This window comes from Pan paniscus, chromosome 1, assembly GCF_029289425.2.
Source record: "Pan paniscus chromosome 1, NHGRI_mPanPan1-v2.0_pri, whole genome shotgun sequence".
In the NCBI taxonomy this organism is placed as follows: Eukaryota; Metazoa; Chordata; class Mammalia; order Primates; family Hominidae; genus Pan; species Pan paniscus.
In genome coordinates, this window is record NC_073249.2 from 158,459,816 (window position 1) to 158,531,904 (window position 72,089).

General features: G+C 40.0%; 1 long non-coding RNA gene and 1 pseudogene across 1 annotated transcript; both read left to right on the forward strand.

The window, feature by feature from the left end:
* The first annotated feature begins 27,100 nt into the window (after window positions 1–27,100).
* On the forward strand, window positions 27,101–45,410 carry LOC117981662 (uncharacterized). Its single transcript, XR_008626619.2, has 3 exons — window positions 27,101–27,166; window positions 43,647–43,739; window positions 43,983–45,410. It is a non-coding gene; the product is annotated as an uncharacterized LOC117981662 (long non-coding RNA).
* LOC100993520 (elongin-C-like) lies at window positions 35,710–36,050 on the forward strand (annotated as a pseudogene).
* Window positions 45,411–72,089: the final 26,679 nt, after the last annotated feature.

The following is a 72,089-nucleotide window of genomic DNA, read 5'->3' on the forward strand; positions in this document are numbered from 1 at the left end:
TTAGTAGGATGACTATGGTTAAAAATATTGTAATATGTATTTCAAAATAACTAGAAAAAAAGAATTTTGCCAGTTTTCCTGCAATTCAGGGGACAATTTACACGAAGAATAACCCTGTATTCTTCAAGGCTTCAAATATCCTGCCAGATACAGGTAGATGAAAAAATCTGTTCACAATTTTTAAAGCCTAGAGTATAACTCAATTTTATAAAATAAAAAAAGTATTTTAAGACTATACTTTATTGGTTTGAAATTTTGGTTTATTACCATTTCATATGATCGTGTTACTGATGGCAAAACAACTGAGCTGCCAATACAGCAGAACTAGATTAATCTATATTTTCAGCTGTTAACAGTCACGGTGATTTCCCATGAAGGTGCAGGTATCTGAGTATTCATTCTGTATTCTGTTTTTGATTTTTTTATTATTATTTTTATTTTTTGAGATGAAGTTTCACTCTTGTTGCCCAGGCTGGAGTGCAATGGCATAATCTCAGCTAACTGCAACCTCTGCCTCCCGGGTTCAAGCAATTCTCCTTCCTCTGCCTCCCAAGTAGCTGAGATTATAGGCACCTGCCACCACACCCAGCTAATTTTTGTATGTTTAGTAGACACAGGGTTTCACCATGTTGATCAGGCTGGTCGCCAACTCCTGATCTCAGGTGATCCACCCTCCTCAGCCTCCCAAAGTGCTGGGATTACAGGCATGAGCCACTGTGCCTGGCCTTCATTCTGTATTCTAATGAAGTTGTGCCCCTGTATTTACTATTAAAATTCATATTATTTCAGTAAAATTTGGTTTTCATTTTTTTCTCCCTCACACTGTAATAGAATATTATCTTGTCTTTTAAAATTATATGCACAGTTAGATTATATCATCTACATACTTTACTTCATGTTAAAAAGGCGAAGCCATTGTCCATGTTATAAAAAGCAAGCTTTGAGACTGCTAAGGTAAGAAATTGTTCTCTAAGGCACAACTCTCCTATAGAACGTCTTGCAATGATGTAAGTGTTCTATATTTGCACTGTCCTATATGATACACACCAGCCAGTGTAGCTACTGATCACTTGAAATGTGGCTAGTGTAACTGAGGAACTGAATATTTATTTTAATTTTTAACTTATAGAAATTTAAATTACTATGCACCTATGGCTAGTGACTTCCATATGGATCACATAGCTTTAGAATCTCTGCACACATCTATCTGGTCCTATGGTTGAAACAGGTAATTTGAACTAACGCTAGATTCAGAGCCATTCAGATGTTAACTGAGCAGACACAGTCCATGTCATAATGTCATACACTCCACAAACAAGTCTGCAAAATACTACCTTCATTTTAAAACCAATTCACCATAACATTAGCACTTTACATTGCATTTAACGATATTTTCTTATTTAAGCCTTGATAAACACCAAAGATCAGTGGGATCATTCCCATTTTGCAGACAAATATGTCTGCAAATATGTCTGCTAGTAAGTAGCAGAATGGGGATTCAAACCCATGTCTATCTAGTGCCAAAATAATTGTACTTGAATGTAAATGGCACGGTTGTCCAGAGAAAGGAGAAGTCAGTAGGGTCTGAAGCTCTTGGACAAGGCATTATAGAGTAGCATCATTTTGAACAGCTTTTGAAGAACAGGGAATACAGAGTTTTTGAGGAATAAGGACAAGCACACCAAACAAAGGAATACAGATAAATTCAACTTGGGCATGGTATGAGCCTCTTAATACTGAGAAGGATAAATGGGGTTCGTGACAGAGAAAAGTATGGCTATGTTTGGACCAATTCAGAGACGCCTGGGTGAGGGTTTTCGGTTTGGTCTGCTAGGATATGAGAAACCATTGTTGATCTTTAAACACATGAGTCAAATTATTTGTATAGTATCTGGCCAAGTTCAGCCTATTCTGTCTTTCATTATGGTTGGAATGATTACCAAATAGTTTATTTTTAACAGAAAAAAATGCAGATAACATTTCTTAGTAGAATCTGTCCTATGCTATAAATCATTGAAAATTCTCATTTCTATAAATAAAGAACATATATACATAATTGAAGCATGGTTTGGAAATAAACATTGCTTCATTTGCTGGTGATATGGATTTTTATCATGTATAAAGATACTGGCTTTGTTTTGTATGCTTTGATCAGCTGTATCATTTAAATCTCCTGGGTAGTTGCTACAAATAGCTTTTATTGGTTATCTAAAGTAATAAGACTCAAATGTAAATGAGAAAAGTCATTATTCACACAAAGTCTTAGTGAACTAGAATGTGAGGGAGCTGTTTTTCCACATACAGACAGTGGTGGGAAGACCAGGGCAGTTTTTCTGCCTGCAAGTGGTAGACAGCATTTGGAGATGGACTTGAGTTTGAATCCTGGCTCTTCCATTCCTGAGCTAATTCTAGTGCCCCACTGGAAGAAAGGGATCGATGAGAGTACCTACTTCTCAACGTTACTGTGAGGATGAAAGGAAAGAGAGCTCATAAAATGTTAAGCACAGTATCTGGCACTAAGTGAATCTGAATAAAGTGTTGATTGTGGTGATGGCATTTCATGGTGGTGGTAGTTGTTTCGGGATCACATCAAATTTTCTCTCAAGCAGGAGGAAGGACTTTAGAGTCAAATGGGGACCTGGATGAGAATCCACGTTCCTCCACTTACTATTTTTGTGAACTTTAGGATAGTTCATTTAATATGGTAATAGCATTTTATAAAATGGGAATAATAATGGCAAATACCTTATTTCCTTCTCTAGAAAAAACTTATCTTTCTTTATATAATTCTTGACAACTTATCCTTCTTTATATAATTCTTGACATGCTGCCAGATTCTTGGGTTCTCAATAAGGTGTATTTTATCACTAATTGATAGACTGTACTCAAAACATCGAAGAACAGGAGTACAGGGGCTGTGTTCGAAGGAGCCTTGCATAACCATTTTCAGGCACATGGTAGATGTTTAATAAATACTTAGTAATTTTAGTGGAATTTTACTCACTCTAAATGTTCACTCTGTAAGATCTTTCCAGAGCATGTGATTGCCTAAATACTCCCTGAAATATGTCATTCACTGTTTAGCCCTAAGAGGGTAAAACAATTACTGTTTTATAGTTAGCTAGATTTCAAAATATAATTGATTGTCACAATATACATTGGTAAGGTAGGTAGTATTCCTGATTTGCTTATTTGCTTTTTAGCTCTTTTTTTTAAAGAGTAAACTAAAGTTCAGAAAATGTAAGTAACTTGCTCAAATATCCTCATGTTGTCAGTAGTGGACAAGAGACCAAACCCTATGTAAATTCAAATTCCATCCTTTTTTTTTTTTTTTTTTTTTTTTTTTTTTTGAGACTGAGTTTCACTCTTGTTGCCCAGGCTAGAGTGCAATGGCGCGATCTTGGCTCACTGCAACCTCCGCCTCCCGGTTTCAAGCTATTCTCCTGTCTCAGCCTTCCTGAGTAGCTGGGATTACAGGCATGTGCCACCATGCCCGACTAATTTTGTATTTTTAGTAGAGACAGGGTTTCCCCATGTTGCTCAGGCTAGTCTCAAACTCCCGACCTCAAATGATCTGCCCGCCTCGGCCTCCCAAAGTGCTGGGATTACAGGCGTGAGACACTGCGTCCGGCCTATCCTTTTTTACCGTTGCTCACTGCCTCTAAATCAAGCAAAAATTTTAAAAGGCAAAACCACAGCCCAGTTGGAGGTGTAGAAAAAGCTGAAGAAGGCTCATATTAATGTCTATATCTGTTACTACCTATCAATGATTGCGTCCCCCTTCAAAGTAAATTTGATAGATCTCAGCAGAGTGAAAAAGAATAACACAAATCCTGGGTTCTAGCCCCGTTTTGCACTTCACAAGCTATGCAGTCTGATGTGAGCCACCTACACAAATGCTCTGATTGGAAGCTTGTCCACATAGTTGGGATAATTATCTCTGCCCTATCAGCCTTCCAAGATTGTTGTAAAAGATGTAAGATGACATATATAAACATCTTTGGTAAATTGAGAGGAAGGATTCAAATGCAAATAATGTAACTGTTAGTTATGACGATAATAAATGAACCAATTATCAGTAATGTTTAAAAATCAAAAACTAAAGAAACAAATTAGAGGCAGATGCCAAAGAAAAGGTAAGGTCACTTTCACTTCTATTATTGAAAGCAGCGTTTTGTCATCTACACAGGTTGCTCGGGAAACCATTGCCAGTGGATTACAAATCCCTTGACTACCAGCTCTGCTCTCCAACACACACACACACACACACAAACACACACACACACACACACACACTTCACATTGTTCTCTTAATACAGACTCACTTCACAAAATGCCTTAGGAGGAGTCCCAGTGGGGTTTGGGAATGGAGAATCAAAAAATCAGAGCGGGCTTCTTGGGAAAAGGAGGAGAAACAAACGGGGTCATAAGTTATGTTAAGTTCCCTGTTTCCTGCAATCAAAAGGGAAGGTCTGTGTATCTGCAAGAACAGAAGCCATGAGGAAACACCATCTTCAGCATATGACCAGCATTAAAAATTTACTGTGCATCCATAGAACACAAGGTCCCCCATGTAACTATTTGGAAGCCATAAGGGAAATAAAAGCTCTTCAACATGTTCAGGCCATTCACCATTTGAAAAGAGCTTTTGATTCTCAAAAAAAATACTATGAAGTATGCAAGGCAAGTATTCTTTGTTCTTTCAAGTATTTCACTCAGCTAGTATTTATTGAACAACCACTGTGTACCAAGTACTGTCTAGACCAGTGGAACTTTCTGTGATGATGGAAACGTTCTATTTTGTGCTGTCTAGTGCCATAAATGAGAGCCACATGGCTACTGTGCACTTCAAATGTGGCTAGTGTGACTGAGGAACTGAAGTTTTTTGTTTGATTGATTGTTTGTTTGTTTGTTTGAAACAAAATCTTGCCCCTGTCACTCAGGCTGGAGTGCAGTGGTGCAATCATAGCTCACTGCAGTCTCAACTCCTGGCTGAAGCAATCTTCCTGCCTCAGCCTCCTGAGGAGCTGGTACCACAGATGAGTGCTAACATGTCCGACTAATTTGTTTTTTCAATTTTTTGTAGAGACGGGGTCTCCCTATGTTACCCAGGCTGGTCTCAAACTCCTGGGCTCAAGTGATCCTCCCACTCAGCCTCCCACAGTGCTGGGATTATAAGCATGAGCCCCTGAGCCCAGCTAGAAGTTTTAATTTGTATTTTCATAAACAAGGAAAGCCAGTCTCAACAAGCATATTACTGCTGTCACCAAGATGTTCCTTCCCCACCCACACTCTTCCTTCTCAAGGATAAAGGCCCAGCGCTAAAGCTGCTCTCTTTGCTTGGGCCTTGCCCCTGACTCTCGTAAGTGCCCATGTGGATAGCCAGCCTGCTCTATCTGAGAAGACACCCCCCACAGACCTCCAGGATGGGCTTGGCCACAGCCCCAGGTGCATGCCTTAGTTTCCTTATTCTGGTCACCTGGATTGTCTCATCACCTAATGAGCTCAATATTTCTAAGGTGTTGCTGCGTCTGCTCTGCAGAAGTTTATAATATATCTAAACAGGTAAGATATATCTCCAGGAGCCAGCAAAAAAGATTTTCCTGAAAAATGCATCCTAGGATGCAGAGAAAAAGAAAGACACTAAGCTAAGCAAGGATCATGTGATGGGGATGTTAAAGATGAGTGAAGTAAAAAGAAAAGGATTTCTCATTCATGTCTTTGCTATTCATTTTAAGGGTACAGAACAGATAGCAATAATATCAATATTGACAGCTAACATATATTGAACACTTACTATCTGCCAGGGTTCAGTTTAAGTATTCACATGTGTTATAGCATTTCATCCTTCCCAATCCCTATTTTACTGATAAGAAAGCTGAGGTACAAAGAGGTTATGTGACTTGCCCAAAATCTCACTTCTTATTAGGATTATAGTTAGGATTTGGACCAAGGCTATCTGGTTCCAGAGTTTCCACTGTTCACCACCAGCTCTGCTGCTCCTCAGTATTAAGCTGCTGCTATCACTCTACTACTAATCCTACTTCTAATCTCTTCCGAATTATTCTCCTTCTCTTCCTGCTTCTCCTTTCCTCTCCTCTTCCTCTCTCCTTCCTCTTACTCATTCCCGTATTGCTGCTGCTGCTGCTGCTGCCGCTGCTACTACTACTACTATCACTACTACTATTACTAGTACATCATACTGGTTAAGAGCACAGTTTCTGAAACCAGATTGTTGAGGTTTAAAATTTAGCTTCACCATTCAGTTAATGACTTGGCAAGTTTCTTAACTATTCTGTGACTTAGTCTCACCCATAAAACAAGGGTGATTACAGTACCTATTTCATAGAATTATTCTGATGATCAAATAAAGTAATATATGTCAAGCAATTAGAATAGGTCCTGGCACATAGTGAAAGCTCAAAATAGGGTATTTTATTACCATTTCAGCTTAGTTGGAACAATTCACATAGTTACTGGAAGGTTTGTTTGTAGTTTACTATAATTACATCTGTTTAAATTATTTCCTAGAACACCTGGTCAAGGAACACCATTCATTCTTGGTCCAACAGGCTTTTGGTGTCATTCTAAAATAATGAAAATAATGAAACATATAGACAATAATACTGAATTTATTAAGCCAGTTGTTCTCACATCTCTCCAGAAATTAAAAATTCATGACTGTGCCCAGCACATTTAAACACAACCAGTGGATATTCATTATCTGTGATGATGATACATGATACAGGATAATTTGCCTCTTAATTATCTTGAAAGATTTTAACTCAAGCACTAAAAGATGAGCTTTCCCTGGAGAAAATGAATTTGCCTGACATAAGCAAAGTGAAAGTATGTTAAAACAACTGGAATAGCATTCATTTTTACTTTGAGCTGTTGAAGGTTTCAGTGCTGAAACAAGTTTCCCAATGCAGAACCCTCTCTGTCCCTGGGAATGGAACAAATACTCACATCATATCATTCTCTCTGATGGAATTTAACTTGAAGTTTTACTTCACCCATAAAGGTGCTTAGTTCTCTCATGTTATTGTCAGAAGTGAAGGCTAGAGAGCAGATCTAAGTTATAAGTGAAAAGATTCGCCTTGGTAGGGAGGCTCTTGTAGCTTAGCTTTACAAGAAAGATGTGTTCATGCAAAATAAACCCCTCCAGATGAGCCAAACCCTTTACAAGCATTGTTTCACATTCTGCTTTGAACTCTTGGACTCAACTTCCCATCTGTCAACTGGCTCAAAATCTACAAAAGGCATGCGACATATGCATGCCGACTCAACTGATTAAAATGTCCTCATGATGCACTTTGCAGAAACTTATCAGTTAGAGTTTTAAATTTGCATTTGAGTTTATTTAATTAATATCTGTCTCTTCCACTTCCATGTAAGTTCATCTGGCACATAGGAGGTACTCAATGATTATTTGCTGAATAAATGAGTGACCGAATGAACAAACGGTTTAAAAACTGATTATATCCAGACATTAATTTATTTGTTTACTCAACAAATATGTATGTGTCAGTCATTCCAAGGAATACAAATCCTGGTAAAGCATTAAAATAATGGCCAGACCCTTTTCTTTTTTGTGTTGTCAAATAATAGCAATTTCTGCTACAAGTTTTGGCACCTGCGTAACAGCCGATAATAATAGCTATCATTTTTTTAACATGAGCCAGACAATTTACATGAATATCTGGTTAAATTTGTATAATAATATTACGAAAAAAGATGTTATGAATGTACTCATTTTAGATAAAGAAACCGAGACATACAGAGTAAATAACTTACTCAAAATCACATTTTTAGAAGTGATCAAAAGGGAACTCAAAATCAGGATCATCAAATTCCAAAGGCTATTTTGTGACTACCACTGTTACTCTGTTTTATAAGAGCTCACTCTTGACACTTTTTTGAAAACTTCCTTCATTGAAATATACTTTTCCTAATTCCATAGGATCCTGGGATTGGGCACTCACACATTCTCAGACATTTCTAGCATTTTCCTTTGCTCGGGTATTTAAAACATACTAACAGAGTTTGAAGGGAAAAAAATCAGATTTCAACAGGAGTCATCAAGCCCCATTAAATTGGCTTCAGCCTGAAAAAGCATCACACTTAGAATATAACTCATTAGTCTCTAGTTGATCAATCATGTTTAAAATTTATTTATATCACATCTTTATAAAAGAGATAAGTATTCTTTATCACTAAGCTTTAACTTTTGTTGTCACATTTTATAATTTAGGTAAATATTTTGCATAAGTGTACCAAAATTTTTAGTAGGAATGATTAGTTACTTGTCCAGGCAATCCATTTAGAAGCAAATGGATTTTTTTTGTTTACCGCTTTAACATCTAGAAGAGACTCAAATCCTTGAGGGGCCAGTTCATTTAGCTCTTCTAGGCTGTATAAAGGGTCATCATATTTCACAGGCTCTTCAGGTAGAAATCTATAATTTATTATGAGAAAAATATTTCTAACCTGGTTGTAAGCTTTTTTTCCAGAATATGCAAGATAGTCAACACCACCACTGACTCTAAATGGAAACAAATTAGGGTATAAACATGAAAATTTTCCATTCAAAATATAAAATTATAGATAAAAATTTAAGCCCAGATGATAGAAAATAATTATGTTCTCACAAGCCCAGTGCACATTTTGTCTATATTTTCTATCAAGAAATAATCTTACCTGACCTTGGCATTAGAAAGGGTTATATTTCTCTTAGGCAACTGGAACATTTTAATCTCATATGATTTGTAAAATTGATTGGAATTCATTTTGCTGATAGCTATTAGAAAGGTTAGAATCAGATTTGTGTCCCACTGATTGGACACCTGTAAGATGTTGTGGTACCTATCTTTTACAGTCTCATCCCTGATTCTATTTTATGTCTCTACTGTAACTCTGCTATCTTGTTTTTTTATGTACATTTAATTTTAATTACTTTTTTGTAGTTCAGGTAACTTAATAAACTGCTTTGAAATCCTTAAAATAGTAACTTATTTCTTCATTTTCCATTCCTATTTTTTATAACATTATTACACTGGCTTGGACCACCAGTATAAGGCTGAAGTGATGACAGTGAGCATACTTGATTTGTTCATAACCTCAGATGAATGGCTTTCAGCAGGTTTTGTTTGCTTGTTTTTTCTCTTCGTTAATACTTTTTACTGAACTAGGGATGTTCTTTTCTATTTCAGATTTTCTAACAGTTTTTATTATGAATGGATATTGATTGTTATCAAATGATTTTTGTGTCTAAGGAGATATGAGTTTTCTAGAGTCTGTTGATGTGATGAATTCCATTAATTTTCCACTGAAAGACCAAATTTGCATTACTAGAAATAAACCAGGTTGATTTTGTTTTATTATTCTTTTTAGAAAATTCCTGGATTTGGTGTGCCAATATTTTATATAAGATTTGTTATCTAGGTATGTGAAAAAAAGATTGACCTGAGATTTCCCCCCCTTTTTTTTTTAAGCTCATGTCAGATTTCATTATCAAGGTTATGTAGATCTCACAAAAAAGTTAGGAAGCACTCTCTATTTTTCTATTTTCTAGAAAAGCTCATGTAAGATGCATTACTTTTTCCTTTATATATAGTCATGTGCTGCATAACAACGTTTCAGCCAGCATACACGATGGTGGCCTCATAAGATTATATCGTATTTTACTGTCCCTTTTCTATGTATATATATGTTTACATACACAAATACTTGCCATTGTGTGACAATCGCCTACAGTAGGTCACTACAGAAACTTGCTATACAGGTTTGTAGACTACAGCCTACATGTATAGTAGGCTATACCATCCAGGTTTGTGTAAGTACACTCTATGACATTCACACCATGATAAAATCACCCAATACATTTCTCAGAATCTATCCTCAATATTAAGTGATGCATGACTGTATTTTAAAAAACTCATTGGTAATGCTGGCTGCACTTAAAGTTTTCTATATGGAAAATGCTTAATTATACATTAAGTTTCTTTAGAAGTTATAACATTTCTCTGATTTTGTATTTTCTGTCACTTTTGGCAAGATTTTATTTTCCTAGAAATTTGTCTATTATATTTAAATTTTTAAATTTGTTGACAAAAATTTGTTCACAATATATTTTTATGGTCTTTTTAATGTCTCCATTTTCATTCCTTCTCACTTTTTGTAACTTCTCACTTTTTGTCTTATTAATTTTCACCTGAGAGTTATCAATTTTATTAATCTTTTCAAAGAGACAATTTTTGATTCTGTTGTTTTTTATTGAATACTTGTTTTCATTTCAATATTTTCTGCTTTTATTTTTTTTCCTTGTGAGCATTTTTGCACATGTCTTTTGGTGGCAGAGATGTTCATTGCTCTTGGGATGGCTAAGTCATGGAGCTGGAATATCTTTATCTTCAATAATTACTTACAATTTGCCAAAGTGTTTTATCAATTTACATTTTCACAAGCAATGTATGAGAGTTCCAGTTGCTCTACATCCTATATCCTTCTCAATATTTAGTTTTGCCAGTCTTTTTAATGTTAGCCATTCTGGGTACTATCTCCTTGTGACTTTTATTTGCATTTTCCAAATGAGTAACGATATCAAGTACTTTTTCATATGTTTATTGCCATTTGAATATCTCTTTTTGTGAACTGTTTCTAATAAAACTTGAAATACACATATACCTTAACCCAACACTTCCACTTCTGGGAATCTATTCCACAAAAATATTCACCCTATTTATGCAAGAAATATGTATATCGAAGCATTGCTTATAAAACCAAAACACTGGAAAGAACCCACATGTTTTGTTTAGGGAAACATTATGAGAAACTAGGTAGTTATCTTTAATGATGCAAATTCATGAAAACGGTTCGAACACTATTTTTGCCCTTAGGGATATACAGTGCAGATCCAGAGAGGAAATGTCCTACCAGATAGAAGACTTTTTATACCTTTTTAGAGAGCTGCCACTTTCTGCATATACGACAGTCTCCAAAATAGATAATAGTATCTTTCCTATCAATAGCACTGATTTTTAAACAGAATAAAATGAGATGAACTATGTGAATATATTTTTAGAATGATATGAATGGTGTACTATACGAATGTTTTTCTTAATTCTCCAAATATTCAATAAATCTGTGAAAATTTTAACTGTTAAGAATTTAGGGGGCCGGGTATGGTGGCTCATGCCTGTAATCGCAGCACTTTGGGAGGCCAAGGCGGGCGGATCACAGGGTCAGGAGTTTGAGACCATCCTCCTTAACATGGTGAAACCCCGTCTCTACTAAAAATACAAAAAAATTAGCCAGGCATGCTGGCAGGCGCCTGTGGTCCCAGCTACTTGGGAGGCTGAGGCAGGAGAATGGCGTGAACCTGGGAGGCAGAGCTTGCAGTGAGCAGAGATTGCACCACTGCATTCCAGCCTGGGCGACAGAGCGAGACTCCATATCAAAAAAAAAAAAAAAAAAAAGAATTTAGTAGAAAATTTAAAGATGTAATAATAACTTCTCATAATTGCACAGTGCTTTCTGATTTAGGTTATATATTAACATATTTTCTATTGTAATAACTGTTAAGTAGAAAAAAGACAGATGCCATTGTTTTTGTTACTAGCGGTGGTGGTGGTAATATTACTGTCACCACTACCATGACTAGTAACAACTAGTAGGACTAGCAGTGGTAGAAGTAATAGTGGTAGTAGTTCTATTTATGTTTATTTATTATAATCATCCTTAATATAGGAAGACAGGTTTAAAAAGTTTCCCAGGGCCAAATAGTTACTCAAAGGTAGATCCAGGATTAAAATCCAGACCTAGTAACTCAAAATAGGAAAAAATCCTGTCTGAGGGAGTAAAGTGCCTCATTCACACAGCTGATATAAAAAAGGAGCTAAAACTCAAATCAAGGCAATCTGCCTTCAAAGTCCATGCACTGAAATCCTGACTTTTTTTTTTACACAAACCTTGTATCAAAGTTTGGTACCCTTGTTTTCCACCGTCTACATACTAAAAGGAAATAAATTAGAAAAGACACAGGGCAGATAGTCTCTGCTGCAATAAACTTGTAAAACAAAACAACAGAATTAGGAAAGCACAACTGTAAGAGATATTTAAAGTTTGGGTAAAAAGTGTTATTTAAATAGCTACCAAACTTGTATCTGCCTTATTACCCTTCATGTCCTTTGGTTAAGCATTGAAAAACCTGATTATCAAAGTAAGCATGTATACAACTAATTTTAAGTGTGATTTTTTTGGGGAAAATATTAAATTACCAATATTAGTGTAATAAAGGGACTAGCCTTTGAAATAGGAAAACTGTGAAACAGTCTTCATTCTTCCTTGATGACAGATAAAGGAAAAGCTCCCATATTGTGGGACTAGGTTTGTCCCAAATTCCTGCAGATGTAATTGGTTGTCATAATAACAAACCTTTAAAGATTTGTTAATATTTTACGAAAATATTTCTAAAGTACACTAAATGTCTTCTTAAGTAGCTAATACTGACCAGTCGGCTTTCTCTTTATGCTTTGCCTTTTCTATGATCTTTCAAGGTTCAGTTAAAATACATTCATTTGTTAAGTATATTTATCTTTTACCACCGACAAAATAAAAACAAAAAATAAACAAAAACAAAAAAAGTGAAAGTGAAATGACAGCCCCCCAAAAAAACTATGTAAAGGAGATAACAAAGCTTTTGAAAGTGCGTAAATAAAATGTAAACTAAATTACACACATGGGAATTCTTTTATGAGTAAAATAAATGCATAAATTTGGGGATGTGGCTTTATCATAGATATAATAAATTTAGACTGCTTAGAAGCATTTGCTATTTATTGCTGGTTTTTAATTATTGAGTTTCTAAAGAGATGATTATAGAATAATATTTCACAAAAGAAATCTGATTGTCATCTTTCCGCTTAAAACTCTCTAGTTATTTCTATCCATCCACAGGATAATGTCTCAAATTCATTGCATGGTTCACAATCTTGCCACTTTTTGGCCTTCCAGTCTTATTGTCCCACATTTCCCCTTGCACCCTCTGATCGAGTTACATTGAACTACTCTCAGTTTGTCAAACATATGTTCACTTTTGTGCCTACAGGCCTGTCCAGCTCTATTTCCATCTACCTGGAAAGCTCATCCCCACTCCTACACCTTGCCCTCAACCTAGCTAATTCCTATTCAAACTTCAAGTTATAGCTGAAGTATCACCTCTCCAGCTAGAATATCCCTGACTCCTAGACCAATGTAAACACCCTAGTACATGCTCCCATGGCTGTTTTAGCTGAACCACTTGGCATATTTACAATTAGTTATTTAATATATGTCTTCCCTGCCAGAATATAAATTCCATCGGGGTCCTAAATATGACTACTTTATCCACCATTATATCCAGGCTCCAGCACAATGCCTATCACAAATCATGTACTCAGAAAACATTTGTTGAGCTGAAATAACCTGATTGCAGAATTACGAGTAGGTAAAATATTACTGCGTTATTATTAGTTACCACATATGAGCTTAGTGACATCCTTATAGAAAAAAAAAAGAAAGACATCAATTGGTGTCATAGCTAGGAATCAGCACAGCTGACAGAGAATATCATTAGTGTTTCAGAGACCAAAGATTGGGAACTCCTGCCAGGAGTAAAGATTATCAAAGATGCTCTTAAGAAGTTTATATTCTGGTAGAGAAATCAACAACAAACAAGAAAATTAAAAATTGCTTTTCGGCCGGGCGCAGCGGATCACACCTGTAATTCCAGCACTTTGGGAGGCCGAGGCTGGTGGATTACAAGGTCAAGAGATCGAGACCATCCTGGCCAACATGGTGAAACCCTGTCTCTACTAAAAATACAAAAATTAGCTGGGTGTGGTCGTGTGCCTGTAGTCCCAGCTACTCGGGAGGCTGAGGCAGGAGAATTGCTTGAACCCCAGAGGCAGAGGTTGCAGTGAGCCGAGATCATGCCACTGCACTTTAGTCTGGTGACAGAGTGAGACTCTGTCTCAAAAAAAAAAAAAAATTGCTTTTCTTTTCTCCGTGAAATAAGAATTGGGGTAAGGGATAGCCCCATATCACATCAGGAAAGACACCTGCAATCTGGACAGTGCTAGAGAAACTCATGGCCTGTAAGGGCTACAGCTTCAGAAAGTCCTCATCATCCGGAAGTAACCTGAGTCACTTATGCAGTGATATGGTTTGGCTCTGTGTCGCCATCCAAATCTCATCTTATATTGTACTCTCATAACTCCTACGTGTTGTGGGAGGGACCTGGTGGGAGATAATTTGAATCATGGGGGCAGTTTCCCCCATACTGTTCTCATGGTAGTGAATAAGTCTCATGAGTTCTGATAGTTTTATTGGAGGTTTCCGCTTTTGTATCCTTCTCATTTTCTTTTGCTACCACCATGTAAGAAGTGTGTTTCTCCTCCCACCATGATTCTGAGGCCTCCCCAGCCATGTGGAACTGTAAGTCCAATTAAACCTCTTTTTCTTCCCAGTCTCGGGCATGTCTTTATCAGCAGCATGAAAATGGATTAATACAGTAAATTAGTACCAGTAGAGTGGGGCGCTGCTGAAAAATATCCAAAAATGTGGAAGTGACTTTGGAACTGGGTAACAGGCAGATGTTAGAACAGTTTGGAGAGTTCAGAAGAAGACAGGAAAATGTGGGAAAGTTTGGAATTTCCTAGAGACTTGTTGAATGGCTTTGCCCAAAATGCTGATAGCAATAAGAACAGTAAATTCCAGGCTGAGGTGGTCTCAGATGAGATGAGGAACTTGTTGGGAACCGGAGCAAAGATGACTCACGTTACGTTTTAGCAAAGAGACTGGTGGCATTTTGTCCCTGCCCTAGAGATTTGTGGTACTTTGAATTTGAGAGACATGATTTAGGGTATCTGGTGGAAGAAATTTCTAAGCAGCAAAGCAATAAAAAGGTAACTTGGGTGCTATTAAAGGCATTCAGTTTTATAAGGGAAGCAGAGCATAAAAGATCAGAAAATTCGCAGCCTGGCTATGCAATAGAAAAGAAAAACCCATTTTCGGTGGGGAAATTCAAGCCAGCTGCAGAAGTTTGCATAAGTAACAAGGAGCTGAATGTTACTCCACAGGAAAATGTGGAAAATGTCTCCACGGCATGTCAGAGATCTTCATGGCAGCCCCTTCCATCACAGGCCTGGAAGCCTAGGAGAAAATAGTTTCATGGGCCAGACCTTGTGTGCCGATGCTGTGTGCAGTCCAGGGACTTGGTGTTCTGCCTCCCAGCCACTCTAGCCATGACTTAAAGGGACCAAGGTACAGCTTGGGCTGTTGCTTCAGAGGGTGGAAGCCCCAAGCCTTGGTGGCTTCCATGTAATGTTGAGCCTGCATGTGCACAGAAGTGAAGAATTGAGGTTTGGGAACCTCTGCCTAGATTTCAGAAGATGTATGGAAACACCTGGATGCCCAGGCAGAAATTTGCTGCAGGGGCGGGGCCCTCATGGAGAACCTTTGCTAAGGCAGTGCGGAAGGGAACTGTGGGTCAGAGCCCCCACACAGAGTCTCTACTGAGGTACCACTTAATGGAGCTGTGAGAAGAGGGCCACTATCCTCCAGACCCCAGAATGGTAGATCCACCAACAGCTTGCACCATGCATCTGGAAAAGCCACAGACACTCAATGCCAGCTCATGGAAACAGCCAGGTGGGGGGCTGTACCCTACAAAGTCACAGGAGTGGAGCTGCCCAAGACCATGGGAACCCACTTCTTGCATCAGCGTAACCTGGATGTGAGACCTGGAGTCAAAGGAGATCATTTTGGAGATTTAAAATTTGACTGCCCCACTGGATTTCGGACTTGCATGGGCCCTGTAACCCCTATGTTTTGGCCAATTTCTCCCCTTTGGAATGGCTGTATTTACTCAATACCTGTACCCCCATTGTATCTAGGAAGTAACTAGCTCATAGGCGGAAGGGACTTGCCTTGTCTCAGATGAGACTTTGGACTGTGGAAATGAGTTAAGACTTTGGGGGAATGTCGGGTAGGCATGATTAGTTTTGAAACGGGAAGACATGAGATTTGGAGGGGCCAGGGGCGGGATGATATGATTTGGCTCTGTGTCTCCAGCCAAGTCTTATCTTGAATTGTAGCTCCCATAATTCCCATGTGTTGTGGGAGGGACCCAGTGGGAGATAATTTGAATTATGGGGGTGGTTTCCCCCATACTGTTGTAGTGGTAGTGAATAAGTCTCACGAGATCTGATGGTTTTATCAGGGGTTTCCGCTTTTGCAACCATCTCATTTTCTCTTGCTCCTGCCCTGTAAGAAGTGCCTTTCAGCTCCCATCATGATTCTGAGGCCTCCCCAGCCAGGTGGAACTGTAAGTCCAATTAAACCTCTTTTTCTTCCCAGTCTCAAGTATGTCTTTAGCAGCAGCATGATAACAGACTAATACATGCACTAACAACTTGTGATTGTTGTCCTTGTGTCTAAAGATGTCCTTTACCTTTCTTTATCTGGATGCTAGCAATCACTCTTAATATCTGGGTTAAAAAAAAGATGAATAAGAACAAATGATAATTTTTAAATTGATAGATTCCATTAACTTATAAGTGCAAGATAATTGTGTTTGATAAGAGCTTTTTAATATTTTCATTTCATTGCTCATGAGAGATGAAGTATCCTCTGTCTATATTCCAGGATCATTTTCTGTCTCTTTATACCTTGTACTTTAGGGCTACAGAATACCCCCAACTCATTGTAATTCACCATGCATAATATTTGTTTCACACCTCTGAGTCCTGTCTTGTTTCTTTTAATTAGAAGGCCCTTTTCACCCACTTTTAGCCTCAGTAGCTCCTCTTTTGTCAAAACCGAGCTCAGAGTCATTCTCTCCAGAAACTCTAAGAACCCCTCTTCTACACACCCATACACTTTTTCACATTGTATTAAAATTATCTCTGTTTCATCTTCAAGACAAAAGGCATTGACTTATTCGTTCAAAAAAATGTATATCTGTTATTAGATAGGCATTCATTTATAAATTCATTAATTGAACAAATATTTGTTGAGTGCCTACTATGAGCCAGCTGCTTGTTCTCTAGACATAACAGTGACAAAGGCAATAAATTGCCTACCATCATGAAGGTGACATTTAGTGTAATTTCAGATAGCAATAAGTGCTATGAAGTGGGGAATGGGCAATTCAGGGACTGGAAATGAGTAGGGCATAATAGAAAAGGTGATTTTAAAAGGCTCTTTTTAGAAGATGATATTGGAGAAGATTCAGCAATGAAGCAAAGGGAATACCAGAAGAGGAATCTCGCTGGCAGAGAGAACAGTAATTTTCCTACTCTTGGAGCAGGAAGGAGTTGTTGTGTACTAGGGGCATCAGGAAGAATAATGGCGCTGGAAGGGAGTGGGCAAGGCAGGAAACGATAAAGATGAGGTTGCTGCATAGGCAGTGGCCAGTTTATGCTGTGCTTCACAGGAGTCCGGATTTTATTCTAAGTGAGATTGGCAGTTACTGGGGGTTTTGACAAGGATAGTAACTTGGTATAATGGTTTTAAAACATTACTTTGGTAGCTGCATCAAGAATAGACCACATTGGGGCAAACCAGAAAGCCGAGTGGCCAGACATGATACCCAGTACTAGGGATGTGGTGATGGGCAAGAAAGAGACTTACAGAGAGCTCACAGGAGGATGACAAAGAACATGAACTCTTGAGCTGGTCTACCTGGGTCTGAACTCTGGCTCCCCCAACTTTATTGGGTTACCTTGTGCCATTCACTTAAATTCTCTTTGCTTCAATGCATGTTTATAGAAGCACAATTCACAATTGCAAAGATATGGAACCAACCTAAGTGCTCATCAACCAAAGAGCAGATAAAGAAAATGTGGTATATATGCATTATGAAATACTACTCAGCCATAAAAAGAAATGAAACATGGCCGAGCGTGGTGGCTCACGCCTGTAATCCCAGCACTTTGAGAGGCCGAGGTGGGCATATCAGAAAGTCAGGAGTTCAAGACCAGCCTGGCCAATATAGTGAAACCCTGTCTCTACTAAAAATACCAAAATTAGCTGGGCATTGTGGTGTGTGCCTGTTGTCCCAGCTACTCGGGAGGCTGAGGCAGAAGAATCATTTGAACCCAGGAGGCGGAGGTTGCAGTGAGCTGAGATCATGCCACTGCACTCCAGCCTGGGTGACAGAGCAAGACTCCAACTCAAAAAAAAAAAAAAAAAGATAAAAAGAAATGAAATAATGTCTTTTACAGCAACTTGAATGGAGCTGGAGACCATTATTCTAAGCGAAGTGACTCAGGAATGGAAAACCAAATATCATATGTTCTCACTTGTAAGTGGGAACTAAGCTATGAGGATGCAAAGGTGTAAGAATGATATAACAGACTTTGAGGATTTGGTGGGGGAAGGTTGGGAGGGGAGTGAGGGATAAAAGACTACACATTGGGTGGAGTGTACATAGCTCAGGTGATGGGTGCACTAAAATCTCAGAAATCACCACTAAAGAACTTATCCATGTAATCAAAAACCACCTGTACCCAAAAAACTATTGAAATAAAAATAAAATTTAAAAAAATAAAGAAGTACATATCACAACATTGTATGTACCTCATGATTATGGAAATAAGTTAATTTCATTTTTATGTACTAGAAAAAAGTCTCTATGTGAGAGACAGGACTAGCTGGATTTCCTAGGCCGACTAACAATTCCTAAGCCTAGCTATGGAAGGTGACCACACCCACCTTTAAATGGGGCTTGTAACTCAGCTCACACCCAACCAATCAGGTAGTAAAGAGGGCTCACTAAAATACAAGTTAGGCTAAAGCAGGAGGTAAAGAAATAGTGAAATCATATATCGCCTGAGAGCACAGGGGGAGGGACAATGATCGGGATATAAACACTGGCATTGGAGCAGGGAGCGGCAACCCCCTTTGGGTCCCCTCCCACTTTATGGGAGCTCTGTTTTTCACTCTATTAAATCTTGCAACTGCATTCTTCTGGTCCATATTTATTACTGCTCGAGCTGAGCTTTTGCTCGCTGTCCACCACTGCTGTTTGCCGCTGTCGCAGACCCGCGGCTGACTTCACCCCTCTAGATCCGGCAGGGTGTCTGCTGCACTTCTGACCCAGTGAGGCAGCGCCCACTGCCGCTCCCAATCGGGCTAGAGGCTCGCCATTGTTCCTGCGAGGGCTAAGTGCCCCGAGTTCGTCCTAATCGAGCTGAATAGAGGTATAACACTCACCGCATGGTCCAAGATTCCATTCCTTGAAATCCGTGAGGCCAAGAACCCCAGGTCAGAGAACAAGAGGCTTGCCGCCATCTTGGAAGCTCTAAGAACAAGGATTCCCAGGTAACATATGCTTCAGTTTCCTTCTATATAAAAACAGGAATAAGGATAGTAACTGTTTACTTCCTAGGGTTGTCGTAAAGATAAAATGAATTAATTCATGTTTAGTACTTTTCGTGCGCGTCCGTGTGAAGAGACCACCAAACAGGCTTTGTGTGAGCAATAAAGCTGTTTATTTCACCTGGGTGCAGGCAGGCTGAGTCCAAAAAGAGAGTCAGCAAAGGGAGATAAGGGTGGGGCCGTCTTATAGGATTTGGGAAGGTAATGGAAAATTACAGTCAAAGGGGGTTGTTCTCTGGTGGGCAGGGGCGGGGGTCACAAGGTGCTCAGTGGGGGAGCTTCTGAGCCAGGAGAAGGAAATTCACAGGGTTAATCCCTCAGTTAAGGTGGGGCAGGAACAAATCACAATGGTGGAATGTCATCAGTTAAGGCGGGGCAGGGCCTTTTCACTTCTTTTGTGATTCTTCAGTTACTTCAGGCCATCTGAGCGTATACATGCAAGTCACAGGGGATGCGATGGCTTGGCTTGGGCTCAGAGGCCTGACATTCCTGCCTTCTTATATTAATAAGAAAAATAAAACAAAATAGTGTTGAAGTGTTGGGGCGGCGAAAATTTTGGGGGGGGTGGTATGGAGAGAGAATGGGTGATGTTTCTCAGGGCTGCTTCAAGCGGGATTAGGGACGGCGTGGGAACCTAGGGTGGGAGAGATTAAGCTGAAGGGAGGTCTTGTGGTAAGGGGTGATATTGTGGGGTTGTTAGAAGAAACATTTGTCATATAGAATGATTGGTGATGGCCTGGATATGGTTTTGTATGAATTGAGAAACTAAATGGAATAACAGAAGGAGAAAAACAGGTATAAAAGGTCTAAGAATTGGAAGGACCTAGGACATCTGATTAGAGAGTGCCTAAGGAGATTCAGCATAGTCCTGCCAGCAAAGATTATTTATTTACTTTAAGAGTTTAGAGTGGCAGTTTGGGGATAGCACCAAGAGACATCAGCTGTGATGGCTTGGAGAAACAGTGTAAACCGGCAGTGTAAACAAGAGCAGGGTGTGTATGAGTAGTGGAGAATGGTGAATAGGAGTATGACTAGACAAAAGATAGTAGGGATGACAAGATTTTGGGGGCACAGTCTAAGTTGGTCTGGTGTCGAATGAGACTGGGGCCTAATAAAAAGGAGCGTCTATACAGGAGCTCAAATGGGCTGTACCTTGTGTAACATTCTGAGGACAGGCCTGAATTCTGAGAAGCAAAAGTGGTGAAAGTATTGTCCAGTCCTTTTTAAGTTGGTGGTTGAGCTTGTTGAGGTGTGTTTTTAAAAGACCTTTAGTCCGTTCTACTTTTCTTGAAGACGGAGGACTGTAAGGGATATAAAGGTTTCACTGAATACTAAGAGCCTGAAAAACTGCTTGGCTGATTTGACTAATAAAGGCTGGTCTGTTATCAGACTGTATAGAGGTGGGAAGGCTAAACTGAGGAATTATGTCTGACAGATGGGAAGAAATGACTGCGGTGGCCTTCTCAGACCCTGTAGGAAAGGTCTTTACTTATTCAGTGAAAGTGTCTATTTAGACTAAGAGGTAATTTAGTTTCCTGACTCGGGCATGTTGAGTAAAGCTAATTTGCCAGTCCTGGGTGGGGGCAAATCCTCGAGCTTGATGTGTAGGGAAGGGAGGGGGCCTGAATAATCCCTGAAGAGTAGTAGAATAGCAGATGGAACACTGAGAAGTTATTTCCTTGAGGATAGATTTCCAGGATGGAAAGGAAATGAGAGGTTCTGAGAGGCGGGCTAGTGGCTTGTACTATAGCATAGCCTGACTTTGCTGGTGTGTGGCGATTAGGCCTGGTGGAACTGCCATCAATAAATCAAGCGTGATCAGGGTGAGGAACAGGAAAGAAGGAAATATGGGGAAATGGGGTGAATATCAGGTGGATCAGAGAGATACAGTCATGGGGGTCAGGTGTGGTATCAGGAATAATGTGAGAGGCCAGATTGAAGTCCGGGCCAGGAACAATGGTAATCGTGGGACTTAAAGAGTGAGTACAGCTGAAGGAACCGGGGAGCAGAAAGTATATGCATCAGGTATGAGGAAGAAAATAGATTTTGGAAGTTATGAGAAATGTAGAAAGTGAGTTGAGCATAGTTTGTGATTTTTAGGGCCTCTAACAGTATTAAAGCAGTGGCAGCCGCTGCATGCAGACATGAGGGCTAGGCTAAAACGGTAAGGTCAAGTTGTTTGGACAGAAAGCCTACAGGGTGCAGTCCTGGCTCTTGTGTAAGAATTCTGACCGCACTAACCATGCCTAGGAAGGAAAGGAGTTGTTGTTTTGTAGAAGGTTCTGGGGTTTGAGAGATCAGTCGGTCACGATTGGCAGGGAGAGCACGTGTGTTTTTATGAGAATTATGCTGAGATAGGTAACAGATGAGGAAGAAATTTGGGCTTGATTGAAGTAATGGGGGCTGTCTGTGAAGCTTTGCGGCAATACAGCCTAGGTAATTTGCTGAGCTTGATGGGTGTCAGGGTCAGTCCAAGTGAAAGCAAAGAGTGGCTGGGATTAAGGGTGCAAAGGAATAGTAAAGAAAGCATGTTTGAGATCTAGAACAGAATAATGGGTTGTAGAGGCAGGTATTGAGGATAGGAGAGTATATGGGTTTGGCACCATGGGGTGGATAGGCAAAACAATTTGGTTGATAAGGTGAAGATCCTGAACTAACTTGTAAGGCTTGTCTGGTTTTAGGACAGGTAAAATGGGGGAATTGTAAGGAGAGTTTATAGGCTTTAAAAGGCCATGCTGTAGCAGGCGAGTGATAACAGGCTTTAATCTTTTTAAAGCATGCTGCGGGATGGGATATTGGCGTTGAGTGGGGTAAGGGTGATTAGGTTTTAATGAGATGGTAAGGGGTGCATGATCGGTCGCCAAGGAGGGAGTAGAGGTATCTTATACTTGTGGGTTAAGGTGGGGGGATACAAGAGGAGGACGCAAAGGAGGCTTTGGATTGGGAAGAAGGGCAGCAATGAGATACAGCTGTAGTCCAGGAATAGTCAGGGAAGCAGATAATTTAGTTAAAGTGTCTCAGCCTAATAAGGGAACTGGGCAGGTGGGGATAACTAAAAAGGAGTGCTTAAAAGAGTATTATCTAAGTTGGCACCAGAGTTGGGGAGTTTTAAGAGGTTTAGAAGCCTGGCCGTCAATACCCACAACAGTTATGGAGGCAAGGGGAAACAGGCCCTTGAAAAGAAGGTAATGTGGAGTGGGTAGCCTCCATATTGATTAAGAAGGGGACGGGCTTACCTTCCACTCTGAGAGTTACCTGAAGCTCGGCGTCGGTGATGGTCTGGGGGCTTCCGAGGCGATTGGGCAGTGTCAGTCTTCAGCCGCTAAGCCAAGAAGATCTGGGAAGGAGTCAGTCAGAGAGCCTTGGGCCAGAGTTCCAGGGGCACTGGGAGTGGCTGCCAGGTGAGTTGAACAGTCCGATTTTCAGTGGGGTCCCACACAGATGGGACGCGGCTTAGGAGGAATCCCGGGCTGCGGGCATTCCTTGGCCCAGTGGCCAGATTTCCGGCATGTGTAGCAAGCTCCTGGGGGAGGAGGTTCTGGAGGAAGGCCTGGCTGCTGTGGTTCAGGCGTTTGGAAGTTCTTGTGTGCTGGAGATGTGGTAGGGGTTTGTCTTACAGTGGAGGCAAGGAATTGCAACTTTTTTCTGTTATTGTACACCTTGAAGATGAGGTTAATTAAGTCCTGTTGTGGGGTTTGAGGGCCAGATTCCAATTTTTGGAGTTTTATTTAATGTCGGGAGCAGATTGGGTAATAAAATGTATATTGAGAATAAGACGGCCTTTTGACCTTTTAGGGTCTAGGGCTGTAAAGTGTCTCAGGGTTGCTGCCAAACGAGCCATGAACTGGGCTGGATTTTTATATTTGATGAAAAAGAGCCTAAATGCTTCTGATTTGGGATAAAGAAAAAGGAGCATTAACCTTGACTATGCCTTTGGCTCCAGCCACCTTTTTAAGAGTAAGTTGCTGGGCAGGTCGAGGAGGGCTAGTCACGGAACGAAACTGTAAGCCGGACCAGGTGTGAGGAGGGGAGGTGATAAAAAGATTATAGGGTGGAGGAGCAGAGGCTGAGGAAGAATTGGGACCTAGCTCGGCCTGGAGAGGAGCAGCCTTGGGAGGAAGGGAGAGGTCAGATGGGTCTGTAGAAAAGGAAGAGTAGAAAGACTAAGCGACGCTTGGGGTTGGTACTGAGGGGACAGGTGGGAGGGAAAGAAGGAAGATTTGGGACGAGTTGCACTGGGCACAGAGACTAGGAAGGGACTGATGTGTAAAAGAATGCCTGGACGTCAGGCACCTCAGACCGTTTGCCTATTTTACGACAAGAATTATTTAGATCTTGCAGGATGGAAAAATTCAAAGTGCCATTTTCTGGCTATTTGGAACTACTGTCAAGTTTGTATTGGGGTCAAGCAGCGTTGCAGAAGAAAATAAGCATTTAGGTTTTAGGTCAGGTGTGAGTTGAAGAGGTTTTAAGTTTTTGAGAACACAGGCTAAGGGAGAAGAAGGAGAAATGGAGGGTGGAAGGTTGCCCATAGTGAAGGAGGCAAACCCAGACAAAAGAGAGTGTAGAGACACGGAGGGAAGGGGTTCAGGGGTTCTTACCCTCCCGAAAAGCGGGAAGGGGGGTCGGGGCACGGAAATAAGGGATTGGGGCACAGAGATAAGAGGTTGGGGTGCAGAAATAAGGGATTGGGGCACAGAGATAAGAGGTTGGGGTACGGAAATAAGGGATTGGGGCACAGAGATAAGAGGTTGGGGTGTGGAAATAAGGGATTGGGGGTTCTCGCCCCCTAGAAAAGCGGGACTTGCCGCTAAGGGTGAAGGAGAAGGGGTTGAGGGGTACTTGCCCCTCCCCCAGAAAAGCAGAGAAGGGGTAGAGACAAGGAGAAAAGGGGTTGGGGTACTTGCCCCTTCCCCAGAAAAGCAGAGAAGGGGTAGAGACAAGGAGAGAAGGGGTTGGGGTACTTGCCCCTTCCCCAGAAAAGCAGAGAAGGGGTAGAGACAAGGAGAGAAGGGGTTGGGGTACTTGCCCCTTCCCCAGAAAAGCGGGACTTGCCTCTAAGGGTGAAGGACCAAGGCAGGCGTCCCTGCGTGGTCTGATACCTTTGAAACATGGGTGAATAATCAGAGAGATGTCCCTGCAATGATTAAACACCAAAGGAAGGCTGCTTTCCCAGTCCGTGATCGGCGCCGGAGTTTTGGGTCCACGGATAAAACATGTCTCCTTTGTCTCTACCGGAAAATGAAAGGAATTGAAATTAAGAGAAGGGAGAGATTGAAGTGTGGTGCCAAGATTGAAAGGAGAAAGAGGTTGAGGGATAGTGAGGGAGGTTGGAGAAGAGAGTAAAAGGAGGCCGCTTACCGGATTTGAAATTGGTGAGATGTTTCTTGGGCTGGTCGGTCTGAGGACCTGAGGTCGTAGGTGGATCTTTCTCACGGAGCAAAGAGCAGGAGGATGGGGGATTGATCTCCCAAGGGAGGTCCCCTGATCCAAGTCACGGCACCAAATTTCATGCGCCTCTGTGTGAAGAGACCACCGAACAGGCTTTGTGTGAGCAATAAAGCTGTTTATTTCACCTGGGTGCAGGTGGGCTGAGTCCGAAAAGAGAGTCTGCAAAGGGAGATAAGGGTGGGGCCGTTTTATAGGATTTGGGAAGGTAATGGAAAATTACAGTCAAAGGGGGTTGTTCTCTGGTGGGCAGGGGCGGGGGTCACAAGGTGCTCACTGGGGGAGCTTCTGAGCCAGGAGAAGGAAATTCACAGGGTTAATCACTCAGTTAAGGTGGGGCAGGAACAAATCACAATGGTGGAATGTCATCAGTTAAGGCGGGGCAGGGCCTTTTCACTTCTTTTGTGATTCTTCAGTTACTTCAGGCCATCTGGGCGTATACATGCAAGTCACAGGGGATGCGATGGCTTGGCTTGGGCTCAGAGGCCTGACAGTACTTAGATCAGTTCCTATCACAAAACGGGTTCACTGTAAATGTTAGCTAGAAGCATTACAAACTGAGGACAGGGTCACAACTATATCAGATGGGATTGTAATTGATTGTTTACCAGGTCTATAGTGAATGTTTTTTAAACAAATACTAGGAAAATTCATAGCAATAGTGCCTACCTAGTTCTGGATGCTCAGCATAGTAGATGCAAAAATACTTAATCTGGTTAAATTATATGATCTTACTTTGTCAGGTAGATTGTTTGGGTATGGATTTGTAATTCCACACAGTGCTATTACCAGTATACAAGAATCTTTGGTTTATTTTAGTGTAAGTTATCTTAACTTTAAACTAGTTTTTTAATTAGTATTCCCTCTTAGTATTGTTACCAGAAAGGGGTCCTGATCCAGACCCCAAGACAGGGTTCTTGGATCTTGCACAAGAAAGAATTTGGGGTGAGCTCATAGAGGAAAGTGAAAGCAAGTTTTAAGAAAGTAAAGCAATAAAGAATGGCTACCCTATAGGCAGAGCAGCAGCTTGGGCTGCTGGACTAAGGAGATACTTATAGTTATTTCTTGATTATATGCTAAACAAGTGGTTGATTATTCATGAGTTTTCCAGGAAAGGGGTGGGCCATTCCCAGAACTGAGGGATTCTCCCATTTTGAAGCCATACAGGGTAACTTCTTGACATTGTCATGGCATTTGTAAACTGCTGTCACTGCACTGGTGGGAGTAACTGTTAGCATGCTAATGCATTATAATTGGCATATAATGAGCAGTGAGGAGAGCAGAGGTCACTTTCATCACCATCTTGGTTTTGGTGGGTTTTGGCAGGCTTCTTGACCACATAATGTTTTATCAGCAAGGTCTTTGTGTCCTATATCTTGTGCCAACCTCCTATCTCATCCTGTGACTAAGAGTGCCTTAACTTCCTGGGAATGCAGCCCAGTAGGTCTCAGTCTTATTTTACCCAGCCCCTATGCAAGATGGAGTTGCTCTGGTTTAAACGCCTCTGACAGTATCATATAAAATACATTCAAACCCTGTTACTGTGGTAAGAAAAAAGTTACTCCTTGATAACAAGTAGATACTAAGAAAAATACAGTTATCCCTACATATTAGATAATTGTGAATCTGCACCAATGGTTTACTAAATGTACACCCACCTTTGACCTAAAAGTATCATTGACTTTTCATTTATCGGCAGTGAATCATTACAGCACAAGAGCATCTTGTGGACTGTAGATGGGAATAAAATGAACTAAAGGAAATGACCTTGTAAAAAAATGTAGTGAATGCCTCTGTGTAATTGCTAAAATACCACCACAGGAGGGCCCAGTGTCTTTCCTTGAGTGCAGTGTGTTTCTGGAAGACCTTTAAGCCTGGAGACTCCCAAGGACAAGCACATAAAGGAGATGAATCACTTTCCAGTTCTCATCAGTGAATCATGGTTGAGATCACCACTACTTAATTTGAGCTTTTCAAACATATGAGTCACCACACAAGTTCCTGCATTCTAAATTAGAATGAGAACAGATTTCGTGATGTTGGATCAAGTAGCTCTTAAGGGCAGTTTGCCTGGGCTGGAAGAATGGGTACATTAGATGTATTCCAAACAGCCAGCTTGGGCGTGAATACACTGCCCCATCAGCTTTCTGGGAACTGGCACAATAAAATCACTTCCTGAAGTTAGAAGGTAGAGAGAACTCCAACAAGGGTATAAATAGTGCACAGAGTAGTTCTGCTAAAACGACAGGATCCAGAGACACTCTCAGTCTTGGAAATCCTACCAACAAGGATTCAGGTACTTCCTTCTTTTATTAAAGACATTAGTGTTTTCCATTGCCTCCTGTAGTCTAAGTTGTGCTGTCATCCTGAGAGTGTTCCAAAGCCACACGGATACCCTACCTGATTCTCCAGACTCCTTTGGCTTCCTTAGTGCTAATGACCTTCTTCTCCTATCTCCCATTTCACATCACACATACTCCACGTCCATCCCAGTTTGCTATACTTCTATCATTACTTGGAATTATTCTATCTCCTAAATATTAAATTCAAACACTCCATTCACTAACTGCAACCTTTCTTCCAACATTCTCATTCAGTTACTCCCAGTCTATTATTTCTTTAGCCTCTTCAGGACTTCCAGATCCTCTCTTCTTTCTCCCAATATCAGCTCTTCTTTTCTGTAATTCTTTTGCAATAATAGTTGTTACCATAAGGGCACTAACAAGTAAGTCATAGCAATTAACAACAATAGCAACTAACATTTATTGAGTTGTTCGTTTATGCCAGGCATTGAATTAAGCACTTATATCATTTAATTAATGCCTTACATCATTTAATTCCCAGGACTACTCTATGAACTAGGTTTTGAGGTCCTTAGCCAAGCCTTCATGTTAAGCTTTGCTACATCTTGAACAATTTTACACTCCTCATCATTCTAATATAACTACTCATATGAAATGCTTAGTCATTATTCTAAAACCGAGACCAATGTGGTAAGGGTGGCACCACTGGCATAGTAAGAAATTGTACCTGAAATCTACACTAGTTAGACCAAGGAAATGGAGCTTAACTAAAGGCAGTTTTTGCAGCCTTATAAAGTAATTATACGAGAGGTTGGGAGTGACATAATTTGAGGTATTAAGAGACTTGGTAAGCTCCTGCTTATGGCCTCCTGCAACCTGCAACCTGAAAGGACCTCAACCTGGACAGGCAAAATGCCATCTCCACCAGCTGGGGCAGTGTTCTGTAAAGAACAGGAGAAAGTCAAGAAGCCACACTCACCTCATCTCCCTTGGATGAGGTATATGAGCATCCAATGCTAAGAATGTATCCTTTGCTCTTATAATATCCTTTGCTCTTATAAGCTTATACCAACTCATAAACAACATAAATTTATTTCTCATAGTCCTGAATTACAAAAAAAATCACCCAACCCCCAGTGCTAACCTTAGTGTCCAGTGGCACTTATAAGGTGCTAAATGATTACTTGTTGAACTGATTGTTTTATTGAGATTTCAACCCTTTGACAGTATATACTAATGAGGTATCCTTCTCACAGATTCTCCCAGAAGGATAAAGCAATAAGAAGCTTGAATCTAGAGCTATCCCTCTTTATTAAGGGCTTTTTAAAAATTGGAATTCTATCTGTACTATAAATTTCATTTTATTACTGACTCACAAGATTGTTCTATAAACCTCTGGCTAGACCGATTTTATATGGTTTTGTAAAAATGTCATCTCTTTTATTTAAAGAATATAAATGCATAGACTTATACACATAGTGTTACGTAGACACACACACTAGTTTTCTATTGTTGCATAACAAATTACCCCAAACTTACAACAGTAAATAATACAGATTATTATCTATAGTTTCCATGGGTCAGGTATCCAGCATATTGTAGCTGGGCCCTCTGTTCAGGATCTCAAAGGTTGAATAAAATCAAGATGTCAGCTGAGCTATGTTCTCATCAGGAGACTCTGGGGAGGAATATTCTCCTGAGCTCATTCAGGTTGTTGGCAGAATTCAGTTCTTGTGGTTGTAGGACTAAAGTCTCCATTCTCTGCTAGCAACTGTTGCCCAGGAATCAATCTCAGCTCCTAGAGGTCACTCAAATTCATCAGTTTGTAGGTTCCTCCTTCTTCAAGCCATCAGTGACACATTGAATTTCTCTCAGGCTTTGAATCTCTGACTTTTGCTTCCCCAGTAAGCCAGAGAAAACTCTCTTGTTTTAAGGGCTCTATGTAATTAGGATAGGCCCACGTGGTTGACATCTTATTTTAAGGTCAACTGATTAGTCACCTTAATAGCATCTGTAAAATCACTTTTTCATGTAACATAACATAATAAGGGGGTGACAATAGAGGGCAGAGATTAAGGGGCTATTTAGAATACTGTCTTCCCCAAATTCCCATTAGAGTACCAACTCAAAATCAAAAATTCTCATCTAAATCTCAATAGCTCATATGCCCCCAATCCCATCACGTAAATCATGTAGAAATCAGGAGAGGATGGGGCTCTAGGGTAACCCATAATAACAGTCCCCAGGCACAGTTCCTCTCTATCTGTGGACCTGTAAAACTAAAGAGACATGTTATGATCTTCCAATACTCCGAACATACAATAGTGGGGCAAACATAGGATAATAGTTATACACATTGCAATTCGAAAAAGGCATAATATTTATATTTCACTGATGTCATGGCACTTTTAGGAAGAAATTGGTATTCCGCTGGGCACTGATACTGAAGATGTTTTCTGGGTCACCCCTACCTATTTCCTACCCACTCACCACTTCTCCCCGCATGCCTGCCTTTTCCTTCTTTTCTCTGGCAGGATGAGGCGGGCAGGTCTGGGTGTAGGAGTACCCAGGAGTTCCCAACTATGGGAACTATGGCTATGCTAACAGTGAGTATAGTGTCTGTGAGGAAGAAAATGAGACTCACTGAAAGTCTGAGAAGCAAAGTCACTGCTACAAAATCTCTTTCCATTGAAGTGGACCATGAAGCTAAAAATCAAAATAAATTATTAGCTGAAATGGACTCATGATTTGATTCTAAAGTGAGGTGATGCAAGTAACTGTGAGTTTGGAATTTGTTCCAATTAATGGCTTGAAGTACCATTTTGATAAAAATCAGCATCAAAACATTCTTAATTTTCAAATACTATGACCTTTTCCATTGAAGATTGCTGAACTTTGCTTATTTTATAAATTGCATTAGATAATACAGTGCTTGTTGTTTTAGTTTTATTTTACTTGTTTATTTTTGAGACAGGGTGTCACTCTGTCACCCCAGCTGGAGTGCAGTGGTGCTATCATGGCTCACTGCAGCCTTGACCTCCTGGACTTAGGTTATCCTCCCACCTCAGCTCTCTAAGTAGCTGAGACTACAGGTGCGTGCACGCCACCAAGCCCAGTAATTCTTTTTTTTTTTTTTTGAGATGGAGTTTTGCTCTTTTGCCCAGGCTGGAGTGCAGTGGCACGATCTTGGCTCACTGCAACCTCTGCCTTCCAGTTTCAAGTGATTCTTCTGCCTCAGCCTCCCAAGTAGCTGAGATTACAGGCATGCACCACCACACCCAGCTAATTTTTTTTGTATTTTTAGTAGAGACAATGTTTCACCATGTTGGCCAGGCTGGTCACGAACTCCTGACATCAAGTGATCCGCCTGCCTCGGCCTCCCAAAGTACTGGGATTACAGGGGTAAGCCACTGTACTCAGCCCAAGCCCAGTAATTCTTTATATTTTTTGTAGAGACAGGGTGATGTGGTTAGGCTTTGTGTCCCCACTCAAATCTCATCTTGAATTGTAATCCCCAGGTGTTGAGGGAGAGGCCTGGTGGGAGGTGAGTGGATCATGGGAGCGGATTCCCCCATGCTGTTCTCGTGATACTGAGTTCTCACAAGATATGATGGTTTTATAAGGGGCTCTTCCCCCTTTACACACACTTCTGTCTCCTGCTACCTTGTGAAGAAGGTGCCTCTTTCCCCTTCTGCTTTGATTGTAAGTTTCCTGAGGCCTCTCCAGCCATGCAGAACTGTGAGTCAATTAAACCTCCTTTGTTTATAAATTACCCAGTCTCAGGTAGTGTCTTTATAGAAGTGTGAGAACAGACCAATACACAGGGTTTTACCATGTTGCCCAACCTGGTCTTGAACTCCTGCACTCAAGCAATCCACCCAGCTTGGCCTGCCAAAGTGCTGGGATTACAGGTGTGAGCCACTGTGCCCAGCTTGCAGTGATCTTTGAATACTGTTTCTTAATTATTCATTTTAGTTCCTGTTTTCAAGGGTGTTGAGAAGGTGTGGTGCCACCAATTTTTCTTCTATTATTTGCTGTCAGATTAAGTAGCATTATAATATTCTGTTGTTTTCATAAATGCCTGAAGAGCCTGATTCTAAGCTCTTGAGATAGTGAGCCAGTTTGTGATAGAATGGCAACTGACTTTTCTTCAACTGTCATAAACTGTGATTATGTACTCCCCTTTCCTCTTTTATTTAGTTAAAATTGTAGGCTGATTTCTTATCTAAATCTTCCTAATAATTTTTTATGATGAAGACCCTTTTCCGTCTTTGCCTGAAGACCTCATTCTTTAAAGCTTGTTATTTTTGACATATTTCGAATAGGCCCCAATGCACATGTGTGTCAGTATAGTTGTTTCATATAAACATTATAAATTCCATTGACATGGCTTATAATAGTTTTATGATTTTGGCTAGTTAGGTAGACCATTTGATTATCATTGGTGACAGAGAAATGTGAAGTTAAGTAATTACTAAACTCCGAATGGAAATAAAGTGGTCAAGAAACTCAGGCATTGAACTTAGAGGTAAGATTACTGTTGCTTTAATCCAATGCATTTGTTGATGGAAAGCAAAACATAAAGGTGACTGTTGAGTAAAAAGAAATATTAAAATATTGTTAAATAGTCTGCATTGATACTATTTTGAAATTTACCCATTTATAAGCTCTAGAAATAATTTTTTTAATAAAATATATTAATCAATAAAAAAGGGAGAGAGATGGAAGGCAAAAAGGAGACACAAATCCAAAGCAACTTTGAAATACACCCACAGAAACTCCAGCTGGGGTTCTTTAATTAGGTTTATTATTCCAGGCCTTGGAATAACCTGCTATGGTTTTCAAATCTGCACCCTGGGTTCTCGGTTCAGCCTTCTGGGTTCTTGATTCTGCCCTCTGAGTCATCCTTCCATTATCAAGAAAGGAACATGTTTTCAGCTAAGTGGTTTTATTAGCTTGCTTCCTGACAATAAAATTGGCATATGGGAGAGCCCCAGTAGTTTTCTTTCATTTTGTACTTCCTCAGTTCTTTCAGTCCACTCTAGTAGCATTTCTGTTGATGTAATGTTCTCAAAAACATTATAATCCTTACTAGTTTCCTAGGGCTCCTGTAACAAGTTACACAAACTAGATGGCCTGTGACAAGTAAAATTTATTCTCTCATAGTTTTGGAAGCTACAAAACTTAAATCAAGGTATCAGCAGAGCCATGCTCTCTCTGAGGGCTCTAGAGGAGAGTCCTTCCTTGTCTCTTCTAGCTTTTAGTAACTGCAAACAATTCTTGACTTGTAGGTGCATCACTCTAATCTCTGCCTGTCTTCACATGTTGTTTTCCTCTCTGCATGCTGCATGTATGCGTCCAAATTTCCCTCTTCTTATAAGGACACCACTAATTAGATTAAGGCCCACTCTAATCCAGTATGATCTCACCTTAACATGATTACATGTGCAAAGACCCTATTTTTAAACAAGGTCACATTCATAGGTCCAAGGAAGATATGAATTACAGGAAGAAACTATTCAACTCACTGAATGGTCCTTGCCTAAATTTTTCAGAGTTTCACTCCATTAGACAAAAGCCATGAGCACAAACATTTTTGAGATGATCCCTGCTCTGTCTTTGGTTTCTGCTGAGATGACTGAGGGACAATACTCCTAAGCTTCTGAGAGGCCCTCTAGTTTCACTGATGGGATCGGTGAGTCACAACCTTAATATCTTAGAAGAGCCTTTTCTATGACTGAACACTTTAACCTTTTAGTCTTCCTGAGGCTTCAGTGAAAGCTGGACAGTTGCACAGTCTTTCTTTTCTCTATGCCATACTTTTGGAAGCCATTTCTGACTCTTAGCATTTCTTGCCACCTGGAAAGGTTGAGCAGTCTCAAAATTCTCCAGTCCTAATCCCTTTATGTTTACCAGTTTTTCCCTCCAGTTATTTTTTTTCCTCACATTTTAGTATAAGTAGTAAGACAGAAATAAGCCAGCACCTTTAACACTTTGCTTGCAAATCTCCTCAGCTATATATCTAAGTTTGTCATTTACAAATTCTGCTTTCCATATAACTGCAGGACACAATTTTTCTAAGCTTTCTATCACCACATAGCAAGGATTCTCCTTCCTCCAGTTCCAATAACATGAATCTCACTTCGTTCTGAGTCTTCCCCAACAGTATTCTAAAAGCCCAGATTTCTAATTAAAGTCTGTTCATGATGATTTAGGCTTTCTCCAAGGAAATTTAGGTTTGCTCTATAATGCTCTTCACCTCCTTCTAAGCTCTCACCAGTTGTATCTTTAATATCCATATTTCTACTAACAGTCTGTTGGAGACAATTTAGCCTTTCTCTATCATGTTCCTCAAAATTCTTCTAGCCTCCAGCTACTGCCTAATCCCAAAACCATTTCCACCTTTTAGGTATTAATTACAGCAGTATCAACTTTCAGTATCAAAATCTGCATTAGTCTCTATTGCTGTGTAACTGTCATAAGCTTAGCAGCTGTAAACAATACATATTTATTATCTTACATTTTTCATGGGTCAGGAGTTTCGCACATGTTAACTGGGTCCTCTGCTTAGGGTCACAAAGGCTGAAATCCAGATGTTGGCCAAGCTAGAGGTACTGTATAGGATTTGCTTCCAAGTTCAGTCAGGCTGTTGGGCAGAATACAGTTCTTTTTGTTTGTAGGACTGAGATTTCCATTTGCTTGCTGACTATTGGCTAGGGGTCACTCTCCTCTCCTAGAGGTCACTCACATTTCTTAACTTACGGCTCCTCCCATCTTCCAGCAAGCAACGGCATTTTGAGTGCTTCTCATGATTTGAATCTCTGACTTCTTCTGCTTCTCCAACTAGCCAAAGAAACCTCTCTGCTTTTAAAGAATTCATGTGATTAGATTAGGCTTACCCAGATAATCTCCTTATCTTAGGGTCAACTGATCAGTAACTTGATTACCTCTGTAAAATTCTTTTTGCCAAGTAACAACATAATCACAGGAATAACTAGAGGGTAGAGATCATGGAGGGCTAGCTTAGAATTATGATTATCACACATTCTTACACCAAAAATACCCTAGGAATATACTAATAGTGGCAACTATGCGTTTTCATTTCTTTCTGCATTTTTATGTTGTATAATTTTTTAAATCATATAACTGCAATGAGGAAAAGTGCAGAACTATATTATTATGAGTATAGTTCAAATCATAGTGGCTTTACAGAATCTTGGAGCTATCTGCTTGCCCATTTGCAGTGACTACAACTGCATGAAGTACTGATTACAAAAGATAGAATCATTCATTTTTAGAAAGCTAGTTTTGTTACACTGCAAGCTTTTTCTACAAGCACACACGTTTCTAATAAAATAAATTTATTGTTAATGATGAGGTTTGAAAATAGGTGATATAAAGGTATGCCTAGCTTCTTACTCTATCTGCTTCTACAGCAAAAGAAGTCAAAATGCTGAGGGCCCATGAGCTGTATAACTAACTAGCTGCCTCCAGCTGAAACAGCAGATCAGGATTGTATAATGCTATTGAATTTCAGCTTTTTCACTCAGGCACCAAATGTTTACTGAGCTCCCACTATACACAGAGCACTTGGGTACAGAGATACAGATGGCACCACCCTGAACCCAAGTGAAGAGCTCAAAATTTCTCATTTTGCCCAGCAGACAAGTTTCTTATTTCATTTAAGTGAGTCAAAATTATACTTTAAATATTAACTGTCAGATTTCAGAGGGCATTTCAGATATCCTAAAAATATTTTGATAATTAAACAAGAAGAAAACCTGTATTCCAAACAATGTTTATTCCCTGCGTCTTAAAAAAACCTATGTTTAAAAAAAAAGAATGAGGCAAATTGAAATTTTCCTTTCAACATGACCCTTGATCAGACATTCTTTTGGCTATTTTGACAAAAAAGAATCAGTCAAAGCCTGGTCACATTCCTTTAAGGTCACAGCTCTTTGTCATCATCATCTCTTCTTTTGGCAATGTACAGTAGTTACTTCCAAATGCCAATTACTTTGAAAAGATCTTGGCTTAACCTTAGTCTAACCCAGCCAACCCTCCAAGTCAGCCCAGCAGCAATGCTGGCAGACCTTGGAAAAATGGAACACTGGGCTGTTCATGGGCTGTTTCCATGGAGAACATCACATTTCATAGGGGAAATACGAGTAGTCACTTGGAAGGCCCACCTCTTCAAGAGTGAAACATTATACCACAGCCTGGTATTTCAACCTATCTTCAAACTTCTTGGCTTAGTGAATTCCTAAACTTTATATTCAGTTGCTGTTTTCCACCTGCTTACAATTCTTGATCCTGCACAGCAACTCTTCTGATCAGAATTGGAGCAAGTGGAGAAGAACTACAAAAGGGACCCAAAGAGGGGCAATGGCCCTGGAACAGGGGCTATGGTGGTACGTGGGGACCAGGCTGCAGTGGCTGCCGGGCTGATGAGTGAGACTCTGACTGAGGCAGAAGCAGAGCTCCAGGAAACTACTAAAGTTCCAGGGGAAGCAAAGTAGCATTTTATAAGAACAAAATGAATGGAGAGGAGAAAACCTATGGTGGCCGTGAAGGCCCTGAGATGCCATGTATGTCAAATTGATACCATCTAATGGCCATGAATTTATTGTAAAAAGAGAACATGCATTAATATCAGGCATGAGAAAAGCCATGTTGAACAGCCCTGGTCAATTTGCTGAGAATGAAACCAATGAGGTCAATTTTAGAGAGATACCTTCGTATGTGCTATCAAAAGTATGCATGTATTTTACTTACAAGGTTCGCTACACTAACAGCTCCACTGAGATTCCCGAATTCCCAATCACACCTGAAATTGCACTAGAACTGCTGGTGGCTGTGAACTTCCTAGATTGTTAAATAAAATAAATTACATTTTGAAAAAAAGGGGCCCGAAGGAAGTCTGTGGGAGCTGAGGAGAGGGAAAGGAAAAGAGCCCAGTCTGACAGATGGTGTTTCTTTTTGCACTCACCCTTTCTATTCCCCTTCTCCTTTAACCTCTTTCCCCGTTTAACCATCTTTCACTATCTTCCTTCCCTTCCAAGAGATCTTCCCTATGTAGCACCACCAGTTCCCAAAGGCTGCCCAATTATCTCCAGCTTTTTATCCTCTACCTCCACTAGCCCTACAGATAGTAAACACAGTCATGCTGAGCCTCCGTGGGCATCCCTTGGTTAAAAGCTTTCCATTAATTTACTGATCACTATTCATTCATTTATTCAAAAGATATTTACCAAGTGCCTCCTAGGTGTCAGGCCCAGGGCTAGCTGCTGAGGATAAGGAGGGGAACTAGACCAGGTCTCTACCCTCAAGAGATGGAGGAAGCACTCATACACACAAGGGTCTATAATAGTATTGCATTACATTTTTATGCAATAAAATGGAGGAAGAGTGGATTCATCTTGATGGTACTAAGGGAGGCCAATTTTTAACTCTGTCCCCTTAAAAAAAATTTGATATGCTAAAACAAATAAACTATCAAACACTAACCTGTTCAATCCAATCAGGTATAAGACAGCAAGAATTCCACAAAGATATCCAAGAGATAGGTTGAATTTAAGGCAGGACTGTTTGTCAGGGAAGAATCACAAGTGGAACAAGTATGCTTCGAGAAAAAAGTCTGTGTGCCAGGAGAAATGGGAGCCAAGGTTGTGAAAGAGGTGCACTGCAGGAAGACTCGCGACATACTGGTTATCTTGGTAAATTCTTTGTTCAAAGAGAAGGCAGTATGAAATGAATTTAAGTTCAAAAATATGGAAGGCAAGGTATGCACCAATGCATTTTTTCATTGCTTATCTTGACTAAAAATAACACAGTGTGCTCTCTTTGCAAGTCAATACATAGAACATGGAGACAGAGTTGGAGAGACCATCTGCTTCCCCAACATCCTTGTAAAACATTTGAAAAAACTTGATATTCCCCTGCATTGTTAGGCTGCTCTTTGTAACGGAGTTATAAAAACCCTTTCCATGGAAAGATCTCCCATTCAAACATTTTTTACTGCTAGCAAGCAGAGACACATACTGCCCTACCAACCTAATTCCAAGCTTGAAGGCCATGAGCTTGAGAGACCATTTTTAAAGTTGCATGTTAGAACCTGTAATAGAAATGATAAAAAGAGGGGGAAGCTAGAAATAGCACAGATGCCATAAATGTATAGAAATGTATTCTAATCAAGTCTTCTTAACCCCTGGTGAGGTAGACTCTACAATTGGCAAAGTCTCGTGGGCCCTTCCAATATGCCAATCACAGACCTGTAGGTGTAACCTTCCATATTCCCTGAATTCCAGGGGTCTCCTTTCCCAGAAAGAGAAATTTAAACTCAGGCACAAAAGAGAGGTTGGATAAATCTTTGTTGAATAAGTGACAATTTAAATTTTTATTAGAATAGTAATACAGTAGTAATATCGAGAATGATGTGCCAGGTGTTTATTCAATACCAATTCTTCCTTATCTACATTTTATAAATGAAGGGATTTAGGTCATATTATAGCAAAGCTTGGATTAATTTAAGCCAAGTTGGCCCAATTCCCCCCACAATATTGAGTCACCTGATGTTTGTAGTCTAGTGTCAGAGGCCAATGAGGAATTTTATTCGGGAATTTTGTTCGGTGCTTCTGCTGTTAAATAAGTGAAAACTAAGGGCGTGAGGTTGAAGCTGGCGGCGCTGCTGGAGCAGGCCAGGGATGTCCAGGAGAAACCGGCAGGGAGGAGGGACAGGGAATGGTGGGTGGGAGGAGTAGTGGTTGGGGGTAAGCCTGGCGGGTGGCACGGAGCCAAAGTCAGGAGAAGGCTGGAGACCGAGGCTCCAAGACCCCCAGCTTCCCGCAGGCGGTGCGGGCGGGGGTTGCGCTGCAAGGATGCTAGCAGTAGGGGCGAGCGTGTGGCTGCTGCTGGTGCCATCGCTCCCCTCTGCGCAGGGCCTTGGGCTGGGGCGGCAGCAAGGTAAGATGAGGATTGAATGAATCATATAAAAATGCAGGGGTTTTGGAGAGTAAAAAGTCAAATATCCCACAATTTCTTTTTTTTTTTTTTTCTTGAGACGGAGTCTCACTCTGTCGCCCAGACTGGAATGCAGTGGCGCAATCTCAGCTCACTGCAACCTCCGCCTCCCGAGTTTAAGCGATTCTTCTGCCTCAGCCGCCCAAGTAGCTGGGACTACAGGAGCGCGCCACCACGCCTGGCTAGTTTTTGTATTTTTAGTAGAGACAGGGTTTCACCATATTGGCCAGGCTGGTCTCGAACTCCTGACCTCGTGATCTGCCCGCCTTGGCCTTCCAAAGTGCTGGGATTACAGGCATGAGCCACCGCATCTGGCCATATCCGCCATTTCTATGGTTCACGGTAATATAGGTGAAAGCTGCTAGCACAGAAGCCTGCCTGAAAGCCTGTTTAACCATAGGCTATGGTGCATTATACTAATGCGAGGGTATAGAATGCAAGCACATTCGGCCTGAGGTCAAAGGAAGTCACAGAAGGCCAAGCCCAAGATCAACCAGTAGGGGGAAGAACATTCTTCCCATGAAGTTAAAGAAAGGGAGTAAGTATTTTTGAACAATAATATAACTTGCAACATTTCCAATTAGAAGACATCTGAGACTGCACTTCCAACCTGGGCTACACTGATTTAGCCTCAATAAACTATAGCATTTCGTCCTCATCAATGTTGGCTAAATCTTTGAAATCAATAAAACAATAATTAAATAAAGAACTATTGTATGTATAAATTTGTTTCTTGCAAGGAACAATTCTGTCTTTGAGAAGCAAATAATCCAAATGAGAAGTAAGGAAATAAACTTATTTCACTTATTTAGATTGAATACACTCAAGTTTTATCTGGAATTTGATGTCTTTTCTATGAAATATTTATATTAGTCCATTTAGTCATGGAGATGTGTATTTTTTTTAATCATTAACCAGGATATTTGTTTGCCAGCTGTAGTTTGTTTAAGGGTTTTGTTTTGTTTTAGACAAGGGTCTTGCTATGTTGTCCAGGCTGGAGTGCAGTGGCTGGCTAGTCACAGGCTTCGTCTTGATTACTCCCAGTTTTGGTGATTATAAATAAAATAATTGTAAATATTTATGTGTGGTGTTTTGTATGAACAGCAGTTTTCAAATCAGTTCGGTAAATACCCAGGTGCACTACTGCTGGATTCTATGGTATCCTTAGTTTTGCAAGAAACTGCCAAAGTGTTTGTACCATTTGGCATTCCCACTAGCAATGAATGAGAATTTCTGTTGCATTCTCACCAGCAATTGGTATTGTCAGCTTTTCAGATTTTGGCCATCCTAATATATATTTTTTCCATGATTTTACTTTCGTCTTATTTGTTGAAATCTTATTTGTATTGATTTCTGCTATTTTGCTATTTGTGTCTATATATATCATGCATTTTTTGTTTCTATGTTTCTCTTTCACTGCCTTTGTTGTACTATGTAAATATTTTCTACTGCACCATAAATATTCATTTGTTGGACACTGTTATGGACTGAATGTTTGTCTCCCCCCAAAATTCATATATTGAAACCCTAGCCCTGGATGCGATAGCATGTGGAGGTGGGACCTTTGAAAGGTAATTAGGTTTAGATTAGATCATGAGGGTGGAACCCCCATGATGGGATTAGTGTTCTTATAAAAAGAGGAAGAGAGACCAGAGCTTTCTCGCTGGCATGTAAGGACCCTGTCCATAAGTTGCTGTCTATCGACCAGGAGGAGGGTCCTTGCCAGAAACCAAGTCAGCCAACACGTTAATCTTATAATTCCCAGCCTCCAGAACTGTGAGAAATAAATATCTATTGTTTAGACCACCTAGTCTATGGTATTTTATTATGGTCACCTGAGCAGACTGATACAGATGCCTTTTACTATATATATTTTAGTTCTTTTCAGCCATGGTTTCTTAAATATATTTTCTTCACTGTTTTTTCTTTTCTCTACTTCTGGGACACTGACACTGGGTCACTTGATGATGTTCCTCAATCTCTGAGACTCTTCTTTTTTCTTCATTGTTTTTTCTGTAATTCCTTATAATTCTTGATCCATCATTGATTTCACTCATTTGTTTTATTCTGCCAGCTGAACTCTGCTATTGAAACCCTGTAATGAATTTCTTATTTTAATTACTGTACTTTTCAACTTCAGAATTTCTATTCCATTTTAAAAATAATCTTCATCTCTTGATTTGTATTCCCTACTTGATTATTTATTATTGTTATGCTTTCCTTTAGTTCTTAAATATTGTTTTCTTTATTTATTTAAACATATCTATACTAGTTATTTTGAAGTCTTTGCTCCACCAAATCTAACATCTGTCCCATCAGAAACAGTTTCCATTGTTTTTCTTTCTGTGTGTGGTCACACTTTCCTGGTTTTTTGCATGTCATTTCTTTAACTGGACATTTTAGATAATATATTGTAGTAACTCTGGATTCGTCTCCTCTCCAGGGTTAGTTGCTGTTGCTACTTTTTTGATTTGCTGAATGACTTGCCTGGATAAATTCTGTAGAATCTATCTCACAACAGTGTGCAGCTCCTGTTGTTTCTGTTCAGGTTCCTTTTTAAAATTTATTTTTGTTTATTTTTAAATCTGGCTTCCCATGAGTCACTCCTGGGTTAGCATAGCTTAATGATCAGCCAAAAATTGATCAGAGGTTGCACATAAACGTATTGAGCCAGTAAGCCTTCTGCTCTTTGCCAACAGATCTGTGTGTTTAAGGAATGTAATCAAGGCTGGGCATAGTGGCTCACACCCTGTAATCCCAGCACTTTAGGAGGCCAAAGCAAGAGGATCACTTGAGACTAGCAGTTTAAGACCACCCTGGGCAACACAGTGAGACCCTATCTCTTTTATTTATTTATTTATTTATTTTTCTATATTTGAGAATGGGGTCTTGCTGTCACCCAGGCAGGTCTCAAACTCCTGGGCTCAAGCTATCCTCCCACCTCTGCTTCCCTAAATGCTGGGATTACAGGCTTGAGCCACCACTGCCAGCAGTGATTCCTTGTCTCTACAAAAAATAAAATTGAAAATTAGCCAGGCATGGTGATGTGTACTTGTAGTTACAGCTACTCAGGAGGCAGAGGTGGGAGGATAGCCTGAGCCCAGGAGGTAGTGGGGACCCTGAGCCATGTTGGTGCCACTGCACTCCAGCCTGTGTAATAGGGCAAGACCCTAGCTCAAAAATAACAAAATAAAAAAGGAATGTAATCAAAGTTCAGACAACTTGCAGGTCTGCCCTGGTTTATACTTTCTGCATACTCAAGTCTTCACATTCATAAAGGACAGGTAGACAGCCAGGCCCTATCTGATCCATCCTATGTGTACACACGTCCTTGAGCATGCATACAGCCTTCCAAGCTGCCACGGAGAAGTGAACACTTGTGAAGGCCACTGTCACTATCTCCATCTCTGGATTTCCCTTTTAATTTTCTGGCTGGTCTGTCAGTTTCTTGGTTTCCTGAGCAACATCGTAACCTCAGGTTAGCTGCAATGTTGCCCTTCTTAAATTGTTTGGTATTATTCCAGGATTTTTCCACCATCATTTTTGCCAAAGGCCCTGAGTCAAATCTACGCTCCACTCCAAAGTCAATCTGCCTCCTGTAGTAAGGAGGCCACCTGTCCTCATAGCTTGTTCTGCCCTGGTAAAATTACTGAACAGCAGAACTGGGGTGGGGAATGGCAGAAACCCCAGGACAGAGTGCCACAGATTCCCACCATTCTTACTGACGCTCAGTTTTTCTTCAATACATGCTTCTCAATGAGATGGATGCCTTTCATCAATTTCCAAAATCCTGAAGTGGTTGTTTCTGACAGTTTTTTCTGGTTTTATATTTGCCTTTGGGGGACAGGATTTTCCCATCTTCTCACTCACTCTAGAAGTCCCACCTAAAGTCAAAATTTTTGCTTTGGGCCAGAGTTCACTGTAACTTTTCATTATGATGTATGAAAAAGGAAAAGATATGTAAGACATATGGACAAAATTATGAATTGGGAGGCATTCCAAAGTTTTAGTAAAAAGATTCAATATCAAAAAGATAGAACCTTAGATCCAAGGCAATTACAATTCAAATATCAGTGGAATTTTTGATACAACTTGCTTAAACAGGGTGGATATTGGCACAGGGATAATGGTACAGGTTAGAAAGCCCATAGACAGATTGTAGCACGTGAAATTCTAGGAATGACCCCCAATGACCCTGGCTCTTCTGTAATACCTTCCTATTTGAGTGGGGATGGAACATGAAAAGATCCTTTCCATGACTGTTACATTTTATGGAAAAATAAAGATTATCTGGGTAATCTTAATCACCTGAGCCCTTCAAGTGCAGATCATTTTTTTTTTTCTGGCTGGCAGAAGAAGCAGAAGTTGGACATTCGAAGTATGAGGGCATTTCACGTGCCCTTGCTGGCTTTGGAGATGCAAGAGTCCATATGCCAAGAAATGTGTGTGGCTTTGAGCTGCGTAGAGTGGCTCCAGCTCACAGCAGACAAGGAAACAGAGACCTCAGTTCTATAGCTTCAAGGAAGTGGATTCTGTCAACAACCTGAAGGAGCTCGAAAGCAGATTATTCCCTAGAGGCCCCAGATAAGAGCCCAGCCTGGCCAACACCTTTATTTTGGCCTTGTTAAACACTCAGAATCCAGCTAAGCCTGCCTGGACTTCTATAGGACTGTGAGGTAACAAGTAGCTATTGTTCTAAACTCCTAAATTTGTGATACTGTTTTATTCAGTAATTAAGAAGACTAACACAGAGACCTATACTTATGTATACTAGATATTTGATATATGACACAGTTGGCTTTGCAAACCATTTGTGAAAGGAAGGACTATCCAATGAGTAATTCTGGGACAGATAGTTATATATATAGAATGAAAAGCTCAGATTTTGTCTTAGTCTGTTTTCTGTTGCTTATAACAGAATTCCTGAAAGTGGGTAATTCCCAAAGAAAAGGAATTTATTTCTTAGGATTATGGAGGCTGAGAAGTCCAATGACAAGGACCTGTGTCTTGTGGGGGTTTTTTGCTGGTGGTAATTCTCTGCAGAGTCCAGAGGTGATACAGGGAAGGGCATCACATGGCAAGAAGGTCTGAGCGTGTTAGATCAGGCCTCTCCTCTTCTTTTAAAGCCACCAGTTCTACCCTCACGATAACTTATTAATCCATTAACCCATTAATCCATTAATTAATCCATGAATGGATTAAACCAGAACCCACCTGACCCAATCACTTCTTTTTTAGTTTTTTGTTTGTTTGTTTTTGTACTTGTTTTTATTTATTTTGTTTTTTGAGACAGGGTCTCAGTCTTTCATCCACAGCACTCAGGCTGGAGTGCTGTGGCACAATCACTGCAGCTTCAACCTCCCAAGCTCAAGTGATCGTCCCACCTCAGCCTCCGAGTTGCTGGGACTACAAAGGTGCGACCACCGTGCCTGGCTGATTTTTTATTTTTTGTAGAGATGGAGTTTCACCATGTTGCCAAGGCTGGTCTCAAACTCCTGGGCTCAAGCGATCTGCCTGGTTCCTCCTGCTAAAGTGCTGGGATTACAGGTATGAGCCACCACGCCGGCCCCCAATCACCTCTTAAAGGCACCATCTCTTAATACTGCCATGCTGGGGATTAAGTTTCAACATGACTTTCAGATCTCTACCTCAAAACATGACAATGAACTAGAAACTTTAAATGCTTGCAAGAAATTTTAGAAGAACTTCATGAGCTTAAAGTAAGGAAGAATTTTTCTTTCTTTCTTTCTTTCTTTCTTTCTTTTCTTTTTTTCTTTTTCTTTTTTTCAGAGTCTCACTCTGTGGCCCTGGCTGAATGCAGTGGTGCGATCTCGGTTCACTTCAACCTCCACCTCCTGGGTTCAAGCAATTCTCCTGCCTCAGCCTTCTGAGTAGCTGGGACTGCAGGTGTGAGCCACTACACCCGGCTAATTTTTGTATTTTTAGTAGAGATGAGGTTTTGCAATGTTGGGCAGGCTGGTCTTGAACTCCTGACCTCAAGTGATCTGCTGTCTTTAGACTCCTGAAGTGCTGGGATTACAGGTGTAAGCCACCCTGCTCAGCCCAAGGAAGAATTTCTTAATTAAAGATGTATACAATACGCTAAAGGATTAAAAATTTACACACACACAAAAATTAAATTCTACTTATCAATGGTCAACATTTTAAAAAGAAATAGAAAGGGAGGAAAACACAAGAATGCTGAGAAGCAGTAGTCTATGGCATCACAAGCGTCACAAGAGCAGCATGCTTGAAGAAAGAGGAGGTTGCCATCTGTCCTCAACGTGGCTGAGAGGTGGAGTAAGAAGAAAGCAAAGTGTGCAGTGGATGTGGAGATGCAAGGCACACAGGCAAGCATAACAAGAGCAGCTTCAACAGAGTAGGAGGAAACTCAGGGCAGTGCCTGGACAGCTGCTCCTCTTTCTCCTCACCCTTCCAGAAAGTGCCACGCCTCCCACTGCCCTGGATGCCCCATCACTTGCATATTCATAGCTACCCTAAAATACTTGAATGTAGCGGTAGGTTTCTTTTTGCTTGTATTCTGTAACGGAAAAAGTGGAATTATTACCTGTTTATTTATTTAGCTGATTGCACAAGCTTTTGACAATTCTATCATTTTTCTGACATCTCTCCCTCTCTGAGAAGATGAGAAAGAGAAACCATAATAAAATTGCGTCAATCCCTATCGTTGAAACAGGTCTTTATTGTTTCTCATTAACCTGAGCTTTCTGGAGGGTCCAAGGATGAAAGCTTGAGGTGCAGCCAACCAGTGCTAAAATCCTAAACCTCACACTCTGTGTGTATGTGGCACACTCATGCACACACACACACACACACAAATGTGAAAGGCTCTCTTTCCCTTCCTCCTTTCCTTGTCTCTTGCAAGGTTGAACAGATTGGTCATTTTAACCCCATTATGACTTCAATAAAGAGAAGTCAGCCTAAAGAGGGGCAGGGAATGGGCACAGAACCAGGTCCTGTGCTCCCCTAGGGAGCGGTTGTGTCTCAACTCATGAGATCTTGAAAATATTTCCCCCTTCCTAAAAATTATTCTCTTCCAGCAAAAATAGCTTCTAAACTACAGAAGCTCTGATGTGCACAAGGATTTCAAAATGTCCCTAATGGAGATTATAATTAAAATATTTAAATGGGTTTTTAATTTTCTTTCTGGGCTGTGTTATTTCCTAGTCCTCTTCAGGAGCTCCTATTGTTCAGTCCTGACAGAATCCTCTGTCAGAAATTATAGCCTGCTGCCTTTCAGCATCTTCATTAAAATGCAGTGCTGCCAGATATATCTGCATGCATATGAATGAAGCATCTATAGAATAATTAAGTCATGAATAACACATTGCTGAGCATGGCTTTTCCTGAATAAAAAAAGAATGCTATTTATGAACCCAGAAATTTTATATTATATTAAAAAATAATTGGCAATAATAAGTATCATTTGAGGATTCATTAATTTAAATTATGATTTCCCTGCTATAAACTCCATTTTTAATAAAATGGCAATTTACATTGGAAAATGAATGTGAACCTATATGCAATTTTTCTTCATTTTGCTTAAAAGCCCACCCGAAAGCTTTTGGCAATGGGGGTTGCATAATTTGAAAATCTTTTAGGTCTATTATAAACAAAAGGCCATTAGCATCACAGCAAGTTAACAGGCCTGGGTTCAAACAAATAGTGACATATCAATGGAAAAACATAGACAGTATTTGTGATATTATAAAATATTTATTTTTGGCTGTGTCCATGGTTTCTAGCTCACAGCTCCTATAGCCTTTATAATTTCCTAAGTAACTAGAATGATAAGGATATTTTTTGTTAAACTATTTGGCCTTTTGTCTTCAGTTCCAGAAACAGCTCCAGAATAGCTCCAGAGTGATGAAGGTGAAACCAGCATTTCTGTTATTTATAACAAGCCCCTTTCAACCACAGCTGAGACTATGTTAATGAGGTGATTTTTGGAAAATCCCTAGATAACTACAAGATGAAGGGTTGGTTGCCAAGGGGACTTACTGTGTGCTTAGAGGGTTGAGACTCACAGCCCCACACCCCATCTCACATCCAGAGAAGGAGAGGGGCTGAAGTTTAAGTTGATCACCAGTGGCCAACAATTTAATCAATCATGCCTACATAATGAAGCCTCCATAAAGTACCAGAAGAGCTGAGTTCAGGGAGCTTCCAAATTGGTGAACAAGAATACATTAACCTGCTGGAAGGGTGGCACCCTCCACCTCCACAGGGACAGAGGCTCCTGGGCTTGGGACCTTTCCAAACCTTCTTTCTTTGGCTGTTCATTTGTATCCTTTCATGTATCCTTTATAATAAATGGGTAAACAAAACTAAAGGGTTTCCCTGAGTTCTGTGAGCAGCTTTAGCAAATTAATCAAACCCAAAGGTAGAGAGGTTGTAGAAATCCCAATTTATAGCTGGCCAGTCAGAAATTCCAAAGGCCTGAATGGGCAACTCGCATCTGAAGTAGGGGGCAGTCATGGGACTGACTACTCGACGTGTGGGATCTGATTCTACCTTCAGGTAGGTCATTTCCAAATTGAATTGAGAGGACACCCCACTGGTGTCCACTGCAGAACTGATTTCTTGAGTAGTGTGTGGGTCAAAACTCCTACACATTGGTCAATGAAGTGTTCTGTGTTGTAAGAAAATAATAGGAGAAAAAAAATGGTCGGTTTTTTTTTCTTCTTAATATTCTAAAGCAGTTTTAAGACTTTTTCAAGGAATATTGTGGAAGCAAACACTGAACTTCTCTGAGCCCACCCTTCCCCTGCATGCAGTGTGTCAAGAAGCCATTCTTTTGCTAAAGGCCCAGCTTAGCAATGATCACATCATAAAGTTGAGCAGCACTGTAATTTCAACATGGTTTCAGGTTTAGCTCCCTACCCTGTCTTCCTGAGACCTTTAGTCATGATGAACTGTTAAAGTCACAGAGGCAGAGAAAGGAGTAGTTGAGAAGGAAGAGTGAGAGATTAGAGAAGAAAGGGACACAAGGCTTAAGGTAAAAAGAAAAAGATAAGACTGTCTCTTCCTTCTTGGCCTTACTCAGATCCCTTGTTTTATTCTTTCTTGCTCATAGTTGTATGTGATTCATTTCATGTTTGGGCTTTTCTTCTTTTTCTTTTTCAATAGACTGCACATGCTATAATATCTCCCTGAGCAAGGGGCTGAGCCAAATGTCAATGGAGCAAACAATATGGCAGGCAAGGGAACCTGCTTCAAATCTTATAAACCCATTTCTCTCCTCCTATTTTCTCTTTTCCCTTTCAGGGGCCTCAGTTTCAGCTCTCTTCTCTCTTTACCTGGATTACAGCAGCATCCCCGCCAGGGTCCCTGCCTATAGTCTCCCATTTCCCTTCTCAATGCCCCACCCTGCCTTTCTATCCTCTACCACCCCCCACCCATAGGCACACTCCCTAAACCATATCTGACTATGTCATTTCTCTAATAAAAATCCATGGTGGCTCCTCATTCCACTTAGGATAAATTCTAAGCCACTCAACATGGTTCAAATAGCCATGCAGGATCTAAGATGAGACTGACTCTCCAGCTTCCTCTGACATGTCCCACATGACCTCCTGTTTCCAGTCCATTACTCATTCCAAACAATTATTCATGGTTTCTTGAGTTCATTATGTTCCATGTTCACACATGCTATCTCCCTAATGGACATCTACTCCTCCTTAAACATGCAACTCAAAGGCCTGCATGTCCTGCAAGCATTCCCTGACCATCCCCACCCAGGCTGGTTTTGATGTCCCCCTCTGTGAAAACAGTTTCTTACACTAAACTACAATTATGCATTTGCTTATTTGTTTTTCCCATTACTTTGTGTTTATCACCTGTCCCAGTGCATAGCAATAAAAGTTCCTTGAATGGAAGGATAAACTATACAGATATACCTGTATAGTTTTATTGTGCTTCCCTTTATTGTCCTTTGCAGCAATTAAACATTTTACAAATTGAAGGTTTGTGGCAACCCTGCACCAAGCAAGTTTATTAGTGCCATTTTTTCCAATAGCATGTGCTTACCTTGTATCTCTGTCACATTTTGGTAATTTTCACAATCTTTCAAACTTTTTTATTATTGTATCCATTGTGGTGACCTGAGATCAGTAAACTTTGATGTTATTATTGTAATTGTTTTGGGGCACCACAAATCACATCCATTTAAGACAGCAAACTTAATCAACGTTGTGTATATTCTGACTACCCCACTAAATGGTGGTTCTCTGTCTCTCTTCCTTTCCCTAGGCCTCCCTGTTTCCTGAAACACAACAAGATTAAAGTTAGGCCAATTAATAACCCTACAATGGTCTCTAAGTGTCAAGCGAAAGGGAAAATCACACATCTCTTAGTTTAACTCAAAAGCTAAAAATGATTAAACTTAGCGAGGGAGGCACGTAGAAAGCTGAGACAGGCCAAAAGCTAGACCTCTTCTGACAAACAGCCAATTGGGAAAGCAAAGGAAAAGCTCTTGAAGAAAAATTAAAAGTAAAATTAGAAGTGCTACTCAGTGAAATCACAAGTGATAAGAAAGCAAAGTAGTCTTATTGCTGATATGAAGAAAGTTTGAGTGATCTGGATAGAAGATCAAACCAGACACAACATTCCTTTAAGCCAAGCCTAATCCAGAGCAAGATCCTAGCTTTCTTCAATTTTATGAAGGCTGAGAGAGGTTAGGAAGCTGCTCAAGATGCACAACTAGCAGAGGTTGCTTCATGACGTTTAAGGAAAGAAGCCATCTCTATAACATAAAAGTGCAAGATGAAGCAGCAAGTGCTGATGTAGAAGCTGTAGCAAGTTTTCCAGAAGATCTGGCTAAGATCATTGATGAAGGTAGCTACACTCAACAACAGATTTTCAATATAGATAAAACAGCCTCCTATTGGAAGAAGATGCTACTTAGGACTTTCATAGCTAGAAAGAAGTCAAAGCCTGTCTTCAGAGCTTTGAAGGACAGGCTGGCTGACTCTCTTGTTAGGGACTAATGCAGCTGGAGATATTAAGTTGAAGCCAATGGTCATTGACCATTCAAAAAACTCTAAGGCCCTTAAGAATTATGCTCAGCCTATTCTGCCTGTGCTGTACAAATGGAACAACAAAGCCTGGACAATTGCATATCTGTTTACAGCATGGTTTACTGAATATTTTAAGTCTACTGGTGAAACCTATTGCTCCCGAAAAAAAAGATTCCTTTCAAAATATTAGTGCTCATTGGCAATGTACCTAATCACCTAAGAGCTCTAAGGCAGATGTACAAAGAGATGAATGTTGTTTTCATGCCTGCTAACACAACATCTATTGTGCAACGAGGAGATCCAGGAGTAATTTTGAGTTTCAAGTCTTATTATTTCAGAAACACATTTCTTAAGGCTAGAGCCATCATTGACAGTGAGTCATTTGATGGGTCTAGGCAAAGTAAATCAAAAGCCTCTGGAAAGAGTTCAGTATTCTAGATGCCATTAAGAACACTCATGATTCAAGGGAGGTTAAAATAGCAAGATTAACAGGAGTTTGGAAGAAGTTGATTCCAACCCTCGCTGATGACTTTGAGGGGTTTAACACTTCATGGAGGAAGTCACTGATGATATCGCAGAAGTAGCAAGAGAACTAGAATTAGAAGTGGAACTTGATGATGTGACGGAATTGCTGCAATCTTATGATAAAACTTGAATGGATGAGGAGTTGCTTCTTATAGATGAGTTTTATTATGATATTTACTTTATTGCAGTGGTCTGAAATCAAACTCCCAATATCTTTGAGGTATACTTATATATATGACAAGGCAGAATGAGGTAGGCACTGTTACCTTCTGCTTTGTATGAGAGTGAAAGCATAGCCTCTTGAAGATAGGCAAACTTGGGTTTGAATTTTGACTGCTACTTACTGAGTAACAATAAATTATCTCATTGCTCATTGCTGAACCTCAGTTCCCTAGTCTGTAAAGTAGCTACATAAACTCATATTTTATAGTTCTTTTGAAAATTAGATTGAATAAGAGAATAAAGTGTTTAATGGTAGGCCTGGCAAACATAGTGCAATCAGTAATGGTAGCTATCAGTATTATTGTTACTACTTTTATTACTATCAAAGCACAGCCAGTAAAAACTAAAAAGACACATCTTCATTTTAAAGACTTATTGTATCTTTAAAATAGAATACTATTTTAGACTCCCAGGTAATTCATGACCAAACGTTATAACTATATCGCATAAGCAGACCTGGAGACCAATCTTATTTACTACTACATCTGGTCCTTTTGTCATAATGTGGTGGGGAGAAGGATTCCCTACTTTAATTTAAATCATTAAACCATATCTTTGTTTTTTAGCTCCACATTTACTTCATATATATATTGCAGGAGGCACTACACTGATGCATTTAAACAGTGTAGAGTACTAGAAGATATCCTGACTTCTGGGTCAGAAGTTCCAGCTTAACCGTGGCATTGACCCATGGTGTGACCATGGGCAAGTCACACCTATTTGGACGTCTATTTAATTAAAGAGGTGAACTACCTGATCTCTAAGCATCCTCATAATTTTCCTTATAATGACCAAAATCACAATTACAAGGAGAAGCCTGACCCCTACCCTATGAAGAAGTGTAATTGTGATGGGACTAAACTATTAAAATATAATCCCTTTGCTCTGCCTGCTTTGTCTGCTTTGTCCCCTTTCTTTCCTGGCCCTTGCAACATGGCCTGAGTAATACTTTGATTTCATGTAATGGAGTCCCTAGAATCTAGGAGGTGTAGAAAGAACAAAAGCTGCCTGGGTGATTATCTAAAGGAGAGCAAAGAGAGCCATCAGCTGACAGGGCACAGGGGTGGACAAGAAGAGAAGGAGCAGGAAGCAGTGTTGAGAGAAGAGAATGTGAGAGAGAGAGGATAGGGATGAAATGACATAAATTAAGGAAAAAAGTGTTGGACACTATGGTGATAGCCAGGGATTTTAACGAGTTGCCACGGGGTATAACCTCTAGTTTCATCTATATCCTTCAAGATGGGCAAATAAAACAGGGAGATTCAGAAGGACTAAACTTCTCTGAATGTAGAACCTCCTGAAGGATTGAACCAAATAGGTCAAATTGTCAGTGGACTTAGAACAACAAATGGGAAAACAGAGATAGAGACTCATTGGTACACTCACAAATATCTCCACTCTGAATATGTGTTTAATCTTCAGGGAAAAGCAGATGAATGAAATATGATTTGAGATGCCTTTAAAACACTAAAAAATGAAAATGTTGACGTTTTAGAGACTAGGGAAAGGAAAAAATGGAGAGCTTCATCATAGTTCCATGGTAAGATGGTCATGGTAATATGGTCAAGCCTAATGAAATCCATTTAAATAACATAATTGACAAAAGTACAGAGTATTCCAGTATTATAGATATGAAATCGTTTCACAAACATGTTAAGATTACTCAAAAATTTACTTTCTCTTTAGCAGATGTGAATGCAAGTAATGCAGTCTATATTTTAAGCAAACTATGGCCACCTTTCTATTCAATATTGCTAACCTTTCAACTGAATTTCTAAGGATAAACAAATGTCAATTAAGAAAACAACATGTGTGAGGAAGTGGACTCTGATGAATTCAAGGAACCATAAGTCATTTAGTTAGGCTAAGTAGGATTTAGGTTTGCATTTTAGAAACGTTATGCTGGTTGCAGAGTGGAAGATGGAGTTGTGGGAGGGCTGTTCTGTGCATTGTAGGATGTTTAGCAGTATCCCTGGCTTCTACCCACTAGATGCCAGCAGCACTTCCTATTGCTGACCATCAAAAATGTTTCCAAACATTTGAAAATGTTCCCTGGAGGCAAAGTCACCCCCACTTGAGAGCCACAAATCTAAACAAAAGTCTTACTTTGCCGGAAGGTCAAGGCAAGACACATTAATCAACATTAAACATGTTTATTGAAGACTTGCAAAACAGTGTGCTTGATGTTAGAGGAAACAAAAATGCTAAAAGTATTATGCAATAGTAGGAAAGACCTGGGACAAGCCCTCTAGAAGCACAATTTAGGAGTCTAGTTAGAAAGCTGGACAATAATCCAGATAAGAAATGATGGGAACCTGAACCAAACAATAGAATTGAGAATGAAAGGGGGATAAAGGACTTGGGTTTGAGTCTTAGCTTTTGTATTTACTACACATGTGATTTTGAACAAATTACTTCTCTAAACCTTAATTTTATAATCTAGGAAATGTGAATAATAGTGCACAGGGTTGTTGAAGGATTTTTTAAAGATCAGGCATGCAAAGCATTTAGCATAGTTCTTGGAATGAAAAATAGAGATATGGAAGTAATCAGTAAATATAAGGGAGTTAAGCTATGAGGTTGCCCAGGCATCAAATATGGAGTAAAACAGCAGACCACGGTTGTCTAACTTAACAGAGTGGATCTCTGACCCCTTAAGCTCGAATCCTCCTGCTGTTCCAGAATTTAGCTGCTTGTTTATGAAAGATAAAGCACATGCCATGCAAATGAGGGCATTGCCACTACCATCCAGCGATTTGCTTTTTGGCAGCCCTGCCATGGTTCATTTTTAGAACCAGCAGCAAGAAAGAGGAAGAAAGCCTAAGTGAAGGTGGCTGGTCTGCCTTCTTGATAAATTCTACCTTTCCCCACTTGTCATGATAAAGCTGTGTGATTTGTCCCAGCTGCTCAGAAGGAATAGAAAAATGAGGTCTGCCTTTTTATGCTGTTTTGATTTTGAGGTTTAATTAGTGTTGTTTCTCAGGAATTCATTGCTTTAATTAATGGTGTGCCCTGAATCTTTTAAGTGAGGAATGCCATTGCAAACATGAATATGTAATGAGTACAACTTGCTTTATCCTGGCTGAGGAGTATGGCTTTTACTTGGCTCTCACCTCTCAGTACAAGCACAAGGACCTCAGGTACCAAAAGGAGCCAGGTTGACAGGGTTTTATTTGTGTATCTGTTTTTATAGCTCAAGTGCTCTTTTATTTTACTTAAAAGCTGGGTCCATTAACAAGAAAACCAGAGAGAAAAAATAATCAGCTTGCTTTGGTTCACTTTTAGACTTTCTCTATACTGCTTGCAAATCAATAAGCTAAGATCTAAATCAGGGTTTCTCAGTTTCAGCACATTTGGGCCAGATAATTCTTTGTTGTGGAAGGGCAATCCTGTGCATTGTAGGATATTTAGCAGTATCCCTGACTTCTGCCCACTAGATGCCAGTAGCATTTCCCATTCCTGACAATCAAAAATATTTTCAAACATTGGCAAATATTCTCTGGAGGCAAAGTTGCCCCCCAGTTGAGGATTACAAGTCTAAATGAGAGCCTTACGTTACAGGAAGCTCAAGGCAAGGAACATTAATCAACAATAAACATGTGTTTACTGAGGACTTGCAAAACACTGTGCTTGGTGTTATAGAAAATATAAGAATGCTAAAAGTATTATGCAGTAGTGGGACCTTGGACCAGTCTCAAGATTCACACCTGCTGTTTACTAATCATGCATCCTTGGGCAATTCATTTACCCTTTCTGAGTTTCCTTAACTGGTTAAGGAACAAGTTTGAGAAATGTAAAACAAACAGATATATATATTTGCAGTGGGATGAGTAGTATTAATAGTCTCATTTAAAGGTCTCTATTGGGCCAAGTGTAATGGCTTATGCCTGTAATCCCAGCACTTTGGGAGGCAGAGGTGGGAGAATTGCTTGAGGCCATGACTTCAAGAACAGCCTGGAATTTTAAATTAAAAAAAAAAATCTAAGTATATTAAGAATCTTAATAAGTCAATTAAGATCCTTAGTCTTAATTGCCAAACTTATATAAAAGAAGAAATGTGTCTAAAACAATGAAGATAATGTTCCCTATCTTTGCTGTGTTTTTCAAAACCAAACAAGAATACAATATTCAGTTTGAATAATAATTATCCAAGAGTGACATATAATTCATCAGAAGTCATCCGAGAACAATGAAAGTAGGTTGTATGCTTCATAGAATCTCTTCATTACGTCAACAAATATTCATTGAATGCCTACTATGAGACAGGCCCCATTTTAATCTCTGCAAATGTAACAGTAATATAATCAGGCAAAATCTCTGCCCTCATGGAGCTTATGTTCTGTGAAAGGAGACAGAAAATAGTCAAGAATTACTAGTAAAATATAGAGTATATTATATAGTAATTTGAATTTTAAAAATGAATGAGAAAGTTTATTAAAAGTATATGAAAAAAAAAAAGACTCAAGTAGAAGGTAGCATTTAAACAAAGACCTGAAGGAAGACAGTGAGTAAGCAAACAAAACAAAAGACATAATACCAAGTGCAAGGACACAAATTAGGAGCTTGCCTGATGCCTTCCAGGAATAGTGAGGAGATCAGTGTGTATAAAAGTGAGCAAGGAAAAGAGGAGTAGAAGATAAAATCAGAAATATTAAGAGTTCAAACCATCATACAGGGCTTCACAACTCCCTTTTTTTTTTTTCAGACACAGTTTCACTCTTTCACCCAGGCTAGGGTACAGTGGTGCCACTTCAGTTCACTGCAACCTCGGCCTCCCAGGTACAAGCTATTCTCACACCTCAGCCTCCCAAGTAGCTGGGATTATAGGCGTGTGCCACCATGGGTGGCTAATTTTTGTATTTTTAGTAGAGACGGGGTTTCACCGTGTTGGCCAGGCTGGTCTCGAACCCCTGACCTCAAGTGATCCACCCGCCTTGGCCTCCCAAGTGCTGGGATTACAGGCATGAGCCACAGCATCCAGCCTCACAACCCCTATTAAAAGAAATTTGTCATTTACTCTGAGATGGAAAGTCATTTGATGGGTTGAACAAAGGAGTGAAAGATTGAATGAAATTTTTATTTCACCAGATTGTTTTGATTGCTGTGTTAAGTGTGAACTAAATGGGGGTAAGAACATGAATAGGGAGACCAATTAGGAGGCTATTGCAATAAGCTAAGAGAGATGTTACAGTGGCTTAGATAGATAGATAGATAGAATTTGGGATGTGAGAAAAAGTAAGAAATTCTGACTCTACGACTTTTAGTCTAATCAAATGGAAAGACAGAAAGCCACAAACCAAGATGGAAAGATAAAGGAAAATAATTTTGGAGAGGTAAATTGAATGATAAAAAGGAAACATGAAAAGAGAAGAATATCCATGAAGAAGACATTTTGCCTATTCTACAAAACGTAAGAACCAAAACCAAAAAGTAGAGGTTGTAGTGGGTGTGATCATCTTATTCTGCATAAGAAAGAAGTGGCACAAATGGAATGAGTCACTATATGAGACAGTGAATAATAATACCAACCTTAGTTCAGACTTTCTATGAACTGGCCATTGTCTAAGGCTTTGTAATCATCTTATTTAATCCTCAAACCAATCGTATTTTACAAATGTAAGTGATTAAGCTATTTAAAGCCTGATCAAGGTTCAGATTGGTAAGGCTAATAACTCGAAGGTTCCCTCTTGTCTTACAATTGTTTCAACTAGTAAACAATGAAAAAAATATGCATGAGAACAAGATGGAAAGAAGTTTCTCTAGTGACAACTTTTCTTCTCAAGGAAATATACCTAAAGTGGATTAGTTTGAGCAGCTCACGTGATATACTTATCTTCTAGGTGGGAGAATTTTCAACACTGGACTTACCTTTTATTTCTTTTTAGGCTGGGAGGGAACCACATCATTTATACCCTAATATCAAGGCTCCAGATTCATAATTTCTGGGTGAGCCATTGCTACCGAATCTAATTATTTTCATATTTTGGTTCTTGCTTAGCTAGTATGCCTATTTGAAGCTTCAATGCAGCAGGTCTGGCATGGTCTACCATAGCAGGCAGAGCTGAGATTTTTTTTTCCCATTTACTTATAAAGATGATGGGGTCTCACTATGTTGCCTAAGCTGGAGTACAGTGGCTCTTCACCGGCGTGATCATAGCACACTATGGCCTTGAACTCCTGACCTCAAGTGATCCTCTCACCTCAGCCTCTCAAGTAGCTGGAACTACAGGGCGTGCCACCGCACCTAGGGAAAGCTGGAATTTGAACCTAGGCAATCTGGATCCTGGTCTTAACAGTTGCCCCATGCTATCAGTCGGTCAAAGTATTCAAGAAGAGACTCAAAAACTATTAGGAAAGATGTAGTGGAGAAGATTTAAACCTTAGATTAGGTGATTAATATAACAAAGCAACTTCCAATGTCTTGAACATAAGACTCTCGTTCAGTCTGTTGGGTTGGGGAAGTATGATAAAATATAGAAAAGCACTGTCGAGGTGCTATTTTTGTAAATTTCTGCAGGACAGATATCCAAATTGCAAGTACATCTTCTACCATTCTAAATTCTGAGATGTAGCCTTACTCCAGTACTTTCTTGTCTCCAAACAAACTATAAGAAATGGTGTCTTTGCACAGTGTTTCTACTCCATGAATACCTTTTCTTGACCTATTTCCAACTGCATAACTGCTACTTCAAGACTAAGGGACCAACTTCTCTGTAAAGCCATGCAGAATCTCACTCTCTATCTAAGCAGCTTTGATCTCTCCTTTCTCTCTGATTCCAGACACAGCATCATGGACCTGCTTTGGAACAGTACTTATCTAATTGTCATATATATATATATAGCATATATATGACATATAAATATATATGTCTGATATATGTATCTCATTGTCATATGTGTAAAATATATATGACATATAAAAATATATATTCATTTACTTATTTTCTCTAATGATACAATTTCTCTTCCCTGTATTGCTGATCATTTTTCTTTTAGACATTTTCTAAAATACCAATACAAATATGCCATTGCTGACTATTTGCATTTCATTTGTCTAAGTAAATTTACAGGAAGCTAGATGTGGCTATCAGGTACAGGAAGAACTAGAAGATGGGCCACAGGGAAGAGAAGGATTTGCACTGGAGGCCCTTGCAATAGTACACATCTAAGGTGTAGAGGACTTGAATAAGAATGAGAATGGAAAAAAGGAATAAAGGAAAGATGCAAGAGATGTTGTGGAGAAAGAAGGGTGAGAGACATATACAGAAGAGTAGACAAAATGAGTTTTTAGATGAAGGGACATTTCTGATAATATGACTACATATGTCTTTTTTTTTCTTCGTTAAAACTGGAAGAAACAGTGATTTTTTTTCTTTTTTTAAATTCCTTTTTTTCTTTCTTGATATGTCTATATAAACATTAAGTGAAACCCCTTCTGGTTTAACACACCAAAAAATGCTTATGAAAAGTTTTTTAAAGTAACAAAATGTTTTATGTATGACTGAGCTGTTGGGAAAGGATATAATTATTCAGGGGAGTCCAAGGATACACAAAAATAAGTTAGTACCAAAGCCAATCTTTTCCTTGAAGGTACTTGCTGATTCTTGGTCCCTGGTGGCCTGAAATTTGGGTTATTAAGGGGCCACTGACAACAAACAGGAGACAAAGGCCAAAATCAATGCAGAGTGGGAAGTCAGCTCAGTGTCAGGACCACCAAAGGGTCATAGCCCCAATCGTAAACTGGAAACAACCTCTCTCTATAGACACAGGCATAGAGACACTCGCTTCTCAGCTTTGTGTGAAAAAAGAAAACATAAATAGAAAATAAAAATAAATGGCTCCCCTGAAAATTCTTCACACAAACCTACATTCTCATAGTGTGAGGGTCAAAATCCAAACTGCCCTTTTAATTGAAAACCCCAACTCAAATGTAATTTGACTGATTCCTACTTGGCAGTATTCCAAGAAATGGGGCATAAAATATCAAATATACTCTAGAGAAAGACACTTCAAGCACGGGCTTAAAGAATTCTCAGAGACAAAGTTCCAAGATCACAATAAAATAAATTATCAGAGAAGGAAACAAACTACAATAAGTGAGAGTTGGCAGTCAGAACAAACATCAGAATATGACTGCAGAGACTAGATTTGGGAATAATCAGACCCAAAATAATAGATGTGTATGTCTAGTATATTTTTTTAAATTGAAAAGTAGTGAAAAATAAGACACTAGCATAAAAGACTATTAGAATCCGCCAGCTAGATATAAAACGTAGCCAAATAGAGATTCTAGAAATTGAAAAAATCACAATTAAAAAACAGCAAATTAGACTCAGCAGTGGAGAGATTTAGTGAACTGGAAAATGGAGATTAAAAAAAAAAAGAATTAGCAAAGCACTGCCAGATAGACAAAAGGAAAATATGAAATAGAGGTTAAGACACATGAAGGAGACAGTGAGAAAGTCTGCCATTCTCAATCAATTGGTTTAAAAAAAAATCTGAAGGAAACATGAACTATATCAACTGCAAAATGTAGGTACACTTCAAAAGCTGCCCCCTGCTAGGCAGAATATTAATATTAAAAGAGCATGGATAATCTTTGAGTCCCAAAGCTGAGAGGAAAGGCTGCCAACTTCAGGCAAAATATAGATGAAAGGGAAAATCTGACCATCCTTCTCTCCTTCCCTTTCAAACTGATAGTGCCATATTAATATAACTCCAAAAAAAGGGAGCTGAGTCCTAAAGGCCACAAGCCTAAGGATGAACTTGAAACAGGGCCATGGACAGGGAACAGTAAGTCACTTGTGTTCAACAGCACCGATTTTTGTTCTTTCTCCCTGCTGATATAACCCAGCTGGAGTAAGCTAGAAAACTAATAAATCCCCTTCCCTCCTCTTCAGAAGTGGCCAAATATCTGCCTGTAAAAAAAGTCACAGAACCCCACCCTGTATCTTCTAGGTGTGGACATTCCTCTGCAGAAATAATCACACTACAGAACAGAAGTCAGCAAGCCTTTTCCATAAAGGATCAGATAGTAAAGGTTTTAGACTTATAGGCCCTATGATCTGTATTGCAACTACTGAACTCTGCCATTATAGTGCAAAAGCAGCCACAGACAAAGAAAAAATAAATAATCATAGCTATGTCCCAACAAAACTTTACTTACGAAAATAGGTGGTAGGCTGCAGTTTGCTAACCCCTGCTGTAAAAGATTACCTAGGAGTACAAATGCTGGCAGCATTCGAGAACAGGAACTGTTCTAAAATAATATTTTAATAATCACTCATTTTAAAACACACTGTTATAATAATTGAGAGAAAATGTGCTATAGTATTCGAACATAGTGATAATGTAAACGTCTGGGAAATCTGACCCAGTGAAGCCACAGCCGCCCAATTCATACAACATCCACATGGTGATGCAGATCATAACAGACAGAGTGAAATGACTCTGTCCAGGGGCACTACATGGGATGAAAATGTCATTATTTTCACATAGTGAAAGTCATTTACTCCTGAACTAGAGATGCCCCAAAGCACAGGCTGAGGAGAAATTCAAGAAGAAAGTATAGCATTAGAAAGCAGATGGCGTTGAAGGAAGTTTACCAAAGGACCCTTCCCTTTTAATTCTGTGCCTGTGGATTCCCCAGTAAGTTAGAATCCCATCATTTTAAAAATTATAAATACAATATGTTACTTTCTTTTGCCATTTTGAACAGAATAAGTACTTGATAAATTCTCACTTTTGCTGGGAGAATTAGGAAATATATAAGATTTTTACATAATAAAATTTGTTTCTGGCTTTGGCTAAATTTTTCATCAATGTAAAATAATAGCTAATATTACTGATTGTTTACTGTGTCCCGGCACCCTTCTAAACACTCTACATATGTTATCTTACTAAAGCCTTGTAACTTAACAAGGTGGGCAACTAGACAGATTTGCAAGGTATATGTTTGACCAGTGACAGCCACTGAAAATGTTAATTTGCTTTCCTCACTACCCCCCTACTCCAAAATATCCTAGATCAAGTTGAATGAAGAACTTACCAGAGTGGGACCAAAGGAAAAAATCAGGGTAAACTAAGAACAGTTCATCTTCCCTACCTCCATTCTCTTGCTAGGAGAAAGGTAAAATTAAGATGAGCTAAAGAACAGGAAGAGATCTTTTGGGGTCAGATTCAAGTTCCTGGATGTGAAGAGCTTGTTGCATGAACCCTGACTCCTGGTTTGGGGGAATCCATTAGACAGCCATACTACAGTGGTACAGTGGCACCACAGGAACAGGAGACTGGCATCTTGCTTACCAGCTTCTGGTCTGCTTAGCCTCAGGGTTTCCTAACAAAACTTAGGGAAAAGCATTTTGGAAGGAAGGGATGGGTATTGGCAGAAGAGGGCAAGGCTTAGCCGCAAAGCTACTCTTGCCACATGCACACCATGTCTCCTGAGAGGTATAAACAATTGGATCACAATAGGGACATCAAAAGATGGGTAGGGATGGAAGGGAAGGCTTGTGCCAGATCGACCACATGCATCAGAGGCACATGCATGGGAGTTGTAAGTAAGATGGCTTCAGATGGAAGATGCATCGTAAAACTTCACAGAAACCACAGATGCCTAGACAGTGGCTCAGGGCCATGTTCATCACCATCCAAATCTATAGGTCCCCCTCATCAGGAGATATTGATGAAATTGATGGATGGTGATGATCAGCTTTGGAATGTGCAGCAAACTAGCCATCACCAACATACAGGTAGCCAAAAGAAACCTGCTTCCCTAACACCAAATCTACTTTCCTCCCTCCAGATACAGTGAAAGGAGAGAGGAAAACATTCCACATCCTTTTCTTCCATAAGTAGCTCCCAAGTGAATGCGTGTGTCAGTTCAGATCCTCCTGGAAGCAGATGCCAAGGCAGAATTAGATATGCAAATGATGAATTGGGGTAAATGACTATGAATAATAAAGGAAAAGGAACAGAAGTAGGAGGGAAGGGGCTTCAGACCATGATGCTCATCTGCCATCTATGAAAGGAAAGAGGAAGGGAAGAAAAGTGGTAAGGCAAAGCTCCAGACTGTGATGCAGATCTGAGAGTCTTGACCAGGTCAACAAGGCACCCCAGAGCAAAGTTATCCCATTAGAGGAATCCCATTTTGGACAAGAATGGCTAAGCTCTAGTACCCCTGCCATGCTCAGTTACTGTCTGAGAGCAGCCCAGAGACCATATAGCCTCATCACACTCACTTCAATGGACCCCAAAGCTGCAGCATCTAGAGGCTGTCAACTGACTCTTCTCTTTGCAGAGTGTTCCCACTTCAAGGAAAATAACAGCAGCATACACCAATAGCTGCCACAGGATCTGTTCAGTTTATTCTGGGATGGCTATATAGGCTTCAAACTTTGACATTAGAGTGAAATTATAAGGATTTTTCTCCAAGCCAGGGTTAATAATAAGATCAGTCACAACCTATTCCCATTCAGCAAGTTATAGAAAATAATAGAATGCCTGGTCCATCTGTTCTACATCAATCGATTTTCACATTCACTTCCTCCTGCCTCTTTCCCACTCCTACCATTCAACCACGTTTGTCCCATCAACACCCACTCTGGGAATCAAGACCTCTTTCAGACAGACAGCAATGCAGATAAATTATCATTTGGACATTGCTTTTCATAGTTGAAAAAATGCTTTGTGAATTCTTTTGACTGGTTTCTGTCTTAACCATCTCATTCATGTTAAAAGAATAAAAATGTAGTCAAGAAACAGATATCATCCCTAGTTTGTGATAGATCCCAAACCAAGCACACAGTGATATGAATTCTGGAATACTGTTATTTGACTTAATCATGGAGGCCACATGAGGTTTAATCGAAAAAATGGCCCAGAGTTGAGATCTGAAAAGGGGAAGAAAGATCATTCCGGGCAGAAGAATCAACTTATGCAGTGGCCCTCAGTGACTTTAGAGTGTAGACTTTAGTGTCACTGAGATGAAGGAGATGGGTGAGAGTCAAACTTTCTTAGGAGTTTTCATTATTCTAAGAGTAACTTTGGGGTTTTAATAGGAGGACTGGAATAAAGGGACATTATATGGTCAGATTTGTACTTTGAAAAAAATCCCTCTGGATGAAGAATGGAGAACAGATGGGAGAATGGATGAGGAGCTCAGAGAAGGTTAGGTGTAATATTATTTTAGTAGTAGTAGCAGTTGAAGTGAGAGATGTGGCTATCTTGAACTAGAGTGTGGATATGGAATAAAAATTAGATCATTTCAAAATATGATTAAATGACAAAATATCCAAAATTCAGTGGTGAATTAGATATGGAAACTGAAAAATTAAGGTGTCAAGATAACTCCTAAATTTCTAGTTGGCACAACTGGATGGATGATAATTGCAATCACTAAAATAATAAATACCAAGAGAGAATCAAGTTGGAACAAGGCTATAAGTTCAGAATTAAACAGTTTACCAGTTAGGAATCTTTTAGTTGCAAGTGATTAAAAAGCCCAACTCAATCTAGCTTAAACAAAGAAGGGAAGTTATTGGCTAATGTAATTGTAAAATATACAAAAAGGGCTGACTTCAGCAGTGACCTCATTCTGGAATAAAATGATGCCTCCAGGAGCCATTCCTTAGATCTGTGTCCAGAGTTGGTTCCTGTTGGTGGGTTCATGGTCTCACTGACTTCAAGAATGAAGCTACGGACCTTCACAGTGAGTGTTACAGCTCTTAAAGATGACACAGACCCAAAGAGTGAGCAACAGCAAGATTTATTGTGACGAGTGAAAGAACAAAGCTTCTACAGCATGGAAGGGGACCTGAACAGGTTGTTGCTGCTGGCTGGGGTGACCAGCTTTTATTCCCTTATTGGCCCCGCCCATGTTCCATTTCTGTCCTATCAGAGTGCCCTTTTTTCAATACTCCCTGCGTTTGGCTACTTTTAGGATCTTGCTGATTGGTGCATTTTACAGAGTGTTGATTGGTGCATTTTACAGAGTGCTGATTGTTGCATTTTACAATCCTCTTGCTAGCTACAGAGCACTGATTGATGCGTTTTACAATCCACTTGCTAGCTACAGAGCGCTGATTGGTGCGTTTTTACAGAGCGCTGATTGGTGCATTTTACAATCCTCTTGCTAGCTACAGAGCACTGATTGGTATGTTTTTACAGAGCGCTGATTGATGCATTTTACAATCCCCTTGCTAGCTACAGAGTGCTGATTGGTGCATTTTACAATTCTAGCTACAGAGTGCTGATTGGTGCGTTTTACAATCCTCTTGTAAACAGGAACGTTCTCCAAGTTACCAACCCAAATGTCCATCAATGATACACTGGATTAACAAAATGTAGCACATATACACCATGGAATACTATGCAGCCATAAAAAAGGATGAGTTCATGTCCTTTGTAGGGACATGGATGTAGCTGGAAATCTTCATTCTGAGCAAACTATCACAAGGACAGAAAACTAAACACCGCATGTTCTCACTCATAGGTGGGAATTGAACAATGAGAATACTTGGACACAGGGTGGGGAACATCACACACCAGGGCCTGTTGTGGGGTGGGGGGAGGGGGAAGGGATAGCATTAGGAGATATACCTAATGTAAATGACGAGTTAATGGGTGCAGCACACCAACATGGCACATGTATACATATGTAACAAATCTGCACATTGTGCACATGTACTCTAGAACTTAAAGTATAATAATAATAATTTTTTAAAAAGTTCTCCAAGTCCCCACTTGGCCCAGGAAGTCCAGCTGGTTTCACTTCTCAGTTCTACTTCCTCTATGTTGGTTGCATTCTCAGACTTTGCAAGGTGGCTTCCGGTGGCAGCAGGCTCACATCATCACAAGAACTAGTTCAGTGAAAGAGGAAAGTCTCTTCTCAAAATGTCAAACAAAAAAATGCAAAACCAAATATCCTCAGCATTTATAGTCTCAATTTGGGTATATGCTCAATCCTGAACTATTCACTGTGGTGATGAAATATGCTAATTATACCCCGGACCCTGAACTTAAGGCATTTTCAAAAAGAAGTTTATGGATGAGGGCTGGGCGCAGTGGCTCACACCTGTAATCCCAGCAGTTTGGGAGGTTGAGGCAGGCGGATCACGAGGTCAGGAGTTCGAGACCAGCCTGGCCAACATGGTGAAATCCTGTCTCTACTAAAAATATATATATACAAAAATTAGCCGGGCGCAGTGGCAGGCACCTGTAATCCCAGTTACTCAGGAGGCTGAGGCAGGAGAAGTGCTTGAGCCCGAGAGCAGGAGGTTGCAGTGAGCCGAGACCACACCATTGCACTCCAGCCTGGGTGACAGAGCGAGACCCTGTCTCAAAAAAAAAAAAAAAAAAAAAAAAGTTTATGGATGAAAGTGGAGGAGGATTACATATCCCAACAAAGAATCAGCTACCATTGCCACAAAAAGGATAAATGGATATTGGGCAGCAAAAACAACATAAAATTATCTCTTACAGCTGAACACGATTTCTGAGATTAACAACAGGCTCAATGTGGTGGACATTTAAGAAAATGAAATCCTCATTGATAAAGATGGGGTACCTAAAATGAGCTCCGAGCACTGGCAGAGGTCAAGACTATGGGTTACCAGTAACAACTTGCTTGACACAAAAACACAGACTGCATGGGGCAAAAGCAACATCAGACACATTCAAGAAAATCTGTTTTCTCATGAAGGTTCTCTGGAAAGTCCAACAGATGAATTGCTATAAAACAATCAGAGTTGATTTTTTTTTTTTACTTATATTTCATTCACATTACATGATGTGGATTGACTTAGTCTTAGTTTTTTCATTGTGTTACGGACTCCTCCAGGTATTAATAGAGATATGTAATGACTCTGGCATCTATGTGCAGCCTTCTTTATTTCCTGGTGTTGTAGCCAGACCTATTTCTGCCTGAGAAGACTTAATGGTACACAAGAAACCTTTTGGGGGCTCTCGGTATGAATGAAAGTGAAAAATAAATTCCACTAGGGGGTGCTAAGCCTCAAAATAAAAACACAAAACAAGTATCTTTGATTTTCCCATACCTTTCAAAAATCATTGAACAACTGTCTTAATCTGGATTCTCCAGAAAGCAGTGCCTGAGACAAAGTTTACGTGCTACTACTTTATTATAGGATGCAATCCCAGGAAGCAAGAGTGAGGGAAAAGGAGAGTGAGGCAGGGGAAATGTAAGAGCTGATACAAGAATACATATTACTGAGCTGGTCATCTCTTGGTATTAAAAACTACTGATTCCTTGATCTTACAGTGCCTTTCACCAAGAGGCCATGTAAAAAACTGCTTCATAGAACAGTCCATCCAGACTGGCTCAGTCTTCACCCAGGAAGATATAAATTCCTCTCATATGATTAAGTTGCACATATATTGACACTAAGCATGTCCTTGAGGTCTCACACCTCAGTCTCTACAGAACAGAAGGTGAAACATATGCAGAGAGGACATAAGGCAAAGAGATGTCAGGTTGTTCTCCGGTGGAACTGATCCCACTTCATGCACAGCAGGTTGCTCCACAGCTGGGGCTGGAACAAGAGGCCAAAGACCTCAAAGATAGGTGAGAAGCACCCAAAAGGTGTTTAATACAATAAGAAATGCTCCAAATATATAATGCACAATTAAGAGGGAAGCAAAAGCCTTGCCAAAAATATCATGCCATGAAAACAGCAGTTGGAGGATGTTTGTGCTTTGACTCTAAACATTAATTATCACTTCTCATTTAACAAGACAACTAGTTGTAGGTTTCTTATGTATTTCTTAGTTGAAAATAGATTCCTTCAGACTTGCTAGTCATCTTAGAAATTAGATTTCTTCTTTTTTTCTAAATTAATTTTGTTTACCTTTGCCAAATCAACGACATATTATAATTGGCTGAATAAAGAGTGTTGTTTGTTTTAAAGAATTAGGATTTTTGTTTTTCAAGCTGATTCATTTTGAAATACTTATAACTTTTCCTGTAATATTAGAAACAGGGCCGGGTGTGGTGATTCACGCCTGTAATCCCAGCACTTTGGGAGGCCAAGGTGGGTGGATCACTTGAGGTCAGGAAGTTCAAAACCAACCTGGCCAACATGGTGAAACCCCGTCTCTACTAAAAATAAAAAAATTAGCCAGGTGTGGTTGTGGGTGCCTGTAATCCCAGCTACTCAGGAGGCTGAGTCAGGAGAATTGCTTAAACCCAGGAGGCAGAAGTTGCAGTGAGCCAAGATGGCGCCACTGAACTCCAGCCTGGGCAACAGAGTGAGACTCTGTCTCAAAACTAAATAAATAAATAAATATTTTAAAATAAATTAATTAAATTAAGTGCTTTCAAAAGTCAAAACAATACAAAAAAAGTAGACACAAAAGTGTCACATCCTTCTATATTCCCTCTACCTCATTCATCTCCACCCCCAACAATCCCTTGTAGATAACCAGGTTTATTGTTTTATGATTTATACATTCTGTTTCTTCATGTAAATATAGGCAAATATATGTATATTTCATTTTCCCTTCTGCCTTACATGGAAAGTAACATACTCTAAATGCAGCTTTTAGAAAATTCCTAATAAGCATATTCCCATATATTTTATCTTTTAGAAAAACAACCCTTTACATAATGAGATTTGATCCTTATAAGAATTACTATATTTCCTTTCTTCTGAATCGTCACACTCTTTTTTCTGAATCCTTCTTTTCTACCTTTAAGTATATTCAGATCTCTTTCATCAGGAAAACGTAAAAACCAAGTAAGGGCAAAATATTTAGTGGAATATTTTCAAAATTCCATTTATAAAACACTGGTTCCCTAAAACATCAACAGCTGTTCAGAATTTTTTTCCACAATGCAATGCATATCTGCAAACTGAAAATCCAGAGAAGTACAATAATAGACTGCGTTAATTTAATTAAATATTTCCCCAGCATATTTAATCATGGAATCATTTTTCTGCCAAATACCTGTTAACATCCCATGGAATGAGGAAGTACTCCTGGGAACATTACTCATCACTCATTTGAATCAGGTCTTTTTAGACTACCAGTCATTCCTTATTGCTAAATGCAGTAGGCTTTCTAGAGGTCTTACTCTCTTTGCCTTGCTCCCAGTATTACAATATCTGGCCAAAATGGATTATTCCGTTTCCCCGATTGCTCTCACACTTTTCCTCATGCAGTTAACTCTTCCTGGGTGCCTTTTATTATAAGATCACTAACCTTTTGAAATCCTAACAGTCCTTCAATGTCTGTCGATGCCACTTCTTCCATGTTGGCTTTTAACTTTTTTTTTTTTAGATGGAGTCTCGCTCTGTCAGCCAGGCTGGAGTGCAGTAGCATGATCTCAGCTCACTCACTGCAACCTCTACTTCCCGGGTTCAAGCGATTCTTCTGTCTCAGCCTCCCTTGTAGCTGGGATTACAGGTGCCTGCCACCACGCCCGGCTAATTTTCGTATTTTTAGTAGAGACAGGGTATCACAATGTTGGCCAGGCCGGTCTCGAACTCCTGACCTCAGGTGATCCGCCCACCTCAGCCTCCCGAAGTACTGGGATTACAGGTATGAGCCACTGAGCCTGGCCTTAATTTTTTAACTTAAGTTAATTTTAGCTATGGTCGAAACGATCTTGTATTTCATTGTGTATTTATCAAAAAACATATATTGTCTATATAGTGTTTGGAAAACATTTGACAGGGACTAAAATCTTTTATATCTACCAGTATATTCTGAGAACTTGATACTTCGGCTTCAGGGTACCCTATTTATTGTTGGTGGGTCCCAATATCATTACCAAAGAGGCATGCAACCTGGAAAAAGTAATCTAAAGTAGTCATAAGAAAGTATCTTCGGCCGGGCACGGCGGCTCACGCCTGTAATCCCAGCACTTTGGGAAGTCGAGGCAGGCGGATCACGAGGTCAGGAGATCGAGACCATCCTGGCTAACGCAGTGAAACCCTGTCTCTACTAAAACAATACAAAAAAAATTAGCCGGGCTTGGTGGCGGGCGCCTGTAGTCCCTGCTACTCGGGTGGCTGAGGCAGGAGAATGGCGTGAACCCGGGAGGCGGAGCTTGCAGTGAGCCGAGATCACGCCACTGCACTCCAGCCTGGGCGACAGAGCCAGACTCCGTCTCAAAAAAAAAAAGTATCTTCACTGGAGAATTACTGTGAGAAATAGAAATAACTTTGCTCATGATAGCCTATTTGTGATTGTTCCTTAACATTCTTAATAAATGACTAAAAAGAGTTGCGATGTAACAGACCAGATTCTAATCCTGATTTTGTCAATACCTTGAACACATCATTTCATCTCTCCAGGTCTCCCCGCCCCGTTCCTGCATAGAGCTAGGTGAGGAAGCTTGTGCCCTCTGACTCCAAGCCAACCTGAGTATTTAAGTCCCCGGCCTGTCGCATCTTGGGTGGGTTTAGGCCCATTCCGTATGTGGCCACTAGCTGGCAGGATTGCCACATGGTGTGCTTGGCCACTCCCCATCTGCACCTTCATCTTTTCCAGGAAGGATTCGCCCTCAGGCTGATTCTGGACCAACACAAACAGAACATTCCACCTGGCAGCAGCCAAGTCCCCAGCACTATTGTGCCAGGGAGACTCTTTGATTTGCCTCAAGCCCAGAGAATAAACTACGATTCCAGGGGACAGCTGACTCCAGCCCATCTACCATGCTCCAGTAGAGACCTTCAGGTGACCCAGGTCAACACCAAGCCACCCTCTGGAGGATCTGATGCTGCCTCAGAAACCACACCTCATGCCTCATCAGATACTAATGGAAATGTGGGATACAGGCTTTTAATATGTGGCAATCACATTAATTTCTCTGATCCTTAATTTATTGCTTTGTAAAATGAGTGTGAGCTGGGTTTCTGAACTGTGTCTCCCAATGCTACAGGCAGTGTAGGATCCTGGGAAGAATATGGTGTTTTTGAACACAGATGTGCTTTTGTGTTTTTGTTTTTGTTTTTGTTTTGTTTTGTTTTTTTGACAAAGTCGCTCTGTAGCCAGGCTGGAGTTCAGTGGCGTGATCTCTGCTCACTGCAACCCCCGACTCCCTGGTTCAAGCGATTCTCCTGCCTCAGCTTCCTGAGTAGCTGGGATTACAGGCGTGCGCCACCACACCCAGTTAATTTTTGTATTTTTAGTAGAGACGGGGTTTCACCATGTTGGCCAGGATGGTCTCGATCTCCTGACCTCGTGATCTGTCCTCCTTGGCCTCCCAAAGTGCTGGGATTACAGGCGTGAAGCACCGCACCCGGCTGATGTGCTTTAAATCCCATCCTTGCCATTTATATGATTCTGATGGGTTCAGGACACATTACCCCAAGGTATAGCAGCTTGGTATTTGAGAAAACAGCAGAAGCAGGAAAGTCTCTCATTTTCTCCTCACCTTTCCCCAAAGCAGGTGATAAGATCCTCACTCCAGGGGTATCCTCCTAATGTCCAGAGAAAAGGAACTACTCTACCTCTGAAGAGATAGAGAATAATCTGAACAAACAGACCTTGTTAAGTTTCCCCAGTTTGTTACCATTACATCATACCCCCTTTGTCCGATACTTCACCACAACTGTCCATTTCTTCATCAAACTTAGTATAAAAATCTGTTTCCTTGTGTCTTTGGGTTTTCATTTCTGAAAGTTCCTGTGTCACATAAAACTTGTATTACATAAATTTGTATGCTTTTCACTGATTAACCTTTTATTATAGATACCTCAGCTATAAACTCTGGAGGTGCAAGAAAAGATTTCTTCTCTCCTACAAACCTGATCATGTTTTCTAAGATTTTTCTTCAGGAAAATGCAGCTATGAAATTTATTTCACAATGTTTTCTGAGGGTGAAAAGAAATCGAGTTAGTGAAAGAGGCACATAGAGTGCTCAATGATGATGCTAATTCCCATCCTTGATTACAAAAATACAAAACTACATATTCCGTAGTCATTAGAAACTTGTACACACGCAGAAAAAGGACAAGATAAATATATATTAAACTCTTAAAGTTTTTATTTCTAGAGATTAACATTGAAGTGATTAACATTTTCTTCATTATGCCCCCCGTAGTTTCCAAGTTTTCTAAAATAAACCTTTATGACTGTTATTACTTTTTCTTGTGGTAAATGGTACATAACATAAAACTGGCCATTTAAAACATTTTTAAGTGTACATCTCAGTGGCATTAAGTACATTCATCCCCTTGTGCAACCATCATCACCATTCATGTCTGGAACCTTCTTAGCACAAGCAGATACTCTTTACGCATTAAATCATAAATCCCTATTCTCCCCTCCCCGCTGCCCCTAGTAACTACTATTTTACTTTCTGTCTCTATGAATTTGGCTATTTTGGGTACCTCACATACACAGAATCATAAAACACTTGGCCTTTTCTATCTGGATTATTTCTCACTTCACTTAGCATCATGTCTTTAATGTTCATCCATGTCGTGGCATGTATCAGTTCATTCCTTTCTAAGGCTGAATAATAGTCCGTGTGTATATACCACATTTTGTTTATCCATTCATCCATCTGTGAATATTTTTATTGTTTCCGTTTTTTATCTATTGTGACATAGGAATGCAAACATCTATTTGAATCTCTGCTTTCAGTTGTTTTGGGTCCATACCCAGAAGTGGAATTGCTTGATTATATCATAATTCTGTGTTTAATTTTTTGAGGAACTGTACTGTTTTCCACAGTGGCTCTGCCATTTTACATTCCTACAAGCCATGCTCGCAAAGCTTCCAATTTCCTCACATCCTTGTCAACACTTGTTATTTTTCGTTGTTTTGTTTCTAATAGCCATCCTAATGGGTGTGAAGTATAACTGATCATTGTAGTTGTTGCATTTCCCTGATGTGTTGACTTGCATTTCCCTAATGATTAGCGACGTTGAGCACCCTTTCATATTGTTGTTACTTTTTTAAAAGCTTCTATTTTGTAAAGATCTATTTCTCTAAGACAGTGCTTCTCAAACTTTAATGTGCTTCTTAATATCTTCCAGGTCTTATTAAAATGCAGATTCTGATTCAGCAAGTCGGGATGGGCATTAGATTCTACATGCCTAACAGTCTCCCAAGTGATCTTCAGGTCACACTTTGATTAGCAAGCCTCTAGGCTAGAAGAGGGACCCAGCCAGTCTTGAGTATTATACTTATTTGCACCTGGCCACCCATCTTTATCTTTGCAACAAAACTTTCCAGGTCTGGTTTATCTTCTCTCTCAAGGGTCATAAGGCCAAAGAAGCAGAACACAGATTTTCTCAAACTTAAGTCTGTGTGGCATAGAGCACTGGTGTCAAGGAGAATTAGAAGTCAACATATGCAAGCAGGACATTTAGACCCTTCATTTTACTCTATGGTGAGTAACTAAAAGAGAGGTTTTTCTAAGTGGATAATTTGTGGAGCAGAATAAAACAATCATACCAATTTTCAGCTAAATCATGAGACTTCAAATAAATTTCCTGTATGTGCTGGACAGCGTAGATCTATATTCCTGGACCTCCAGGAGTCCTCTGTCATTTTCCTTTGCCATGGGAATGCATCAGGAAACAATTTGAAAAGCCTTCTGGTCTCTGAATTCAGAGGAGGGAGAAAGGATGTGATAGGCTAAGAAGGACACAGTCACCTGACCCAGCTAGCATTTAATAAGAAAACACTTCCAAAGGAAAGTCAGCCCAGAAGTCAAATGAAATTTGGTTTGATAAATACTTAAAGGTACATGGAAGCTACTCTGCATGTGACAGTGATCAAGTTACTCCTTACCCAGTAGTGAGTAAAACAGGCATTGAGCAATTGTTACTGTTGCAATGAGTATTGCCAGCATAGCAGTAGAGGCCCCTGAGAGGGTATAACAGGAGGATTCAAACTAAGGAGTATGGCAAACCCTGAGCCAGACACTGGAGTGGCAGGAACTCCAGGAGGAGATGGACCAGCAGCTAAAAGGAGCACATGGAGTGGTGATTCCTAAACATCAGTCTGTGTGCCAAGTGGTAACTAATCGGCAGAGAAAGGGGAAAATAAGGACAGTCTCATGAGATTTTCACCAGGTTAAATTTACTCCATGTGGGAACTATCACTGGGAATTAAATTCTCCTTTTATAAAATG